Source organism: Sinohyriopsis cumingii, chromosome 8, assembly GCF_028554795.1.
Source record: "Sinohyriopsis cumingii isolate HCF-2022 chromosome 8, ASM2855479v2, whole genome shotgun sequence".
NCBI classification, from domain to species: Eukaryota; Metazoa; Mollusca; class Bivalvia; order Unionida; family Unionidae; genus Sinohyriopsis; species Sinohyriopsis cumingii.
The window spans coordinates 107,658,139-107,730,227 of record NC_142968.1 but is presented as its reverse complement, the minus strand read 5'-3'; the positions used below and the strand labels follow the sequence as shown (position 1 = coordinate 107,730,227).

Genomic DNA, 72,089 nt, shown 5'->3' with positions numbered 1-72,089 from the left:
AATACTAAAATTCCATTTAATTTCTCCTCACATAAAGATATAAGTTCCTTTGTGAATCCATTATGGATTTCTTGTATAAACAGAACGTCATAATGTAAGTTATTGCTTAATTTTAAAATTTTATCTTTATTTATCCCATTTACATTTATTGGCAATAAACGGAAGTTTGTTTCCTCCATTTTTGTCCTTTTTCCAGGTTGCCGTTTCAATGGTTGCACTCAATTTTTATCTTAAAGTTTACAGTATGATTTATATTAATTTTTTATTGTATACAAATAAGTTAAAATAAGTTATATTTGATTTATTTGATTTTATTTTTAAAAAAAAAGTTTTGGCGGGGGCACCAGACAGATTCCCCCCTCCATCTTATCCAAAAAAAGGAAAATGTGTTTTATGTGTTGTTGTTTCCACCAGATATGTTGTTTGTTTATTTTTTTAAAAAGAATTTTGATCAAAAAAGTTCTTAAAATAAATTTTTGATGGGGTATTTGTTATGTCCTAGTGTTATCTATAGGATTGTTCATCCGAATTCGGTTTCTATCACCTTACTCGAAATCTCTCCCCTGAGTTCTTAGTTGACCTTGGCTAGAGGTCTCCTACGTCCCGTGTGTGCTATATATATATATATATATATATATATATATATATATATATATATATATATATATATATATATGCCATATTGTGTGTGTGCTATATAGTTTTCGTGTAGGGACAGCACGACTTTTTCAATTCACCCCAGTTGTCTTAATATATATTTTTATTTGGATATCACAGATCCATGTGATAATTTTGATAAAATTTAGATATTTAAAATTTGAATTAATAGTTTTGATTTCCGACGAGTGAACGGCGTACTACAGGTTTGTCATTAAAAAACATAAACCTATTGTTTTATATGCGTGTTGGTATGTGTCGTTCCTCGCATTAGTTAAATTCTAGAATGAGGCCGGCTGTGCTCGAGTGGGTGTCCACACTTTCTTTATTTAATTGTATTTCTCCCGACTCGAGTTTGGCTGCCTCTTTATTATTTAACCTATTAACCAAAAGATCCAAAAGGGTTTAAAGAAATTTCCATAGAAGGAAAAAGAACTATACAGTAATGGAGTTGTATAGTTAGATAGGAAAGGTATCGAAGATTATTAGTTGCCAACTAGTCTATTGCCCTGTTTTTTTGTATGGTCTGCTAGTTTTCTACGTGGGGTGTTTTTCCCAGACTATTTCATGGGCCTGTTCACCTCGCGTAGTGCCATGTGACATAGCCCCATGACATCATTGCCTCGTACTTTCACCCACATAGATTCCATGTCCCATCCATTGGTTTCTTTTTCTTAATCCTAATAAAACTTAAGTACATTTTAATTTAGGTCCGGGTTAAGGGATGGGGTGAGGGCTCCAGCCCGCACGCTGGCGGTGGCACACCCCTAATGGGTAGCAAACCGAAGCTCCTCTCCCATCCACCCTCCCATTCCTTTTCTTTATTTCAGTAGTTTTAAAATTTGAGATATTACCAACGGGATTTAAATTGGCTCTTAATTTGATAACTGGCATGCTTAAAGAGAGTGAGAACACATGTCTGAGTTGAGGGATGAGGTGGGGGCTCTGGCCCGTACACTGGCAGTAGCACACCCCTAATGGGTAGCAAACCAAGGCTTCCCCTCCCATCCCCCCCCATGGTGTCTCACACGCCCTCCATACAAGTTATACATATACTTATTAAGCCTACTTGTTTATTTGTATTATTTGCCTGCATACCATCATGATCTCAATTATATATTCAATGACTTTAAAAATTGTGCTTTTGTCAAAATCTCTATGTAGGAAGAGTATGTTATTCTAACGGTACCGGTCTCTTTTGCAGATCTCTATAATTAATTGTATTCTTTGGTCTTTCCTTTTTTCGCAATGTGTGATTACATGTAATTTTTTTAGTAAAATAAGCTGTTTTGCACAAAGGGCAATTTGGTATTGATTTCATCATATGTCTCCTTAATGCAACATCCCCAGTGAGCCATACATTGTGAAGGTATTTAAAAATTAGGTTTTGTAATTTTAGTGATTTGATTTGGGACCAGTGCCCCCACACTCTTGGCCAATTACCCCCCACCCCAGTTTTCTTGTTCTATTTTACATCTAATCTTTTTAGTGATTTCCTTCCTTATCCATTTATATGTTTCCTCCTTATTTTTATTCCACAAATCCTTTTTTTTCCTCTACATTTAATTATGAGATCTTTAATATTCCTAATTTTCTGGGTATCTCCAGTTTTTTCATTAATTGATTGTTTTTGTATATATCTGGTCTGTTTTTTTAGGCTAAAACCAAACCAGTATATATATATATATATATATATATATATATATATATATATATATATATATATATATATATATATATATATATATATATATATATATATATATATATATATATGGCTTTCCATGGAGTCTTTGGTTATACATTTATCGTTTTGAATCTGAATCTGTTCAGTATATTTGCGCATTTTAGTAGAAGTAGACTTGGTAGTGCTACCCCCCTTCTTCTGTTTGATATATACAGAGTTTCCTATATTATATAGTGTGTTTTAAAGCCCATATAAAGTTATTATTTCATTATCTATTTTATTCAATACTTTATTTTCTATATCTTGATTTATTTGACGGGGCACTGGATCATGACATTGTTCGATCTATTGATTTACTAGATATTATAATAAAACTAGTACCGAGAAAAAGGAAAGACAGCAATTTATACAGCCACTAATACATTTCCAAGCAAAGACGTGCACGAGCACGAGCATCTATACTAAGGCATCTGTCGGACAATGCACTAGAAGTATCGTAATTTTTTTATATCCTAAAGCTCAATGTAATTCGCCTGATGTTTGAAGACAATAACGCTGACTTGCCTTTGACGATATAAAAGATATTATCAATAATAATCTTTTTGATTTATACTAAGATCAAACGTTGTTTTAATTATATGTCATTGTTTTTGTTATTAGTGAATACCAGAACATCTGTGCTCAATTGTATTTTCTTTTCAATAAAAGCTTCCATGACTTACTGAAAATCTTGGCTGCAACTTAATTACCTTGATACCACATTTAGTAGATTATTTCACTATGCAGATCAAAGAAGCTACCTGGCTGTAATCAGCTTTGTAACCCTTTAATCACTTTTTCTAAGATCGCCATTCCGCCGTGTGTGCTACTTTCTCTTTCAGGTCTCGTGGGTTCCACAGACCAAGAATCCTGGGCATCGACCGTGCTTTGCTGGGATATCATTCACTCGACCCGGACTAATCAGTGTCTGCCTGCATTTTCGACCGCCAGGAGCGTATGAGCTCCGGAAGACCAACAGCGCATTCAGGAAGTACGCGCATACGTTTTAAAGTTTCTTCCTAATCCTTCATACATGCTGGATATCTCCTAACTACCAGGGAGTATGAGGGTGCTCTACTGCCCCGGCAATACAGAATACGTCGGTTTAATTTTGATCAACATTGATCTTTTCTTTGATGCTGGACATTTTTGTTCTTTGCCCCACCTACCTTTTTGTGGCTGCCAGAAATACAGCAAGCTGTATTATTCGCTGTATTTCTGTTTGTGGCGGTTGCAGCCTCAAAACATTTCTGTGTTATAGGCTATGTCTCATTGTTCAGTTTTTTAGCACGTTTACGCTATAGACTTTGTCCACATAGTTATGTTATGCTGTAAATACATAGCAAATATTTGGTTCACTAATATCATTTATGTTCAATACAAAGTCACGAAAGTGGCCAGCATCAATCACAATTTTTGCCTTTGTTTTAATTATGTACCGATATACTTTGACTTTGTAATATTTGCAAGACTGACCTAGGGTATTCTGTACTTTCACTCTCTATCTTCCTCTCGACTCTATCGATGTCGGAAAGAGTAGGCTGGTGCATGTACATTTCATTTTACAATCTCATCAAACAAGTTAATAATACAAAGCCATCGTTTTCATTCACTTTCTTTCTGACAATAACTTGCACCCATCTTCTACATGTGCATGAACACATCACATAAATATATATATATATATATATATATATATATATATATATATATATATATATATATATATATATATATATATATATATATATATATATACTATCTATTATGAGAATTTACATATGGTCATACCTTACCGCAGCCACAATATGTCGTTTTAGAGGATGGTAACGTACGTAACAGAGGTCATGCAAACAATTCCAGCTTTAATTAGATTTAAATATGAGAATTTTACTGTTTCTTAACTTCTGATAAGACGCAAAGTTACTTTTTAGATCATTTTTTTCTTCGATAGGTTTAAAAGATATACATAACTATTGTACAAGTCACACAGGTCATGTAGGCATTAAACACCGAATATTTCAGTAAATGGTGAACTTTTTAGAATTTGATTCTAAATACCTTTAAGTGGCAAGTATTCGCTTCATTTGGATTCTTATACATCCACATTCCTTTGGAAGGTCATTATTTAGAGGCCTCGAAAAGTGCGTACGGCAAAATCAATGTCAAAGTACGTAGACATTTTTGGACGAAATGAATCTAAAGGTTTGATCCAGTACAATCCAGATTGAATGTCGCGTTCTGTGATGTCACAATGAAAGCTACGAATATTGATAAATAAATTCTTAGTAGCCTATATTGTGACGATTCCACTCGACGTGCTCTTTTCTTGACCGCACCGCTCCGGTGGCCTAGTGGTTAGAACGTTCGCCTCGGATGCGGAATGTCGCGGGTTCGAACCCCGGCCGAATCATACCAAAGACTTACAAAAATGGTACTAACAGCTGCCTCGCTTGGTGCTCAGCAGTAAGCTACGTTAAAAATCTTAATCACACACACACACACACACACACACTTTTCTTGACCAAAGCTTAGTACATGGTTTAACATTGTAAACATCATAGAGATCGACAATTTTCGTCTGGAAGTTTCTTGATGCAGAACATTCAATAATCAGGATTGCAATAAATTTGGTTAAAGAAAATTTGTATTTAATACAAAATGAGTAAATGTGCATACAGAACCCATGTGACTTTTACTGTAAGCAAGACGAAAAGAGGGGAGATAATTCGTATAAGACTATCTTATGTACTGGTGGTTTAAGTGTGACATACAAATTGAATAAATCTCACATTGAAAAAACAATGTCAATCAGAAAAATATTTAATTTTGTAGGAAATGACAATATAAATCTATATCCGGTTTAAATAAAAAAAATTCCTTCCAGTGTACGGGCCCCGCGTGGCAGTGTGATATAAAGCGTTTGTCTTTACAGATCACTCACTCATCTCGCCGCTGTCTGCGTGAGTTTGAGTCTCGGCTCGACTAACGTGGGTACGTAAGAAAGCTTGCCAGTATTTTCCCCGTGGATAGGTAGTTTTTCCCGGGGTCTTCCTCCACCAAATATACTGACAGCCATCATTCACGCGCTGAAAAATGGAGTTAACTCCTCATAAATCACAACTAAACCACTCAATATCATTTAACCATCACACCAAGATGTAGTCAACTTACTGTTTAAGATGAGCATAGTGGTAGCATTGTTCCTATTTTTAGACTTAAAAGCCGCTAGAATATTGATGGTAGTAGTAGTTGCAGTACCCTAATTGTGTTGTAATGAGTAGGATAGGAAATCGGTAGCAGCATTGATGTAGTTCTGTAACAGTAGTAGTAGTCGTAGTAGTATAAATTGGCATCACACTTGGCGCCTAATGTGGATCATTCTAAATTTCCTGCTTTTTAATTTATTTGAATTGAAATTATTAATACAATTTCACCTTTATTTCTTATAAAGGATAGTGCCGTACTTAACTAAGTCCCGGCTGGGAAGAGAAAAAGTTTAACATAATGTGCACGAAGTATCTCCAAATTATTAAAGTAGGTACCAAACTGAATTGTGACACAACATTTTAACTTAAAAAAAGGATCATATGTTGAGTTGTTGCAACTGTAGGAGGTTCTAGTCGGTAAAACTTGCCATGGAAAACAACTAACGATTGTTTTGATACTCCAAACGGTTTTATATTCGATCGTCAAAAATGCAAACTATCTGCACAGCTGTTATTGAGCGACTATGCAGCGGAAAGGTGTAAATTGATCTTTTACATAAGGTATATAATTTTTAGAAATACTACATGTTAGTCAATCATGTTCAGTTACTCACACAAGGTTAAGATCATGGAACTAGTTTTCGTTTTGTAGAATTGATCTGTCTGTACGTCAGCCTCTATATTTTTGTGTGTGTAATTCCTCTCTGACACACATGATCTCTAGGAATCCAGTGTAGTTTGTCCCTCGGCTTTTGCACATAGATGGTTTGCATTGTATTAACGTTTCCGGCGAAATTTGGGTTTCGTTCTTCTTCAACTTTTAAGGTGTATAATATTAGGATGAAACTTGAACATCATTGTTATAAGTCGTGCAATGTAACATATCAGGGATTCAGTATCTTCAAGTTCAATGTCACGGCTAAATACTGTAAGTTCTAAATCACTTTCCTTTACAATCAATAAAAATAACGCCATATAAGGTTTTGCTTAACGAATGAAATTTGGTATACATAAGTAGCATAGTGGGACGATATAGCGACAATGGGAAATTAACATGGGCTTTTGGGCCTGTATAGGGCAATATGGGAAATTAACATTGTGGGACACTTGGGGCAATATGAGAATTAACATGGGTGACGGGACGGTACTGGACACTGGGGAAAAATGGCAACAATTTTCCTTATTCAAACATTTTCACATCCACATGGCTACTTATTCCTTATTCAAACATTTTCACATCCACATGGCTACTTAATCCTTATTCAAACATTTTTACATCCACATGGCTACTTATTCCTTATTCAAACATTTTTACATCCACATGGCTACTTATTCCTTATTCAAACATTTTCACATCCACTTGGCTACTTATTCCTTATTCACATAAGCAGCCAGCTTGATTTCAGTTTTGTATGTATGACTGGCAACAAAAGAAGACTCATATTTATCCAATAGGGTTCTTGCCGATTAAAATAAATCCTACATCAAATTTTCAAATAGCTTCCTGTGGTTCTGTGGTTCTTACTGGCGTTTTCGGGTTTGAATCGGGAATAAGTACTTACCCGTGAGATTGAACTTGAAATTACAGGATCCACTATATGTTACTCGGTGCAACTTCAATTAATGATGCACAAGTTTTGTCCCAATAATAACGATGAATACCCTGAAAAGAGTTCAAATTTGATGTAGGATTTCCTTTAATCGGCATAAGTCATTGATAAACAATTACTTATTGAATCAGGTATAATGAATAATCAGCCGCATCGGGAATAAGTAACTGGTTACCTTTTCCTTATTGAATCGGTAACTGGTTGAGTATCCCAATTGAATCGGAAGTAAGGAATACGTAACCAACTTGATTTCAGTAAGGACACGCCATGGCTGATCGGATAGTAGGATTCGAACTCTCACCATTTCTGTCACGAGTCTAGCAAACTATCCACATTGCCATAGCTGTTCCAGCTGTTGTTTTGTTTTTACAGCTATTTTGTAACAAATGATAGGCTATACATGGCGGCCAGTATAACTGGTGGAGGAAGAACCCGGGAAAAGTCCGGTAAGAAGCTACTGGCAAGCTTTCTCAAGTACCCACATTGGCCAAGCCCGGGACACGAACCAACGCGGACAGACGTGAGATCGCAGTGATCGGTAAAGGCGAGCGCTTTAGACGACTCGTCCACCTGGATCCCCACGGTGGCTCCTGTAAAATGTGGTGTATATAAACATCATTAACAGAAGGTGTATGTCATATCCATATAGGTTGAGATGTTATATTCAAGGTCAAGGTCATACATCAATGCTTAAATTTTCCATCACAATTTTCATTCCGGTGCATAACTTTAAAGCCGTTGGAGTTTAAGGGATGAAAATTTATAAACTTTTTTCACATGATAGGGTGTCATATACCACACTGTGCATGTTGTGCTGAATGTGCAGTTTACTCGACTAGGTCACAGCTCAGTGTTGTAAGTTTTATATAACAGTTTTATTTCAGGTTTGTAACTTTTCAGCCGTTTGAGATTAAGAGATGAAGCCTGATATATTTATTCGACATTATCGGAAAGTGTATAGTGTACCAAATTGCCGTCGCACTTTTCTGACCAGTGTCACGAATCTATAGTTTACGTTTTTCAGCACACGTTTCTTTTAGGTGATAACTTTACAGCCGTTTCAGATTAAGAGATGAAGCCTGATATATTTATTCGACATTATCGGAAAGTGTATAGTGTACCAAATTGCCGTCGCACTTTTCTGACCAGTGTCACGAATCTATAGTTTACGTTTTTCATCACACGTTTCTTTTAGGTGATAACTTTACAGCCGTTTGAGATTAAGAGATGAAGCCTGATATATTTATTCGACATTATCGGAAAGTGTATAGTGTACCAAATTGCCGTCGCACTTTTCTGACCAGTGTCACGAATCTATAGTTTACGTTTTTCAGCACACGTTTCTTTTAGGTGATAACTTTACAGCCGTTTCAGATTAAGAGATGAAGCCTGATATATTTATTCGACATTATCGGAAAGTGTATAGTGTACCAAATTGCCGTCGCACTTTTCTGACCAGTGTCACGAATCTATAGTTTACGTTTTTCATCACACGTTTCTTTTAGGTGATAACTTTACAGCCGTTTGAGATTAAGAGATGAAGCCTGATATATTTATTCGACATTATCGGAAAGTGTATAGTGTACCAAATTGCCGTCGCACTTTTCTGACCAGTGTCACGAATCTATAGTTTACGTTTTTCATCACACGTTTCTTTTAGGTGATAACTTTACAGCCGTTTCAGATTAAGAGATGAAGCCTGATATATTTATTCGACATTATCGGAAAGTGTATAGTGTACCAAATTGCCGTCGCACTTTTCTGACCAGTGTCACGAATCTATAGTTTACGTTTTTCATCACACGTTTCTTTTAGGTGATAACTTTACAGCCGTTTCAGATTAAGAGATGAAGCCTGATATATTTATTCGACATTATCGGAAAGTGTATAGTGTACCAAATTGCCGTCGCACTTTTCTGACCAGTGTCACGAATCTATAGTTTACGTTTTTCAGCACACGTTTCTTTTAGGTGATAACTTTACAGCCGTTTGAGATTAAGAGATGAAGCCTGATATATTTATTCGACATTATCGGAAAGTGTATAGTGTACCAAATTGTCGTCGCACTTTTCTGACCAGTGTCACGAATCTATAGTTTACGTTTTTCAGCACACGTTTCTTTTAGGTGATAACTTTACAGCCGTTTCAGATTAAGAGATGAAGCCTGATATATTTATTCGACATTATCGGAAAGTGTATAGTGTACCAAATTGCCGTCGCACTTTTCTGACCAGTGTCACGAATCTATAGTTTACGTTTTTCATCACACGTTTCTTTTAGGTGATAACTTTACAGCCGTTTGAGATTAAGAGATGAAGCCTGATATATTTATTCGACATTATCGGAAAGTGTATAGTGTACCAAATTGCCGTCGCACTTTTCTGACCAGTGTCACGAATCTATAGTTTACGTTTTTCAGCACACGTTTCTTTTAGGTGATAACTTTACAGCCGTTTCAGATTAAGAGATGAAGCCTGATATATTTATTCGACATTATCGGAAAGTGTATAGTGTACCCAATTGTCGTCGCACTTTTCTGACCAGTGTCACGAATCTATAGTTTACGTTTTTCAGCACACGTTTCTTTTAGGTGATAACTTTACAGCCGTTTCAGATTAAGAGATGAAGCCTGATATATTTATTCGACATTATCGGAAAGTGTATAGTGTACCAAATTGTCGTCGCACTTTTCTGACCAGTGTCACGAATCTATAGTTTACGTTTTTCAGCACACGTTTCTTTTAGGTGATAACTTTACAGCCGTTTCAGATTAAGAGATGAAGCCTGATATATTTATTCGACATTATCGGAAAGTGTATAGTGTACCAAATTGTCGTCGCACTTTTCTGACCAGTGTCACGAATCTATAGTTTACGTTTTTCATCACACGTTTCTTTTAGGTGATAACTTTACAGCCGTTTCAGATTAAGAGATGAAGCCTGATATATTTATTCGACATTATCGGAAAGTGTATAGTGTACCAAATTGTCGTCGCACTTTTCTGACCAGTGTCACGAATCTATAGTTTACGTTTTTCAGCACACGTTTCTTTTAGGTGATAACTTTACAGCCGTTTGAGATTAAGAGATGAAGCCTGATATATTTATTCGACATTATCGGAAAGTGTATAGTGTACCAAATTGCCGTCGCACTTTTCTGACCAGTGTCACGAATCTATAGTTTACGTTTTTCAGCACACGTTTCTTTTAGGTGATAACTTTACAGCCGTTTCAGATTAAGAGATGAAGCCTGATATATTTATTCGACATTATCGGAAAGTGTATAGTGTACCAAATTGTCGTCGCACTTTTCTGACCAGTGTCACGAATCTATAGTTTACGTTTTTCATCACACGTTTCTTTTAGGTGATAACTTTACAGCCGTTTCAGATTAAGAGATGAAGCCTGATATATTTATTCGACATTATCGGAAAGTGTATAGTGTACCAAATTGCCGTCGCACTTTTCTGACCAGTGTCACGAATCTATAGTTTACGTTTTTCATCACACGTTTCTTTTAGGTGATAACTTTACAGCCGTTTCAGATTAAGAGATGAAGCCTGATATATTTATTCGACATTATCGGAAAGTGTATAGTGTACCAAATTGCCGTCGCACTTTTCTGACCAGTGTCACGAATCTATAGTTTACGTTTTTCAGCACACGTTTCTTTTAGGTGATAACTTTTAAGCCTTTGTAGACTAAATGATGCAGTATGGTATACTATTATGTTATGTTAGATAGTGGTTTATCTTCAAGGTCAAGGACAACATGACAATATAATGTTTTTCATTGCAGTTTCCTTTCCGCTGAGTAACATGAAAGCCCTTAGAGATTACAGAGTAATACTTTATATACTTACACATTATTTCCATTAGATGCGTCGGGTGTCACGTCAGGGTTATATGCTAAAGATCAAGGTCACATTTCAATATTATAAGTTTTCATTCATTCTTTTCTTTCCGTTCTATAACCTGGTAAAATCATAATTTTGAACATTGACCGATAGATCGTTAATCATGCATATTCTGCATATGTCAGTCGGTAATGTCTCATCTTTATGAAACAGGAAATCTCATCTTGACGACCGTCGGTATATAATCTGGGAGATAATTGCCTTTACAAGGATGTTAATGTAGATGGACTTCTAGTTTGAGGCTTAATATTCTTCCTGCTTGCATAATTGAAATGGGCATTTCATGCATTTATGAACTCATTTCCAGTCATTTCATTAAAACGCAAATATTTCCAGAAAATGCTACATAATCTGTTTTGGGAATATTTACAAGCTGTGTCAGGGTTTGGGTCAAACATACATAAAACTGTCATGCTGTGTCTGAACTTGTAACTAATGTTGCGGATTTTATCAATACTGTAGAAGAATTAAAGAAATATATACGGAACTTAATTAGTCTAGTGATATCTTGAATATCATAAAATATAAAACCCACGAGGAACACATTGTTTAGATAATTAAGTACCTGTAATGCCTTTATAGCTAATTATTTTATGTGTGTAAATGAAAAAAGGAAACAAATAATTATTTTGTGTATATTTTAAGGAATGAATACTTATTGATATAGTTTAAGATTTTTTGTTAGAACTGCAATAACTATAGACGTTAATTTGTCACATAGGTTTGAAATTATTTAAAAATTCATATGAATAACAAAAAGACCTGATCTCATAGTTGTTACTCTAATATGTATCCGTCACCCTTGGGGTACTGATACGACCTGAACAAGGCACATGCGTGTGGTTCGATTCTTCCAATTTCCTGGAACCATGGTAATTATTTTTCAGGCTCTGGCAGCACGACCAGAATCATGAACACAGACATTTCTTTACATTTTTCACTCACCTTAGTCTTCTATCCAAGATGACACAAAGAGGTATGATAAAGTAAACGATAAGGTTCTAAGTCTGGTCATTAGTAAAGAATATACTCAATTGTTAGCTCCGAGGCATAAAAAATTCTAACATTCACAATTCTAAACAGTTTAAATATCTTCAAATACATGGAATTGAAATACGTTCATAATACTGTTTCATGGAAATGTGTTTATGCCAATGTTTTAACTGCCAATGTCTATGCTGTCCAGTATTGCAAGAACTTGTTCACGAGTCTCAAACCTTATCTTATTTCATATTAGGTGCGTGCAAGTAATACACTTTCTTAAGTCTCATTTATTGGGACAACATAAGTACCCCCTTGAATATTTTGGCACATCAAACTTAGAAAGCAAAAACCAGAGTTATGATTTTTGTACCAGTAATGTAACATTTATTTTCATTGTTAACGTTAAATATTTAAAACTAAGCAAAAGTTGAATGTCGCTTTTACAAATGACATGATAATTTATTTGTGCAAATATGCGCAACGTAGCTCCACAACATCAAGAAAGCTTCATGTTTATGAGTATCGATTGTGCATCCTTGCATTTGGACCTTGCATTTGTTATCACACGGAACTGCACTTAAAACTGCCATCTTGTACGATAAATAGAATTCGGAAGTATACACCACACTGGAGCAGATACAACCAAACTTCACGATTATGATTCCATGCTGTTAAAGATTCAGAAATAGCAAATTTACGAAATAGGTGAAACATCTGTCATCTCCTCGAGTTATCAATACTTTAATTGAGCCAATACGTTGCTACTGCATCATATTATAGTCTTAAAGAAAATTATATCTACTTTTTCTCTTATTTTTCCTAAAGATTTACTGAAGAGTGAAGAACAATACTTGCTTTCAACAGAAAGCAGCATCATAGTCTAAACAGAAAATAAAATGTGTATTGACGTGACAAAGCAAAGATGTGTTATTCGTCCAGTTTCAGAAGTGTACTTCATCTAAAAATTCAAGTCATTTCATTTGAATGCAACTTTTTCAAAAAATACAACATTACTATAGACAGAATATATACATGTTGTGTCACGAGACGATCCCGAAATCCAGGGCCTTAGACTAAGGGTCATAATTTGGAAACTATATAAATCCATCTCCTTTAACATCGGGGCATGAAAAATACAAATGTCCATGCACAACTGACACTATCACATTGGTCAATCCTCGTTTTTAGGACTTGTCCACACGTCTCAGCCTTTGGGATGGTTTCATAACGATTTAAGTGCAAGACACTCTGTCTATCTATCTCGCTATATGTATTAATGCTTGTGTTCATGTTGTTCTGTATATCAAATATATTGTCTAAGCACCTTACTCGTATACCCTAAATCAATTTTGTTTCCTCAAGAACGTAACAGTATGTAACTAGATATTTTATTTATACTTTAGATTTTGTAATTGTTATTTGTTTGTGCTGTAGGCCTTGCAAAAAGAATCCTTATATCTCGAAAACGCTTGACCAATTTCTCAGATTTGCTGCACAGTACTTTGTCACGTCTGTTCTCTCTATATGTTTCCTTGACAAAAACGATTTCTCAGAGATCCTGTGCATTTGGAAAGATTGGAATGCGTATGTAATTTTGAGAGAGAGAGAGAGAGCGTTTATATTAGAATTTGGAAAGCTATAGAAAGACGATTTTCGATATTCACAATATTGAACAGAACAAGAAGAACGACAATAGTTGTGTTTAAAGACCTTTCTATTTGTTCCGTATTCCTGACTTTGGATTCAAAAGGGTAATTTTATGTTAACGTTTCAAATTAAAAGCACTACAACATTTCTGAATAAAATTTAATCAGTATTAAGCAATTAAATACCATAAAAACGAAATTTTCGTTGTTTAGCTATTTACTAGAATGTCTTCATGATAAACTTAAACCTTTTTTTTGTACAGCATTGTTCAAAGAAGTTAGATACGCAAAGTTGCCAAATGTTTCACGTACACTATGCAAATCATATACATATGCATAGCATGAGTTAGTTTGTACAAGTATAAAACGTATTTTCAGAACGTACGTTAGTACAAATGTGAAACAGATGTACATATTCATGTGCAAAGCTTGTAATTATCACTTATTAAAAGTATGATCCTTTCTAGTTTTTGTACCAAATGTTGTACTAACCACCAATAACTGCGATAGTGGATATGGCATGAAAAGCTGCTACATGAAATCCACTTATCGTTGAGCAAGACATAAAAAATATTTGATAACATCTTTTTAAAAGTTTGCAACCGTTATGATTCTTTAGATTCTTCCTAGAATGTGTTTAGTAATTTAATATAGAAATAATTCTTTGTATTAGTTGTCTGGATAGCGTTTGCTGGTGCATGATGTAAACTACCAATTTTTGGTTTGGAAACGCCTACTGATAAGTCATACAAATGTGAAGCACGAAAACTCATGCAAGTATGAGATTAAAGTTTCATGATTAGTGGTCAGTATATGATTGGAGAAAAATATTTGTAACATCTGCACGTTTAAGAAGCCTGAAGATGACAACGATTGCTCTCTTCAGGTCCTTGGAGATAAAGGAAACAATGAACCTCAATCCAGACTTACGCAGGTGTTGATTGATTCGCTCGATCTTGAGACAGTATACGCATTATATTTTTATATTTTTATATTTAATATTTTATATTTAGTATCTGATATACGATTCTAAACCAAATTATTTGTAGAAAATTAAAGAAATATTTGAAATGTCGGCAGAATAATTTTTTATCAGATTCTGTCGATTTCTTGTTATGCCCGTTTGAAAAGAAGCTGCTTGCAAATGTTTCTGTAATAACGATAGTAATATGTAATAGCGGATGAGAATTGTTTGGTGAAATTCAACGTTTTGTATGTCAAGATGATCTCTAAATAAACTGGTCAACCTATGCTAATTATGGCAAGCATTTATTGAGAAAAAAATGTCTTCTTCCTTTTTCAGCATTGGCGGATATATTACGTGATCGATTGTAATCTTTGGTAAAAGTCCCAAAAGGCCACCAGGTTAGCGCTTTCTTTTTTGATGTTGTTGATTACATGAAATTTGTTAATTTATTTATTTATTAAAAACAATAGTTACAAATTGTCCTGTTTTACGTTACGGATTCCATGCTGAAAAATAAGGTTCAGAAAAGGGTATTAAAGGTAAGTCATTATAGGTTGCTGCATTTGTATGAGAAAATCTGAACGAGTTTTTCAGATGGAAATACTGCACGACCTTGGGAGTACAGTATATCGATCCGAAAAGACGAGTTCATATTTTCATATACAAATGCAGTAACCTTTTTATTATATGCTCATTTTCTTATTCTATCTAAGGCTCAATTACATAAACAAACATAAACTACAATAAACAAAGTAACTGAATGTATGCCGGATTCCAAACTAAATACACAAGCGCTGATTCATCATTACACAACAACAACATTAATGCGTGCTAGACATAACTTTTGAAAGAAAATGGCGTTTTGGTCTACTTAAAATTCAAATTTAGAGTCATATTGTGAATGAATGCGCATTGCAACAACTCTTCTATTTGATCTGGAATGAATAGAATTTGGTATTTTTGACGTTTCTACGAAAGTTTTTGATTATGGATTGGATTTATCTGTGTCAATTCTACATGAAGTACATCGGATTTCAGCAGCGACGGAGCAGCGTGGTGACATCTGCAAGTGTGTATCTGTTCTGTCATTGAATTTTTGAAATCGTAATTTAAGAATAATATGAAGTCTTTTAATTGCAATTATCAAATGGACGCTATGGAATTTAATGTTTATTTCAATTTTAGTGCAGCAAAGAGGATGCAATTGCACTTTGAATATATTCGAAACTACAGTACAATTTTAAAATCTGTAATCAGACTTGAGAACCTATTATATGTAATTCGGATTTGCAGAACTAAGAAAGTAAATTTTGAGGAAATTCAGAATATAAAACTGTAAGTATATTTTATGACATTCTTATTACCAACTAAAGTAGACAGTTTATGCCTTGTCACTTGCATGCTATTTGTAGGGACCCAGCAAATGTTTTTAATCTGGCGTCTATTGCCCGCCTAAATCAGAAACATTGTATCAAAAAAGTTCACACGGAATGTGGCAAAAGCAGTTTCTATGTGGCAGTTCACCAAAAATCTCCTTAGGTTCATTCAGAAACAAATTTAATCAACAAAATGTAAAGCGTCTACTACGTCGTTGTACATGATTTATTTACAAAATAGTTATCACACAGCCAACGCTGCACATTTCTGATATCACGTTCAGTCGCCTCTTCGTTGAGAGTTTCTTCTGTGAGTCTATGAATTGATCCACGTTGTCAAATTTGGCGTCTCTGCTTTCAAATGGCTCAAACAATTTCTTTACTTTATCCACAGACAAATAAAATAAATCACAAATGCTGGCGTCTGCGTTCATTGTCTTTTTACTGATAGAAAGTTGTTCCTTTATCCACGTGAGTCCAATATGAAGTACGCGCGAGTGCAAAATCGTAAAATATTGCACGATTGTGACACTATAAAGTTAACGGAAAAAATGAACACATAATAATCAAGGGTACTAGCGAACGTTGGAAAGAATATAATTTAGTATGTAATGCACCTCCTTCAAATATTAATTGGTCATTGTGCTGTCTGAAAAAATCCCTTTATATTTATAATCAAAGGAAGACACATCAGCTTGAATGCATTGTATTCTTAATGTATCTATAAAAAATAGTTAAAAGATAATCAGTTTCTGCTTTTAAATCGCAACCACAGAAGTTTTATTTTTCGGGTGATTTTCAAACAGATGCTTTCTGAGGTCACAACAATGGTTTTTGATCCTAGTATGAATAAAAAGCATGTCTGCGATCACCAGAAAGATAATAAGGAGGAACACTATTGTTTTTGTGTGTTAATATGATTTAAAGTTTAGGAAATCGTTGCCCGTTTTGACAGGTAGAATTTTTCATAAAAGAATATACGAATAAAGGAACCAATTTTTATCTATGCTGGTCATAGCTCATGCGATGGTCCGTTGCCAGTCTCGGGCACGGCCAACGTGGGTATGTGAGAATGCTTGAAAGTAGTTTCCCGTGGGTCGGTTGCTCTTTCCTGGGTATTCATAGGTTCTTCCTCCACCAATATATGTGCCGCCATCAATAGCGCGTCATGTGCTGAAAAATGGCGTTAAACCCCATAACAAGCGGCCACCGTTGTCTGTCCATTCGTTTGCACACGTTTGTTATGGCTAATCCTCCTAATGTACCTGGAAGATTGCCGTGAAATTTTATACACATTCATCCAATGGACTATATGCTCCTAAAAAAATTATGTCGCCCGGAAATTCAATATGGCAGCTATTGTGGACATCTTGAAAATCTTGTTATCACTACTCCTCCTGTAACATGGGGTTTACACTGAAAAAAGTCTGATTATGTCTGGATGGCTTAAAGGAAAACGATTCCGGTCTGACATCAAATATGGCTGCCTCAGCAGCCATCTTGAAATTTTGTACTGCTTCTTCTCCTGAATGGAAAGCCATATTTACATAGAGCTTCATCAGAAGAGTTCCTAAGGTGTCTAGTCGTCCGAAATGAAAATGATGCCGATCTAATATTCAATATTGCCGCCACAGGTGACATCTTGAAAATGTTGCTATCGCTACTCCTCGTGAGTGGACGGTTATATTAACAAGGGGTTTTCAGTGAAGGACCTATTATGATCTAGTTCATACTAGATAAAATAGAGCATAGATTAAGTCGAATATTGCCGGAATAGACAATACCAGCTTTATTTCGAGGAATTTCTTTCACTTGTTACAATGTTTGTCAGTTGTGCGAAATGAAAATTCTGGATGAGATATACTGGTATCATTTATGTTAGAAACAGATGTGAAAAACGAAATTAATACTCGGTCTTCTCAGAGTCGGCGAATGGAATATTGAACTTGCCATCACATTGCATGCATAGTGGTATTGGTGTATTTACAGGATAATATTTGCTTATCTAAGTGTCTGATGAGCCTCTAAAGCTATACTGAATCGGTTCTGCGGATGTCCAAACTTTCAAACCTTTAATAAAGTTTCTTTTGCATATTAGAAACAAATGTTGGCATTACTTCGAAATTTTTTGTATTTAGCTCGGCCTCTAAGGTTGTTTTGTTCATATCGCTTTTTTTCTTTTCCTAGAGTATCTTATTATGATGCTATCATATCCACGTTATCATAAAATTACTAGTTTGTAGGGATGTTTTAGTCCGCCCTCATCTAATATGGTGTGTGCAAATAGGTTTGTCGCATTACTGATATCGGATCATAGACTGCAATTCTGTACCCAGTCAAACTTTATTATTAAAGTATTAATTCTCTGAAAGTCTGAATATATACAGAGTCATCCCTTCCGTCTAAAACAAGAAGTTGATTTGCGAATATAGTTTGATATTGACCGGCAATAGAAGCAACTCCCGAATTACGAATGCAATACAAGATTCAAGCAAGGGTGCTGAGTGAATGGTTTCTCTTGTAGGTTCGTTTTTCAAATCGTTCAAATTGTTTAGTACCATAATATCACATAGCTTCTTAGATTAGAATTTAGCAAGTCCTCATTTAGTTCACCAAGAATGATTAGGTTTTCAGAAATAATGAAGGTTCATTCCATGCAAATATGGATAGAATATTCTGAAGTCTTGCAAGATTTGCAAATATAACATCGTGATGTAGGAATATTTTTCTTTTTATGGTGCACGTCCATCTTGAAGAAGAAAAATTCCCGTGTGCATTCTGTGTAAAGCAATATTACTACCCATATGGAATTGTGATTGAAGATAACAGATTAAGAAATGCAAAGGGTTTATTCCCATTTCCTGGTCATCTGGATTTGGTTTGTGAAAATCAATTGCCTTGGTAATAAACAACGCAAAAGAGGAAGAAGATAAGAAGAGTTAATAAAACACAATAAATAAAGACACATGAATAAAAGGAACAAATGTAACGATGATTGATGAAAAATACCGAGCAAAAACAGAGAAACCCAAAAGCATTTATCGTAAGAAACAGGTGGTTAAGTAGCAAGATTGTTATGACTAAATACTTGTTAATATGACGTAACGCAAACATTAATTGGAAACATTCAGTTTCTATTTATTTTTCAAATTACAACAAAGCATTGTTTTACACAGTCATTGTATTTTCTGTTTCCCCTTCAGCATAGTTTTCACGAGATGCATTACTAATCACATCGAACTATTTGTAAGCTTCAGTAATGAATAACTGAATAAAATTCAGCTTTCAGTTTAGTTAGTGTGTATACTCCATCGAAACCAGTTGTGACACTTGTAAGATTTATAACGGATATCATGATGCCATGGAAATGTAGAGATACTGCGGAATCATTTTCTTGACGAATCAAAACTTTTCTCCCTTTCGCATTAATAACAAATTATAGTTGCCACATTGGTCACGGATTCGGCAAGGGCATTGCTTGTGATATTTATAATGGGTGATTACTACTTTTAAGAGTGAGGAATACCTAGGGGAGAAACAATTTTGTTTGTTAAATATACTGATAACGCGAAATTTACCTACTTGTAAATATTTTTTTCATGGTATTTATGCTATTTGTAGGTAAGAATCTGGGATATGTATATGTAACTGTAAAATAAGAAAGAAAGGATACACTCTTTTGTATAAATGAACCAAATATCAAAAGGTATATACTTACATAACTCCATGTACATGTTACTTCAGCACTTGTACATTCTTACTCAAACAAGCTTATTGTCTGAGTTATAGTTTCGCATATGGCATAAAGTAGTCAAGGAAAAAGGCAGATGCAACCAAATATTAAAATAAAATGCATACCATAAAACATGGACTGTTAGTTACAATACGGTATACCAGGCCACCCATATGCGGTTTAATTGTAATGAATACAGTTATCGTTATATATTAAATGTCATGCACTTGCCACACAATTTTGTTCAATGTCTATTCACTTCTATTACCCCCAACATCGCCAAAAAGCCAATAACAATACCCACAAACCCGCAAAACAATGGTGATGACGTTTGTTTGTTTACACCCTCAAACACGTATCTCAAGTGGGATGATGTATGTTTGACTTTCAGGATGTGCAGAAGTGTGATGTGTGTATATATGCCGACGATATTGGGAAAGAGCATCGATAAAGTGTATCATAACACACTTAGCTGAGAAAGGTTATAAATATAAGCTTGACCAGATCCCCCATACTGTTATTTCTTTTTTGCCTCATAGCTTTTGAAAGCTAAGAAAGACTTTGACTGTTGAGCTGTGGAAGATGGGGATGGTGGCCACGGTTAAAGATATAAAACCATTCAGTTGAAATTGCATCGTTGAACGCGTTCGACTAAATTTTAAAAATGCAGTGATATCTCGAGATGACATTATATATATATATATATATATATATATATATATATATATATATATATATATATATATATATATATATATATATATATATATATAACGAGAGAAACTGACTAGATGGAGGGTGGGTGTGGATGTATTTAATACAAAAAGCTCGTGGTGGTTTTCGCTATATGGCTAGTTATGGAAGTAGTTCTCATTCATTGCATCATTCATTACTTGTTCAATGATAACATATAATTATGAAATTAAAAGAGGATACCAATGTATTCACGTTCTATCATATTCTAGTATAATTGCGATCTTTATTTTGGTTCAAATTACAATTTTAAACAATGTGTCATTTTAACATGATGATGGTATTTAACTTTCTTTTCTAAAATATAACAGACTCAAAATGTAATATATATTTATAAAATATATCATTTAGCGTACAATATCATAACTTCGAATCGGTGCTTGGCTGGATCCATAATATTATTATCAAGACAATGTTTCTTTTGTAAGCATCGGTACATGTTTATACCTTATATGAGTCGATTTCAAAACAATTCATGTAGTATAATCTAAGTATTATGATAACGTTTCTAAACAATGGCGAACAAAAACTAAAAGATAATGTGCGAAATGTATCGTCTGAGCAACAGCCACCTTTCATCCCTGATATCACCCTTCCATCTACTGTTCCAACGCAGTTGTTTCTATTCTGTCATGGTTTTCGTTATATCTAAGTACGATTGTCAACATGCAATTATGTTCCACAATGGAGCTGAGTTTTCATTTGTGTGTCTGATATTTCCAGGGGCGCTGGAGCGTTTTTGAGATTGGGGCGGCGACGGGCATGGGTGAGTGCGGGATGGGGTTTCTCACTCCTGCTAGTGGGGGAAGGATGGGTTCACGGGTCCTCCCCTGTGGATTTAAAAAAAATCCCACAGGAAATGGAGCATTTTAGAGCACTTTGAGCATATTCAAATTAAAACTTAATCAGTTCTCTTTCTTTATTTCATTTATTATAACAAGCCTTGAAAGCAATGACTTAAAAGTTTAATTAAAATAATTCATTTACATTAGCACAATAAAACTTCACTTCCGATTCAAAACTTACCAAAATTGACTGCCTTCTCCTAAGCTTTCACAAAGTCATTTACGATTGTACGCACGTCCATGCCGTCCATAGCTGACTGTAATAATGTATCGTAATTAATGCAAGACGGTCCTGGGTCATCCTGTGCGTAGATTTGTTGTTATTCCTCGTAAAGCGGAAAACAATCTATTACACGTGACATCTGTAGCGGGCATTACTAAAATCAAACTTCAGCACAATTAAAGCTTCTAAGTAGAGTTGAGGAGATGCTTATTTTATCTCTTCTATTATTTTAACAACGTTCTGCACTGAGAGTGTATTCACATCCTGAACTTCATTTCAGACGAACACTTTCAATGACTGTAACTGTGTTGCAAGGTTGATTTGTTCAAAGTCGTCCTTTATAGAAGGCTACGAAATAATCCAAATCGTCAGTGAACGTTGCATCGCTGGTAACACATTTCAGAAGCTTGTCTTGAAGATGCAGGTAAGACTGATACCCTGGCAATTCAAATCTGTCTTTCACACAACTAACAGTCAGATCAATCGCCCCAAAGTATTTCTGCCGGTACAGATTTTCCTCCGCTGTTTAGTATTTGTTAGACGCGTCTCTACTCACCTAACCTCAGCGGGTCAATGTTATCTTCTTGAAAATTTAGAGAACTATACAATTGAGGTAGAGGGTTATATAGAAAGGAGGATATAACCCGACAATGATACACTTTCAAGTCGAACATTAAGCTCTTTATCATAAACCACCACAACTGTTAACGCAAAAGTATTAAATACGAAATAAAGTCGCAAAATTAAACTGGAAAGGAGGAAATTAAAAAGGGCAAGAAAGATGAATTACGGAAATTAGAGTAGGAAATGAAACGTATACAGAAAAGGAACTTTTTTTTTATAACACGCTCATAACTACTACACGCAGAGGGGCCCCGAGTGGCCGAGTGGACTAAAGCGTTCTCCGATCACTGCCATCTCACCTCTGTCTGCGTGGGTTCGAGTCTCGGATTCAGCCAATGTAGGTATGTTGAAAGCTTGATAGAAGCTTCTCGTGGGTCGGTGGTTTCCCCGTGTTCTTCCTCCACCATTAATACTGGCCGCCATGTATAGCCTATCGTGTGCTGAAAAATGGCGTTAAACCCTACAACAAATACTACACGCAGCTATAGACAACAAAATATTGATGAGGACAATATCAGGAAATACAGTGAAGATGTAGACTTTGTGAAAATTGATAACCAGTGTCAGGCAAGATGTGATGAACTCATACAAGGGAATGAAATAGAGGAAGTAAATGACAGCTTAAAATAAGGGGAAATCACTTGGTTCAGATGGACTTAATTCGGAATTTATAAAACGTTTAGTAAAACTGTAATACCGCCGCTAGAATCATTATATAATGATATTAATACTGATCTAAGAATCATTATATAATAATATTAATACTGATCCTAGAATCATCATATAATAATATTAATACCGATCCCAGAATCATTATATAATAATATTAATACCGATCCCAGAATCATTATATAATAATATTAATACCGATCCCAGAATCATTATATAATAATATTAATACCGATCCCAGAATCATTATATAATAATATTAATACCGATCCCAGAATCATTATATAATAATATCAATACCGATCCGAATTATTACATAATAATATTAATACCGATCCCAGAATCATTATATAATAATATCAATACCGATCCTAGAATCATTATATAATAATATTATTATAAAAAGGGAAATGTATAATAAGATGAAAGAAGGGATTATTACAATCATTTTTAAAGGAAAAAGGAGAACAAAGTGATCTAAAAAACTGGCGCACATTATCATTACTGAATGTTGATTACAAGATTGTAAGCCATGTCCTAGCAACGAGAATCAAACTCTGCCTACCAACCTAAACCAAAAGGAAAAAGGAAGAAATATCTCAAATAACATTTTTCATATTTGTACAGTTATAGAGTATATAAATACAACAGAAAGAAAACCGGATATGGTCCTCTTTGACCAATATAAGTCTTTGGGTAGACTTGAATTTAATTATCTGAGAAAGTCTTGGAAAATTATCGTTTTGGAAATACATTCCAAAAGTGAGTTAAGATCTCACATACTCCCAAGTGCAAATTATTGGTGCAACCACTAATGCCTTTAAAACAGAGAGATCGGTGACCAAGGATGCCCACTTTCTATGCTATTATACACAATAACAACGTAAGTACAAAATAATCCACAATAAAGTTATTAATGATATTAAGATACCTAGCCTGAGAGATGAACGTAAAATGTTACAACACGCCGATGACTGTACTAACTTTATAAAAGATCACTTCTCCTCTGCACCCTCTGGAAAGAAGTATGATAAATTTGGAAAAGCCTCGGATTCTAAAATTAACCATGACAAAACAGAGATATTACTAACAGGAAACAATAAGGGGAACCGCCCGGGGTATCTCGTACATGATTAAGAAAAATGTCTTAGCTCTTGGGGTTTCGGACAAAATACGGAAGATGGAAACTATAAAAGGATTATGGACGACATAGACGAGGCTTTTATATATACATATCTATCTATCTATCTATCTGTCTATCTATCTATCTATCTATCTATCTATCTATCTATCTGTCTGTCTGTCTGTCTGTATGTATGTTTGCATGAATGCATATATATATATATATATATATATATATATATATATATATATATATATATATATATATATATATATATATATATATATAACACCAATATACAAAAAACATATATTATATGTTTAAACTAACACTGGAGATGAGGTTCCTCTATCACCGTTATATCCATATAATAATCTTACACATTCTTCTTAACTTTAAAATGGAAATCCTTAACTCTGAAGGAACCATAAGTATTTAGAATATAGGAACCCGGATCCGTGTCTTCGTGGGAAGTAAGAGGCGTAGATCCCGCAGGAGGATGATATGACGATCTGAGCGAGGTAAGATAGCCCTCGGGGGTAACCAATGAAAACCAGAAACATGGAACATGGACATACAGCACAGAAATATTTAGGGAACTTACACATACTTTCTTTCGCTTTCTCTCTCCTTCAATTTTCTCTTCTTAAATAGGAAAAAGACTAATCACATCTATCCCCTTTTGTTTTCTCTTAACTTTTCAGCTTAAGCTTTAGGCGAAGATTAAAATGATGCATTTATAATACAGACGCACTACATATATACACTATACAATAATATAATTTTGTTTACTAGTTATTTTTTATTTTTGGAACACATCACAAATGCATTTCTATTTAGAATTGACTTGATCTAAATAAGTAAAATGAAACTTAAACCGGCAGCCATATCCTGTTGGAAGGAACAAACCGGGAACAATGTATGCAGACATCGAGAAATAAAACAGATGACACGTATGTCTACATATGAATGTATGCGTATATACAATTCCGGTCTCTCCATATCCAGAAAAGAATTACCAGAAAAGAATTACCAGAAAAGAAAACGGAATGCACTCATAAAAAATTGAAATACCTGATTCCTTTCCTTATTTGTAGGAGATATAAACATTAAGTAACCATAAATGAATATGACAAAACAGAGACCGTCCTTACATGAATACTGTGAGAAAAATACTAACACTATAGCATACACATATCGCATACACATATATCATTCTGAGGATAGTACGAGGTTCAGAAGAGTTGGGACAGTTATGTGGAAACCGGCCAAAGACCTCATGCAGGGGGAAGGAAGTACACGTCATTAAAATTAGAGAGGGAGGAAAATAGTGGAGTCCATTAACCGTTGCATGCAACAATCAGTATTCATCCATGAAAACTAACTAGTATCACCTGAGACATGTTACTAAACTTTCAAAAATTGGTATCTTATCGAATTGTACAGGAAAAGTTAAACGTTCCTTGATACGATTTATAGTATCGAACCCGATTAGGATTTTTGGTTTTCGATGGATATAACGAAAACAATTACTTCCTAAATGAAACATTTATTGTTGTTGTTTTCTACATTCACACACCTCAGACTGCTTGATTTCCGACGAAAATTTCATGCATGATTTACCGCGCATTGGATTGTACCTGGACCCGTTAGGACCCACACTGTTGATCTCGACGAAAACTTATGCGGATCGTTCTCTGGCGTAATCATGATTTTCGATTGCAACGGTTGAATCATTTCTCGTATGTCGTAAAACCGATTTGTAATACGCTTTGATTTGCCACAAAAGACGATGTTGACTCTGTAACTTCAATTTTTCTGAACTCGAGGCGACCGCAGTTATGTACTTGATATCGCGATGCACCGATACATTAGCGCTATCATATGTTTGATGCTGCTCTCGGATCGTCTAGCGAGTTGAAGCGTAATTACATCGTCAACACAGCGTGACAACTATTATCATAGGCGGTAATAGGGTCCTTGAGATGTACATAGTGAATTGTGGTCATGATTATTCCATGATCAAGTATTTGTTTAATGAAAATTTTGACCATGAACGGTAACAATTAGGTGTTATTACTCTGGGCTACAGTACTAATCATCGGCTCTTGATCGCGTACGGTTACTCGTTCGATTAATCGCTGTATATTCATGCGACCTACGCTGAGCCTCGTCAACATCTCATTCGAATAATCCAAGTGAAAAAGTCCACCAACGGTTTCTAAGTATCGCCGTTGCTGTTCAGTCAATACTATTTTCATATCTCCAATACCTCTGAGTATATACAACTCAGCCTTTGACTTTATCAAGATTTTCAATGTGACATAAACAAATGTAAACCACTTCATAGTTAATTTTCCTGTATATCATACAATTAAAAAAACGTTTAATTATTAAATTAAAACCCCAAATTGTTTTATTATAAAATGATGCATGATGAACAAGGTGTACTCACATGGTATAAGGATTAACCCGACAATGATACACTTTCAAGTCGAACATCAAGATCTTTCTTATAAACCACCACAACTGTAAGCGCGAAAGTATTACATACGAAATAAATTCGCAAAATTAAACTTGACAAACGAGCAAAAAACTAAATTCAGCGACATGTTTATGATTTTGCATGGCATGAATATTCTTGACTGATCAAGTTTGATTTTATCTGCAAAATCTATTTGACGCAACAGGGCTGCATAATGAAGCTGCTTCTAAATGTGTATTAACAGAGTATTAAATGAATCTACAACGAAATTATTTCTGAATATCAGCGGTGGGAATCAACTGGTTAAATTCACCATGGTATCCAGTCCATGTTACCAATGATAGCTTTCTGCGTTGTGCTATCACTTTTTTTATTCTAAATAATCCTGCGTCGTCTGTTTTAATTCTTGTTCGTAAAACTGTCCGAGTACTGGTTCGCCGCACGAATCCGATATCGAGTAAGTAATCGGAATGGTAGTACCATACTAACCACGAATACTTCTTCGGTCCAGTTCGGGTATATCCCTTCTCAAACACTCGTTTTACCATAGAAATTCTGATGTGATCACCAACACGATACTTACCCAGGTAATAAAGCACACCTGCCACCGCGGTTTAATATTTTTTCCTCGAGCTTGAACGGGAGTCATTTAAACGTGCGGTGTTTGAAGTTATTATACTCCGATGTCAACGCCGGTAACACATCTTTGTATCTCGTTGAACCACTGGCTGTACATCGTTTCCACATCCTGTTTTGTGTCCTTTTGAATCTCTAGACGACAACGAATTTACCCCGATTGTATGTATGTATTCCGCGTTGCGATAACCAATCATCGAACGTTTTATTGTAATCGTCTTGGCAGTTATCATCCCATGCTTTATAAGGTTTAATACCGGTTGACTCATTATCCTTTTCGCTTCGTTGGTTAATCAAAGTCCAGTTCCGACTACACTATGTCCTGGACTATTCGAGGAATCCGCTATCTCAATTTCTTCATGTGTCGGAATTTATGTGCTAGTTTATACTCTTATTCGATTTTCTTACTTTTTCTTTTTAGTAATTCACGTACTTCAGGAGCGTTGTACTCTTGAGGAAAATAATTATGCAGAATTTGTTTCGTACCGTAATATCCATTCATCAGCTTATTGATATCTGATACGCTTTTTGATCTTTTCCCGGTTATTTACTCATAATAAACCCATCCTTCGACGAAAGATTTTAATTCATTCACGTCAGGAAATCCCTCATCCCCACTCCGCATTCGATTGTTGTTGCAAAATATCCTCTTCTCGTTCTTGTTCTCGTAATCTCCTGTTCCACTCAGCCATGCTCCTGCTCATTCGTTGGATTCATCCTTCTTCATTATTTTTGACCCATCATCATCACCACGATTACCATCATCAGGATTGATGAGACCCTTTTTATTTCTCGCTAATTGGTTTATGATCGTGTTAAGAAGACGAATATTGTTTTATTTGTTTATGTTTCATAAATGAACATCCATATCCCGTCTCTTCTCATACGCGTATAGTATCTTTTCAATCGAATCAATACTCTCTTTGAATCGCGGTCATTATAGGTTTATGCAACGGTTCGGTAACATTTTGCGGAAATATTTGACCACCAAATTGTTTGTCAGCAATGCGTTTTCTTAGTTGTTCACGTTGTTCGATAAACTGCCTCATGACCTTCCTCTCGTTGTGGAGGTGATGTTACCTTAATAAATGGCATGATAACAGTATACTATTAATAATGAACAAAAACATTATTTAAGTAGTATGTTATGATTCTGATGATAAATCAGTGTCATGATTTTGGTGGTTATGCATTCATTTCCATTCAGAACAAAACCTCAGGATCATAAAATACACCAAAACCACGTCGAAATCTATCTGTAATTATTTCTGCATCCCTTTGAAACACAAAAAAGTCATGCTTGGCAGGAGTAGCTTAGCAATAAGCTTTATAAACCCTGATGCGGTTATTCCTCTACAATGATCTCGTACAATGGAATCGATCTCGCGATTATTTGATCTGGAGAAGAGCAGAAATCAACCGGTGTTGCTCCTAATATACATATGGACGTCATAATAGGATTGAGAGAGATAAATCGCGTTAAAAGTGTTATTTCGTGATAACGAATAATACTCCTGATCCAGTTCATGTTTTGTCGAAAACAAATAGCTGATCGTGATGATCCTCTAGTTCTTCGACCGGAATGATATCATTGGGTTCTGTAAACGAAATCATATCCCGATTTGACCAGGACAATGTTTTAAGAGATTCGAGGAAGCTGATCATGTTCTTTGTTTATCCTGACCCGGGTGGAGCGTATAAACGGTTACTGTATCGTATTTAAGTCCGTTGTTCAGCAGCATGTTCCTGAACAAGTTGGTTTTACCACGACCAGTTGCACTGGCAGTCCCGTAAACCCCTCACAAAAAGCAAAAAAAAAAAAACAAAAAAAAATAAAAACAAAAACAAAAACAAAAACAAAACACCAGAAAAAACCCATCCCTCCAAAAAGTAAACCTCTAAAGAAAAAAAAAGAAACAAAACAAAAATAACTTTCTTGGTTTAGTAACGTGTTCTGAGTCCAAATTGATTATGTTCATTCTCATTTATACTTAAATTAAAACAATCTATCAAATTGTTAACGCATAAAAAAATAAAGTATTAAAGTAATCCATTAAGTGTCAACGATTTAACCATGAAGTTTTATTTATTCTTCTTAATATGATAAGTTACTCAGCGTTTGTCACTCTCATTGGAGGTGAAAGCGTTGCCGATTTTGGCTGTAAAGTGAGCAAGAAAGTCTATAAAACCGGTGATAGCATGACCGGTGACCTAACCATGAGTGGACAGCGAGCCATAAACGGGTCGACGTTCGACAGCACCGATAAAACATGTGAGACTAGGTTGAGTCAAGTTAATAAAACATTATCGCCCCCTCCCCACCCCACCCCACCCCCCTCGTAGTCGGGACGATGACCAGAGACATCAACAAATCTGGAAAAATTATTTTAAACCCTGGGAGTCTCAAAGCGACAGCACCTGATAATGCTGTCCTGGTATAAAAAAAAAAAAAAAAAAAAACAAACAAAAAGACAAAAAAAAAAAAAAAAAAACATTATTCGGTGGGACAATGATAGGAAAGAAACATGAATAGATCTGCGCTGTATGGAACAGAAACAAACGCAAAGTTACCATTTCAGCCGGTGACTGCTGGTTCCCTCTATAACACTCTGAGCCTTACACTCAGTATGACAGGGGAAACCCCAAAAGAGGACCTTAACGTAAATGGAGATAAGCGCCGAGTTACATCAGCCGTTAAATCGTACGCATTGAATAAGTCTGAAGATACCATGGAGGGTAATCTAGACATAGACGGACTTTAATAGTCGGCGTCGATACTACACTGTATCTTTTGGATGATCAAGTTATTAATTATAAACACGTCAAGGATTGCTCGCAAAACACATCCGGGGACTCAATGGGGATACTATTTAGATAAACGGTAACATTGACATGGATGGACACTTGATAGTCGGAATAAATCTTGAACAGATTCCTCAAGACGATCAAGTTCCAAGTTACAAACACGTCAAAAATTACTCACTAGCAGCTTCGGGTGGTTCAATGACAGGGAATCTTGACGCGAGTGGACATTTGATAATAAGCATTTAATGATTCAGAACAACTTCATAATAATCAAGTTCCTAGCTACATACATGTTAAAGACTACGCGCTAACCAATCAGGCTGATCGCTAACCGAGGATCTTAATATCAATTATGATTCAATTTTATGTGTTCAACACCTGTCAATGGTTTTGATTTTGCCAACAAACTGTATGTGGATACGCTACCAATTAAAAACAACGTCAGAATCATAACATTAAATGTCCTAAATTCAGCTTCCTAATCATAATATATATATATATATATATATATATATATATATATATATATATATATATATATATATATATATATATATATATATATATATATATATATATATATATATATATATATATATATATATATATACATATATATACATACATATATATATATATATATATACATACATATATATACATACATATATATATATATATATATATATATATATATATATATATATATATATATATATATATATATATACATATATATATATATATATATATATATATATATATATATATATATATATATACATATATATATATATATATATATATATATATATATATATATATATATATATATATATATATATATATATATATAGTAATTAATGTAGTTTATTTGACTGATAACAGGGATGTGATTTGATCTGCTGAGTCAGTATATTCTTCACCAAGCATAATCATAGCATGGAATATATTTACCGAAGAAAAAAGGCTATATCACAAGGGTATGGATCGGTGGATGGGGTACAGCGCGTTACCCCCTGATGTCTCTCAACCTAAGAAATATAAAAGAAACATTATATCTTTGAGATTTGCTTATCTCGATTAAAGTGGTTTAACTAAAGTCTGGATTCTATTTCTTTTACAAAAGATGTGGGGCTCATACATTGTAAGAATAATAATTTCTGACACTGCTACAAAGGACAACTGCTACTACTACCATTACAAGCATCATCACCATAATTGTACTACTAATACTAAACTTCAAATACTAAGGCTGATACAATTCCTACTTTTACAACAACAACTGCTAATACTATAATATTAGTATAACCACAACAACACAATATACACTACTACAGAACTACTAATTGTACAGCTAACTTCTACTTTAACAATATTACAACTCCTTCTACTAACGATACCACATGTATGAACTATACGGAAGCAGATATCTCTTAGTTTCATTCAATATGCCTTCCTCTGTGTGTGTGTGTGTGTGTGTGTGTGTGTGTGTGTGTGTGTGTGTGAGAGAGAGAGAGAGAGAATATAACACTTAAAATTGTTAGCTGCACCTGCTGTACCTGTACTTTTGAGTACAATATAAATAAAATTATCGAATTCCTGGAGACAAGTGTATCGTTTTATGTCTTCCATTTTCATGTTGAGTTTGTCACCATGTCAGTTCTATTGGTCAGATGCCTATCAATATTCTAGAATGGTTTAATGCGTAAATCACATTTGTCACCCTATCATTTCAAAAGCGTGTTTCCGGCAATAAAGTCATATTTTGTTTTTAGACCTTTTCTTCCTTTTCTTCCGTTTCAGCTGGTTTAAAAGAATCAGAGACAACTCTTGGTGTTCTTATTAAAATATTTTACCGTCACTGATTTTTATCATCTAGAGTTTCAGAAATTCTTTGATGATTACAATTTAGGATTTCATTGCATTTTCATCTACCGGAAACAAGAATGCATCCTGTTTGTAAAAGTCATCAATTGAAAATATATTGTTAGGTCTAGAGCATTTTGAACGCTAATATCAAATTCCCTGTCTAATATATGCATACAGTTTGAAACGGGTTTTTTCTCGCTTCATATTACAAACAACATTAATCACTATTATATTTTGTGTATCGGTACTTCAACCGTACCATAATTTTTGATCGATGCATTCTTTTTTATTCAGAATGTGCGGTGAAAAGCATCGTTGTGTACACTATTGCTATCATGATCTATACAGAGAAGAAATGATGACGCTATGTATAATTTGGTCAGATTAAAATAAAATACTAACTCATGTCAAGAAATAATTTCTGTAGTGTTTAATTTGCAACACTATTTCTTTATATTTAATCATACCAGCTTTCTAATTACAGCGTCAATAATTATACAGATGAGTGCAAAAGCGATGGTTATAACGATGGCCCTCTGTCTGATGGTCAGGGAGTCACTGGGTAAGCAGAACATCTCTACGTGTACGTATAAGCCTCAGTGGTTTGATATTATTGCATTTGATAACAACTGGGTAAGAGGTCTAGACGTTACAAATACCTTGTATATAAGGACCAGGATCAATACTAGTATAATCATCTTTTTGTTGTTGTGCTTTTTGTACAATTTCATGTATGTATGTATGTATGTATGTATGTATGTATGTATGTGTGTGTGTGTGTGTGTGTGTGTGTGTGTGTGCATGTATGTATGTATGTATGCAGGCAGGCATGTAGGTAGGTAGGTAGGACTGTGTGCATGTAGGTAAGTAGGTATGTAGGTATATATAGGACCTGGTTTGACTTACTTATTATAGTACATATTATTCTATAAGCATTATGGAGGTAAAGGTATCAAAACAAATATATACACGTGGGATATCATGAAACATACCCCGTATGGAAAAATATAACAAGTGGTGACAATCCGTTGTAATAATTATACCTTATGAGCAAGAGAGCTTGCATCTCTGCGGGTTGTCATACAACAAAATTTGCGGACTTTTATGACAAGACGTTGTTCAGATTTCGCTTCATTAAAAGATAATATACCACTTATTTTTGATATTTATGCTAGGGCACGTTGGTTGAGAGTAGGGGATGCATTTTCTTGTAGAATGATGTTGTTATAAGGTTTAACGCCATTTTCAGCACAAGATAGGCTATACATGGCAGCCAGTATAACTGGTGGAGGAAGAACCCTGGAAAACCCAGGGAAGAACCACCGACCTACGAGAAGCTACTGGCAGGCTTTCCAACATACCCACGCTAGCCGAGCCTTGGACTCGAACCCACGCAGACAGATGTGAGATGGCAGTGATCCGAAACGGTCAGCGCTTTAGACCACTCGGCCACTCGGGGCCCCTCTTGTAGAATGAAGCTATACAGATTGCCGTCTCCAAACATAAATCTATTCCATACATAATCAACGACAGACGACAAACAGTCAACCCTGCTTCCAAGAAGTGTCTCCCGCAATATATCGTCTTCCTGATTGAAGAGGTCTAGCTCATCTCTAAAGTGTCAATCACTGTCTGAAAGAAATCAATGCGTTCTGCAAGTAGCATCTCGCACCTAAAATAAGATGTTACGCTCAGCCACAGAGTTTAAATATCATAGGTCTACGAACAGGCATGTCATATAATTTCACTATTTCAGAGAGAGGCCATAACATTGATGAAAATATGCTTGCAAGAAACCACGTGCTACTTGGTTTTAAATCCAAGTGAATGTTTCTAAATTGAATTAAGTCATGCCGTAATTCCATATTTGCTCTCCAGGTAGTTTCTTCATGATTTTGAATAACATCAATTATGTGTCGATTACAAACAGTTTTGTCTTCCGGTTGGAATCTTACCGCGTAGTCTAAAAGAACGCTTCCTAGACCATATTTATTAGTTATTCTGTCAATGTCTGGAATAAAAACCCGTCTGTTTTAAAGGGATTGTCAGATACTGACATAAACGCACAGTGAATATATTTTTCTCGCTAAAAAACCACCCGCCCCTACACAGTCCGTTAAAATACAAAAATTTCGCCTGAGATACGTATACTTCCATTGACCAAATTCCTAAAGTACTGCACGATGTTTCGGTGGGCAAATATTTATTTGCACAGCTCTGACATAGCTCAAGTTCTTCCGTATTGGAATGCGAGGCGTCTGAGCATAGTTCGTACCCATATAGGACCGAAGGTAGAATAATTATTCTCCAAACTTTCATTGTTAATGGATTCAATCCGCCGTTTCTGATACCAATATAAAAAAGATTCATACAAATGTTTGCCTTTATTGCACGCTTCCTTTATCGCGAAGTTTGGTTTTAAGTTGTATGTTAGATGTACTTTGGCGTACTTCTTACTTTTGACTGCTGGTATTGGAGAATTGTCAAACAGCAAAGAAGGGAAAACAGTCGTTCTTTGTTAGTGTACAAGATAGTACAACTTTTATCTGCATTATATTTAAGACTCCACCTTCTGGCATAGTCAGAAACTGCATCAAGGAAATGTTGCATCGAATAAGGCGAATTAGACCAGGCACGGCCCTAGGATGTGCGGGGTCCATGGCAGCATGCGGAGACCAGGCAGCAAGCGATGAGCGAGGGGCCCCAAGAGAAACACTTGCATTGGGGAGTTAATTTCATGAAAGAGCGGGGCCCTAGGCATTAGCCTCGCTCGCATCGCCCTATGACCGAGCCTGAATTAGACATTAAGGTTTTGTCATCTACTAATAAGACGCAAGGCAGATGGAGATCGGCAAATTTTAGACCACGCAAAGTTTGATCCAATTCAGTGATCAAATCATTTATCATTATGAGAAAGAACCACGCAGACAAGGTGCGACCCTGACCTACATGCTTTTCAACAGCAAAACGTTCAGACAGCTTGCCCGCAAATAAGGCATAACTTGTTAAGCTCTAGAACGAGCCTTTCATGATGCGCGAGATCCTCCCTTTGGATCCAAGTCTGTACGACTTGTAAAATATCTCGTTTTGTCAACTGTATTGAATGATTTAGTATTATCTAGAAATGTAACGACGACAGGAGTATTACCCAAGAAGCTGCAACACGCCAATAAGAAGGATCATCCACGCAACAACACGTGCTGTGCAAGCAACCCAAAGAAAATACAGCAGTTGATCAGCAAACAGCAGGAAGCTCTCACCAAAGTGACACCTGATGACACCATTGACTCCAAATGGTCCCATCTCCGTGACTCTTTGTACAATTCAGCCATCACAGCTTACGGGAAGAGGGAGCAAAAAAATGTTGACTGGTATGAGGATAACTGGGAGGAGATGGAGCCCGTGACTGAGGAAAAGGGGAAAGCCCTCCTGGCATACAAGGCTGTACCTAGCCCTAGAACACTACAAGGCCGCATGACTGCAAGGAACAACGCCCAGAAGACCGCCCGCCACTGTGTCAACATCTACTAGCTGAACCTTTGCAACAGTATACAGACAGCTGCCGACATCGGGGATGCAAGAGGAATGTATGAGATATCAAGAAAGCGACAGCCCCCCATCTCCAAGACAGCCTCCCTCAAGTCCAAGAGGGGCGACGACATCACAGACCAGGGGAAACAACTGCAGAGATGGGTTGAGCACTATCGAGCTATATGCAACCTAAAACAACGTCACTGACACTGCCCTGAACGCCATTCCAGACCTGCCTGTCATGCAGGAGCTAGACACACAGCCCACCCTGGAAGAGCTCAGAAAAGCCATCGATTACCTTGCTTGTGGGAAGGCTCCTGGAAGCGACGTCAATCCGCCTGAAGTCCCCAAGAGCGGGAAACCAGCACTGCTCCAGTCCCTACACATACTCCTCTGCCCCTGCTGGGAACAGGGATACATCCAACAGGACATGCGTGACGCCAAAATCATCAATTTGTACAAGAACAAAGGAGACCGTAGCGACTACACCAACTACCGGGGCATCTCTCTCATCAGCATCGTCGGAAAGACTTTCGCCCGTGTTGCCTTGGCGCGCTTGCAGATCCTAGCCTGCCGCGTCTACCCAGAGTCCCAGTGTGGATTTCGAGCCGGCAGGTCAACTGTAGACATGATCTTCTCACTCGCCAGTTGCAGGAGAAGTGTCGCGAGCAGCAGATGCCCCTCTAAATTGATTTCATAGACCTGACGAAGGCGTTTGACCTGGTCAGTCGGAGTGGACTCTTCAGACTCTTGCATAAGATTAACTGCCCCCCCCTCAACGTCTACTTGCTGTCCTCATGTCGTTTCACGAGAACATGCACATCACAGTGTGCTTCAATGGCGCAACATCGGAGGCCTTCAAATGTCATCAGCGGAGCCAAACAAGGCTGCTTGCTTGCGCCGACGCTCTTCGCCATATTCTTCTTCATGCTTCTCCAGTATGCCCTCAAGGACTGCAGTGAGGGAGTGTACATCCATACCAGGGCTGACGGCAAGCTGTTCAACATCGCCCGTCTCCGCGCTAAGACTAAAGTCACAGAGGTACTGATCCGTGAATTGCTCTTCACCGACGATGCAGCCTTGACATCACACACTGAAGATGGACTTTAGCAGCTGATATTCCGCCTCTCCTACGCTTGCAAGAAATTTGAACTGACTATCAGTTTGAAGAAAACGAACGTCATGAAGCAGGACGCAGACTCCCCTTCCCTCTGTCACCATCGATGGGTACAACTTGGAAGTTGTCGAGAACTTCACATGCCTCGGGTGCAACATCTCCAGCTCACTCTTCATTGATTCTGGGGTTAACGGCAGGATTGCCAAGGCAGAAGCAGTGATGGCCAGACTAAACCAGAGGGTCTGGAACAACCACAATCTCACCGAGAAGACCAAACTGCGTGTCTACCAAGTCTGCGTGATCAGCTCACTCCTCTACAGCAGCAAAACATGGACCACCTATGCAAGACACGAGAGGAAACTCAACAGCTTCCACCTGAGATGTCTGCGGCGCATTCTGTACATCCACTGGCAGGACAAAGTACCCAACACAGAGGTTCTAGAACGCGCCAACATCAACAACATGTTCTCCATTCTCAGCCAGAGGCGCCTTCGCTGGTTTGGCCATATCAAGAGAATGGACCCAGCCCGCATTCATAAAGACCTGTTATATGGAGAGTTAGCAGAAGATGCACGACCGACTGGACGACCACGTCTGCGCTATAATGATGTTTGCAAGAAGGACATGATGACTGCCAACATCAATGTCAACAACTGGGAGAGCTGTGCCAACGACCGTTCCACCTGGCGTCTAGCTGTCAGGCAGGGAGTTCAAAAATCAGAGGAAGAAAGGAAAAGAAAACAAGCTGAAAAGAGAGCTAGAAAGAAGGATAAACAAAAGCTTAATCTGGAGCTACACCATCGTCTCCCGTAGACGGACGGATGCCAAAAACAACGACATGAGTATCTCTATCCATATAATATCATATAGATTATTTGATACAGAAATCTGCAGTTGTATTAACGCAGTTTTTTTTAAAACCCTGTTGCAATGAATTCGGAAAAGAAATTCGTATAGAAAATATAAAGTCCATTGTATATAATTTGTTATAGGACTTTCTGAAACACTGTAACTATAGTTATATCACGATAGCTGTTCATATATAATTTGTTCTCCCCCCCCCCCATTTTTAAATATTAGTATTACCAAACCATGCTTAAAATGTCATGGTAGTTCTCGGCCTCGTACGCTTTTGTGAATATAATTTCAAGTAACTGTACACTGCTTGGAAAATCCACAAAATTGTAAATGCTGAACAACAATACCGTCGTGACCACATGTCTTATCGTTATTGAGAGAATTAATTGCACAGCTGATTTCTTTTCTAATGGGGATTTTATCAACTACTTTAACGAAGTGGGAATGCGTCTCTTTGCTGTGTTTTCTAACCTCTGCTAAGACGATCTAGTAATGATTCTCATCCTGCGTATAAGTATTGTCAGTAGTGAAAAACTGGAAAAATGATTTGCCAATAACTCTCGAACAGAGTGGTAGTCGCGTACACTTTTTCAGATTGATTCGATTTCGCATTTGTAATCATGCTTATATCTTTGCTTCCATAAAACTAATAGAACACAGAAATATCAAGCTCTGCAGCCTTTTCAAGCCCGCTAAATCGTTCCCTATCGCAATTTTATTTAGCTTTCAACAATTCGTTTGCAAACAGTTTCTTCGCTTTCTTATAATTCGTATATTCCGAGCCCCTTGGCCTACCATTATAGATCCATTCTCTACGTTTCAGCCGCATTTCCTTTTGAAACATTTTACGTTTAGTGGTTTCCAATAGGGGTTAGCGTACGGGCAAAACCTCTTCATGGGAAGAAGCCTAGAAGCCGCGTTATGTAAAATATTTACCATGTCTTGAATAATAATTTCAATATCTACATTCGTCACTAGTTCTGCCTTAGGAAGTTGCGCTAAATATTCGTTGCGTATTGCTTCCTTATACCTACTTATCCGTTCTGCCGTAGCCTTTTTCCAGTTTACTGATTAAAATATGTGCTCGTCGGCCCTCGTTGTATTATGTATAATGCTCTGTTTTTACAGGACGATGATCTGAAATATTCAAAGGATGATCATCTATTATATCGGCATTAACAACTAGGTCGAACTTACTTTTTTGCAACAATATACGGTCCATCAAAGATTAATATTAACCATTGGCTGACGAAAAAGTGAACTCAGATCCATTACAAATGGATTAACAGATACTAAATAACTATCGCACAAAACTTAACAGCGCCTCTAGCGTTTGATGCGATACAATTGGCTTTGGAGCTAAACAGTAAATTGAATGCCTTCTTTACCAAATATATCAAATTAGCCCTTCAGTGCTTCTATTGTTTCAGACCAACGTGCAACAGGAAAATTAGTTGATGGCAATAGGAGCCCGAAAACAACATATTTACATTCATCGTTTCATTTTACCTCTATCCTAAAGCTCTTAGGCTGCTAGCTCTTGAACAAAGGATGCACGCATAGTAACTTTCTGTATACGATTGCCATTCCACACAACCCTGTATGTCTTAGCCTTTCTTCAAAATTCACAGTTAGACAATTGTCTGAGCTTAAGACAGATTTAAACTCTGGATGTATATTGTCTAGAAAAGTGAAATGCTCCGGCAAAAGCCAGTGCTCAGTGAGCACTGCAATGTCTGCCTCGTTTAGTAAAGAATACCAGTAAGGTGAGCCATGCAGAACTCATGTACGTTCACTGTCATTATGCGAAATGTATGATTAGTCACTTGTTGGCGTAAAAAAAAGAGTTTCAACAAAAGAATTGTAAGGATTATACAATATTTAACCATAATATATGTATGTTCGTTTATCTAAATTATTCCAAATATCGCCTGTTTTCCGCATCGATATAATCATCATACCATTCTCTTGCCCATACAACATTTAGCCAAACATCTTTCTCTAAAACTTTCTCAAAATCTAACTCATCTACCGTGACTTAAACAGAATATGTTTCCTTTTTTATCCCCTTACTTTAAAGCCTCGAGTGTTTATCACTATTACCCCTTTTATTCTAACGGCTTTTTGATACATTTTTTCATCTACCGGTATCCTTGACACAATAACCCCATATGCAATTGAGTTTCTCACACGCATTTGAGGTCCTTAGTTTGTACTGGTTTCGATGACATCGATTACTTTATTACATTTATCCCCAGACTTTGTAGGGATACCTGATTTAGTTGTTGATGACAACCTTTCGCTTCTATAGTTGTTTCTTGCGTGTTTTCGTGTGGAGTAATTCTGATCATTGTTGTAACTACGCCCTCCGCTATTTTTGATTACAGTAACTTCATTTGAAGAACTGATGTGGTGGACAGAGTCAACGCAACTCCTTTCCATGGGCCAGCGGATTTTATATGAACGCTTTTGTTGTGGGCTGTATATTCTGTTTGGCACCATCTGAAACAACAAATATATTCCTTTCGACGTATTTTTCTTTGGTGTTTCAATTAAAGGTTTGCCAATGCTTACTATATGAACTAGTGTCCTTTGAGTCTGTGCCATGTTTTGTATCTTTATGCATATTCCATTCTCTAGCATTTGGTGTAAAATCAGCTGCTGAGCCTTGATGCTTTCCAGACATTTATTACTTTCCCTGAGTGATACTTTTAAGGCCAATTTTTATTTTCATAATTTCTTCTCTTTCTCCTTGTATCTTTCTAATTCCGATAATGGTCTAGTTAAGTGAATATCTCTTTTACGTACTTTATCAAGTTCGTTTTTCAATTCGCTTATCATGTCGTCCTTTATTTCTTGAATAGTGACTGGCATATAATGCTTCAGATACATTACCTTGAACGAGTTCCCCGTTATTACTGAAATGTCACCCATATCACCTGCAAGAGTGGTTACTGAATTGTGTTCCAAACACTTTGGACAATGAGCAGCTAGTGAAGTATGTTAATAGTTTCTACAACTAAACAAGATGCATCTGAAGGTCATATTCTTGTAGTGTATGCAAATTACAATCCATTGAATGTTTACAGAGATCATATTATTTGAGTTAATATTTATTTGAGAATTATAATAATGAAACTGTTTGTATTTTACAGTAATCATAATTAAGAGAGGCACTTAATTATTTATTTTTATTTTGAAACGTTTTTGTTATAGAAAAGTTAGTCTCTTTTTAAAATAATGTTAAGAATCTTCAATGATTTTGTGGGAACCCCAGCTTCCACCCTTACCCATATAAACCTGGCATTACCGATAACAAGTGAATTCATGTTGTCTTGGTATCATTTTACCAGTAATGACGTTAGAATGTCATTTGTGGGTATTCGAAATTTTTACCCCATAAAAGGGGTTAATAGTGAATTTTTAGATACGTGTTAAACCTAAAGAAATCAACTTATCATTTAACGTGACGTGCTCAGAAGCACTCTCTCTCTCTCTCTCTCTCTCATCATAAAGACCTAATGTAGTTTGCTGGAAATCATTCGGCAGCGTTTGCAGATTTGTCCAAATTATTAATGATATTGAAATTCATTATTAAATAAATATGTTATAAATTTTAATTAAATAATATTCCAATCTGCTATATATTTATTATTATTGCTATCAGCACTATATTATTCTCAATTTGATACTTTTCAGTCCTTTCAAGTCCTCATATCCTTAGATACCAAAGTAAAGAATATATTCTTTGATCCAAATGATGGTTAATAAATAAACTGGATAAAAACTGGGGAAAAATTTCCTTGGATGTCAATTATTTGTTAGAACGAGAAAAGTAATGTGCGCTTGTGTCAGTTATTTGGATTTTTAACGTAGCTTTAAAAGATTTTCATTCATATTGCTGTGATGTCTGAAGTGTCACAGTTTGTAGTGATGTCTAGCAATGGGGCATTATGCCGCAGACATGTTTCATGGTCCCACCCAGTCACATTATCCTGACACCAGGCCGACAAGTCATAACACTAACCTCTTAATGCTAAGTCTTTGTTATGACTCGGCCGGGGCTCGAACTCATGACCTACATCGTCCGCGAATGACTCTCTAACCACATAGGCCACCGGAGTGGTCTCTTTTTAAAAGTAAAGGAAGTTTAATTGTATCGAAGATTCTATGTTAATTGTTATATAACCAAACGTCAATTTAAAAAAGAAATATTGCATGATTCAATATTTAAGATCGAATTTGCTATTCGCTCAATTTAGAACTCACATGGACAACAGAGGTGCTGTCCACTACATGCTGCGAAGGTCAAGACAAGTTATTAGTGTGGAATTATTCTGTTGGAGAAAACGATAGAATAAGACAACTCCAGTGGTACTACAACAAGACTACATTGATATGCTATAACTCAGAGTCCTATGGATTTCACGTGACACCGTTGTACGAGGGAAGAATTAAAAAGAATGGAACATCGGGAATAATCTTGAAAAACGTGACAACCAACGATACAGGAGAATATACTTTGTATCCAAAATTATCTGGTGAGAAATCTCGGAATGTGCAAGCAATTCTCCTAACAGTGTTGGGTTTGTATTATGACTTTTATCCTTTAAAGCTGCATTGTACTTATCATATATATATTGTGTCGATAAGTAGTTGTCTGTGTTCGTACGAATGTCCGTATCAGCGACTTTGTTGCGTAAGTTTAGGAGGATGTGTACTCCGTCGAAGGGGGATGGAGTTTGGTGACGTAACCTGTAGAGCTGAACTCGTGTCTCAGTAGAGTAGGAATTCTCTAACCTGTATGATATTAGTCTTGTGTGTGTGTGTGTGTGTGGGTGGGGGTATATATGTGTGTGTGTGTGTGTGCGTAAGAATGGGATCCATGTTATGTATTTGATTATATCTTTACTACTTTATGAAATCGGTGTAATTCAATATTGATAAAGGAACACGTTACATATAACAAAACAGTATTACGATCTGAAAATTTATTTTTCTATATCTTTGGGCGATATTTACAGAAACGCCATTATTTAACTGCAAGCCGACCATAACTAGTCTTTCGAACCATCTCATTTATTGCTCGATGACGACCTGCGGCAAACCACATTTATTAACGGAATGGAGACTTGAACGAGAGCAGGACCCCGTGGTATGTCTCTTGAATGATAATTGGAAATAATTTCTCATCACAACATATGTGATGATAATCGAATAGTGATATTTTGAACCTTATGGAACAGTAATAGCATGAACATTTTTGCATACCTAAAAAGATGTTGATATTAACAGAAAGGATGGGAACGCAAGAATATACGGATTATTAGCAATGCAAAGTGTCATTTGGTATTTTAAAAAGCACATCATACACACACACACACACACACACACACACACACACACACACACACACACACACACACACACACACACACACACACACACACACACACACACACACACACACACACACACACACACACATGCATGCATGCATACATACATACATACATACATACATACATACATACATACATACATACATACGTACGTACGTACGTGCGTGCGTGCGTACGTACGTACATACCTACCTACCTACATACATACATACATGAAATTATATAAAAAGCACTAACAATAAAGATGATAATTTTGTTGGTTTTGATAGCTGTCTTCCTAATTTAAGTAAGTTGGCTGGCAATGTTTGCGTTGGAAAATCTCTGAGTTTAACACATTACGCAATTTGCTCAATATTAGCCATGGATTTACGTAATCCAAATAAGGCTGAAGTTATATTTTTTAAAAAAAACAAACAAGAATTTGTTTAAAAATCAAGAAACTGGTTCTATTGTTGAGACGTGTATATATCTACATCAGAAATTATAAATAATACATTTCTTTTAATTTTGTTAATATAACTTTCTATGTTTCCTATATTTGGTTGGAACAAACATGAACTTTGTAGGGCCTCAGAAACTTTTGGACAATGTGTTGTATTAAAGCTAATCACATTTAAAAATAACCAGGATGTAATCACATATTACCAGGATGTAATCACATATTACATACTCTGCCTACGCAAAGTATTATTTAGCATGCAACAGCTACTGTACACTTGAATTATAACGTAGACAATAGCTTGAAGACCAGATTCACCTTGATCTCCAATCTGTGAGCCCCTGAAGGATATGGACCTGGTGCCCGGGTGGTCAAAAGCGCTCACTTCACCGAACCATTCGTTCTTACGGGTTTTTTTCCGGCTTTTTCTCAAGCAGGTATTCTGGGCACCATGTATCAGGTGCTGGATAATGGCGTTAAGAAACAAACAATAATTAACGTATTGAAAAGAAACATTTTTGATGCATTCATGCAATAAATTTCACCTCCAATCTTTGTACTACTAAATAATATTTTGATACAGAGTTGAATTAGGTTTGGAAATTTTCATATTTGAAATGTCTTTATCTTTTAGCCAAGTTATTTCAATTATTTTATGATATTCTATAGACCCCCGCTCATGGCACTAGACACAGAAATTAACCAGAGTTATTCAAGAATGTATATGGCATACAGTACTATGTTTATACAGAAAAACGGCGGTGTCGTCGCAGTGATATTTTCCTCTTTAAGCATTTGTTCAATTGATAATGTAGGCATTCATTAGTGTAGCAAATATTCCGTGCTTGCTACCACCAATATCTTTCATGAGTACAGTTCTTTCTTGTTATGGTTACTCGTGTATACTCATGCATTATTTTTCTCTTAGTCTTGCTCCACTAATGCCTACCTCCATCGACCAATTTGTATGCCAGTTTATCTACTAAGAGAAACCGTTATCGCGCATTATCTTATCTTGTTTGTAATTTTAAGAAATTTTTTTGACTGCTTTTAATTTTGCATATATATATATATATATATATATATATATATATATATATATATATATATATATATATATATATATATATATGTATGTATGTATGTATGTATGTATGTATGTATGCTTTTTTGATAGTAATGTCTCGCTTTTGATTCGCAAGAAAAACAAAACAAACGAAACAGCACCATCTAGATACTTAGCAGGTTCTTTGTTACAAATATTATTTCTTTCTCTTAAACCCAACCTCCTTGTGTAACAGTCATCACTGATAGTCAAATCCTTCATCATTGCCTGGCTGTGATATATGAAGCAGATATTTTCTTTACAGGGTAATGACAGACACTTGATACTGAAGTCTTCGTGGACCGGTAAACTGGTGTTCTGCTGTCCGTACGAACCAAGGATGGAATGCCCTAATGGGAATACATTTGAGTTTTGTACACCGATTTATGTTTCTTCCATAACTTCCAGTACTCGCACTAAGGATGATATTCACACAGAGAATCCAACTGAAGTACATACTGTAAACGGTATTAAACACGGGACTGTTTCATTACGAATGATTTATTTAAATACCGCCCTCTAAAGCCTCTAAAATAAGATTACATATGAATCATACACCATGCTCATTTTACTTCCTTTAACATGACGATGTTTTTTTCTATAATGCAAATGAGTAATGCATAGCTAGAGTAATCCACAGTCCACATGATCAAATATGTTTTCATGTGAAATTTATATATAACGTCATGACTTAATTTCAGCCCCAACTAATGCCATTTGTAAAACTGTTGTTAAAAATAAATCGTGTGCTTCGTTATGTATTAACTAGAGTATTACATTGTTGCTTACTGAAAATAAAGGAAACAATATTTATATCTAAAAACAAGTCACACGATTGAAATTTTGTGCTCACTAAGGCTTGCAAAAATATAAGAAATACTAGCTAAATTGCCCGTCCTAGGATGGGAGTTTAAAAAGAATTTAAAGAATTTTTTTTTTTGGTATGCAAGAGTTTACAAAGGTCTCAACGTAAGAAAATAAAAAGGAAGAAAAAAATATTGCAATGCGCGAGTTTCAAAGTAAGAATTAAAAACGACTAATTATAAAATGGAATACGGTGATTTTCGCACTCACTCCCTCTTGTATGGCAACTGGGAGTCATACAAATGTTTCCAAATAAAAGTTATACAAGTAAAAGCACTGAGTTGTGCGAATTTAGAAGAAAGGTTGAACATAAAGATTAAAAAAAAAAAATTAAAAATTGGGATGACACGAGTTTCGAACTCACGACCTCTTGTTTGGCAAGCGTTGCATACAGAAAGAAAGACAAATGTGAGGACTTATGTATAAGATTCGATTAGTTTCCTATATTTCATTTATAGAGAGCACATGTTTAAGATCCATTAGTCATAATTTATTTCGTAGATTAAGTATTTAAATTTTTGAAAATAGGATAACCCAACATAGTTAGCTATTAAAAGTACAAAATATGCTGGTATATATTTTGTTGCCATAGACCTTAAATCTCAATACCAGACATTTGCAATTAAAAACTTATTAAACGTTACTTAGCAGATGAGTATTTCAAAAGTCATCTAAGGTGTTTTTGTGAAAGTTAATATATTGCTGAAATTAATGGGGAAAAATATGCTGCTCGGTTACTTTTTTGGCATTGAAATATTTACTGAGAGTACGTTATAATTTTCAATCAGCTAACATGAAAAGCCAAATTTGTGAAAGGTTGTAAGACATCATTGGGTTCTATGTGCCTTTGAAAACGCTACCTTTTATGGGAAGAATCGGACCATGGTCATATACATCCAGTAAAATTTCACCAACCTCCAAAACGCTATTATTAGACTGTAAAACCTCAGGATGTCAGATGATTATGCATCCAAAATGTTTTCAAAGTATTCATATAAAATAATGCAATAAGTCTTTTTCCTACTCTCGAAATTCATAAAAAAATAATTCTGTCCGAAATACCGTTGTCTAGATTTGAAAAATATTCCATTGATAAAACAAGAAATTTCCTATGATACATTCTGTTCATTATAGAGTCATTCGAGTAGTTTGGTAATCTCTCTTTCCAGTTCCGAATACAAAAGATACGAAGAACTTCTGGCCACAGCAAATAATGTTCATAACTGTAGTCGTCGTTTTATTGACGGTAATAATGATGGTAATAGTAGCTTTCCTCCTAGCACGGTATTATAGGAAAAGACGCATGTTAGGTAAAGTCTATTCACTTATGTTGTGCCAACACCATGCATGCAACATTTTAATTTGCATTCTATTATATATATATATATATATATATATATATATATATATATATATATATATATATATATATATATATATATATATATATATATATATATATATATATATATATATATATATATATATATATATATATATATATATATATATATATATGAGAAATATAGAGAATACCCAATCACTTAAAAGAAATAAAATCACATTTATTTTTTTTCGTGATTTCATATGTACGGGTCCTCCTTATCTTGTATGGTGAAATAGAAACATGTGCATCATCGGACATCTGTTTGTTATACCATTTAAAAATGCAGTAAAAGTGTATACATTGATAAAATTGCATTTCATGCTGCACGTACGTTTAATTCAATACCAACATATTTTTGTTGAGTTTTTGTGGTGATAATTTATGTGTGATCGGGCCTTTTCACAACTCTGCCTAGATGTAGGACGATACTATTCTAGAATAAATAACATCCATTTTCCATTCAATTCAGTTATAGTCTATGACATAGTTGTAAGAAATGTTTGTCCAGGATTGAAAATTAGATTTATTCTCGTCCTTTATAATAAACAAATATACAATATAGACAGTTATTTTGACGTTTTGTTATTGTGCTTTGTTTAAAGTAATTATTTTGAATAAAAACATTACAGTATTGATTAGATGAAGTCCATCAGCACACTTTCTTTCCAAAACACCTCGAGGTGTTCATTGACTTAAAGAAATGGAAACTAAAAGAAACTTTTATCGAACGTATTGTTGTCATCGTGCAATTGTTTTATACTTAAGATCTTGAACAAAGACACATGAAACTCTGAAATTAATCTTTGCGGAGGCATATTAACGTCCATAGTCTGTGTTATAAGAGATTGAAGACTATTCATTTCAGAAAACACAGTTTAACTGTTGCTTTTACAGAGGAAAACTACAATCACATATCAAGATTGCAAAGTTTTTACACACATGTTAACCTAACTGTCCCAATTTTGATAGGCAATCGTATATACACCTTCCTACACACATATATACAATTATAACCAAATCATGTTTGCCTCTTTGTAGTTAAACCCAAGCATAAATATGCAAAGAAAGCTGAGGAGTGTTCCAAGAAACGCGCACCGCTTCAAATAGCGTGTCAGCCTACAGGTATATTAATTTTCTTAATTATATTGATTACTGTTTAATATACTATAATAATATGCAAATTAATTATCAATTAAAATTTTCTTTAAAAATTTCATATTCAATTGTGTTCCCGTAGCATGTCAAGTATACTGAAAACAAGAATAGTAAGTAAACTGTCTTCATGTTGAAGGAACAACTCACAAAAACATATATTTATTATTCTTTAAAATATAACTGTGAAACAAAGATTGATGATTAACATAACAGTTTTACAGATGGGTATTTTATCTGCTAAAATCTTGACATTATAACCTGCAGAGAAAATACCCTTTCATTGTGTTCATGACTTGCACAACTTCTCAGAGTTGCTCTAGAAGATTTCTTTTCTACAAGCCACCTGAATTCCTTTGTCGTTAGATATTTATTAATATTCTTTGTTTCCTACGTGCAACATTTAATCATTTCGCATCAATATAAAATTATAATTAAGAGACCATCGTCAAGTAGAATTCCTTCAAAGCAAACCAAATAGAGACTATTTAAGCTCTTTTTCAGAAAACTGTTTATTTTTTGTCTTAAAACATTTAGCGATGAAAGACATATTTATGGAATAAGATGAAACCTTTTATTCATTACTAAAGTTGCTGATGGAAGGAATGAAATATGGCTATTTGATCATTAAAAATATAAATTCTCAATTGTTCTTTTTCTAGTTTTAAAAAGAAACAGAAATGCACATGTTCATTATTCTTTGCTTAATTTCAGATGGGCATTCTTCCGGTTCCGGTCAAAACCAAGATATTCATATAGTCAACAACATTAACATGGATTCGAATATTTTAAGCGGCATGTTTAATTCGTACACCGCTTTAAAGACAGAACTCATGGTTTTACAAGAAGGTATTAGCGTTTCAAAATCCTTATATACTCAAGATCTGGAGTAGTTTTTTTCCCTAAAAGACAGTTTGTTAACCCCTGTTTCCTCTGGTTAGATACAGTTTTACTTGTCTGTTGCATGTTTGGAATTCTTTCAGGTAACGTCACCATTTTCAAAGAAAACAGTAATGTAGTTTCTTTTTACAAATAAATTAATAACTATAATGTGGAAACTTTCTCTGTTCTAATTTAACTCTTTTTTTATGCCATCAACTGTGCATTTGAAGAAGTGTTGTTTACAACATGTCTTCAATGAACTTAGTTTTAATTTTGGATTTCTACTAACAAATCACTCATCGTATGATCTTCTATACTATTAATACTATGAAGATGGGTATCCAGCGTATTATAGAAGACTGGAAATTTACTTCCTTACAACGATGTTCAGCGTCTGCAACCGATCCTGCAAAAGCAACTAATTTGTTTTCATCTTGATCAAAATGCAATTGTAAAGGTGAGCTGGATATACCTTGTTGTGCAATTTTACAGAATCAACAGAAAGGAGTTCTTAGTTCTGAGACCGTTCTGGTAGCTTAAGTGGTTAGAGCGTCGGCCCCGGTTGCGGGAGGTCGAGGTCGCGGGTTAGAATCCCGGCTGATTCATACCAAAGACTTATAAAAATGGTGCTAGAAGCTACTTCGCTTGGCGCTCAGCATTAAAAGTTAGTGTTAGGACTGGTCTGCCTGGTGTTAAGATAATGTGACTGGATGAGACACGATGCTACATGTCTGCGGTATGATGCCTTTGTGAAAGACACTGCAGACATCGTAGCGATATGACTGAAACGTTTTTAAATCTATGTTTAAAATCCAACACACACACAGCACACACGCACATACACACACCCAGTGCCAAGGTAAGGCCTTCCAGGGCTCTAAGTACTGAAAATATGATGGTACCTCCATACAAAATGTGAAACGCAAAAAATAATATTAGAAGCTAAAAGGGAAAATACCAGTGTTGCCATCATTTCAAATCAAAATACAGATACATGTAGATCGAAATGGTCATATAGAAGTCATTAGTTTTAATCATTAACAATTCATTTGAATTTCGGCTGGTGCCTCTGTTGGGCTGGTGTCCAAAGCACGGGCTTAGTGTGTATAATGGTCAATCAGTCAATACACGCACTCGTCGTTTTGAACTGGAATCGTATTTGTTAGACATTTGAAATAATACAATATTCTTGTTTAGTAAAATCGCTGTGCTAGGCCATTCAAATAATGCGTTGTTATGAAGGATGACAATAATTATTGCAAAATAATAGCTTCGAATGCCCTGTTTAACACTTCTGCCATGACAGTTTGGTAATATGGATATCACTCTTTGGCTGTTTTGATAAAAACGTCATAGCTGCAGTTTCTTTGCTTAAGTTATAAGATCTACATTTGTTTCGTGTGGCCAACAAACGTGTAACTATCTTGTACGTCCCTGTCCTTAAATATGGCCTCTTCTGAAAAGATACTAACATTCTGAATTGACCTTAGTGTTTACTTTCGCCGCGTCAAGGCAAAGCACATCTAAACGCAGCGGATTACTGTTCATACACTATAATATCTTTTCGAACGAAATCAGTATATGCTCTTGCCCATTCATGCAGGTAGTGCCCCCATACAGTCACTAGTCATTTTATTCAGAGTTACACTATAAATAATTACCATGTAGTGATCATTCTGAGGCAAAGGTCAACGTCTATACATATAAACTCGTTAGTGACGATGTGTGTCTTCTCTTTACCAGTCGCAGTCGTCTTTGAAATGTACTACTTTTGACAGGTGTGCGGTAATGGTTCTCTGGGGCTGTATTACGGTTGACAAAGCAGCGACCGCTACATTCAGTCTGAATCAGTAGTAATAATAACGTGTATCCCAGAATGTGCCATCAATTTCGTATCGTCTAAATGTAGCCAGCCGGTAAAGATGGTTTTATAGATTACAAACATCAAAAGATAGCTCCCAAAACGTGGAGAGAATTTATCCATAAACTTACGAAATCTTGTGGATCTGTTAAACGCATGGATTATTAATAAAATAATTTAGGAGATAATTTAGATGATACAAAACCAACAATTAACAATTAATTAATCTCATGAAAATGTGTATCGTTTACACACACACACACACACATTGTAGATACAGATGTAAGATTTTACTGAAAGGACTAAATTAAATTGTCCATTTCAGGATAATTATAGTTAACGACCTAGAAGAAGATTTTCATTAAAATTAAAAATGTGTTGATTTAAGCTTTCAAAAATCTACCAAAATATCTATCTTACACATTTTAGATAAACATTTGCCGATTGCAAGACGCTGCTAATACAACGCTTACGTAGTCTAAATATATTTCTTGCATTTATTAAGCACATATGTCTTAATTTGTAATCATCTTATTTATGCTGTACATTCATAGTCTTTCTAATCCTTGATTCTTTGCACAGAAAATAGACAACTTGCGGATCGTTTGTATCGCTACCAGTGCTTGCCACAATTAAAAGACACAAAGAAATTATATGATGCATGCTCGGTATGGACAACTGTGAAAGCTTGTGATTCTCGTGTCAGTAAGTTTCAGTCGTTCTTTCTATATCCGTCCACAAACAATAATGGAAAGTATTTTGTGATCCAACATTGATTTCTTCAAGATTCTCTTTGTCATATGACTTTATCTATTTTCTATCCGGCAGGCTTTTAAATAAAATAATATTGTACATCTGTCAGTTTCTTTCTTTGTATAACTGACTCGTATCACATATATTTTGCGATAGTTAATATTTCTTTTGATAGTCGCAATGTTGTATGTCGTATTCGCAGTAACTGTGCATTTTACTTGTGTACTATGTTAAATTTAAATCGATGAAAATTAATAAAAGTGATGTTTATCTTCAATGTTATTCAGCTATTATATAACCATATCGAATAATAATAATAATGATAATAATAATAATAATAATAATAATAATAATAATAATAATAATAATAATAATAATAATAATAATAATATTAATAACAGTCACATATTCAAATTAATTACATTCTGACAATGTTCCAAAAGTCTCTATCAAAAATCTCCTTAATGTTCGATGGCAGTCGCATGTTTTGAAAAAAATATCTAACAAGTCTTCAACATTCACGAATATTTAGTACTGATTTTATGTTAATGTTTTTAAATTTTTTTAGAATCTTTAAGTGATTAGAAAATAATGTTCTTTGAGGCAACATTCCCTAATATTTTAATGGTAATCTAAATGGCGATGTAGTTTAAAATAGATACTTCATTTTTAGTACATACACATCAAGATAGATTTAAAGCGTTACAGTAGCATTGTATGGTTGACAACTATGTCATTGGGCGTTGTATGAAAGTTAAAATTAGACAATTAGCATGACCTTCTTAGGAAGAAGTAAATCCCATTGTAGTTTTTTTATAGTTCAAGATTTGCATATCACTTCTGATATTACAAAATAAAATTTATTTGCAAAGTAGTCAGATGAAATATTCAAACTGGATTAATTTTAAGTTCTTATATGTTCATACTTATTTACACTTCAAGCGCGTTTGCATAATCGGTCGGATTGGATGCTCATCAGATAAGTACGTTGTACTTTCAGAGTATTTTGTTGTGTAAATAAGCAAAGCATCGTTAACGACAATGCTACCGTGCATCATTGAATGGAGTATGGATATCATATTGACTCCTGTTGAATGAACAAAATAGTCTATACAGAACGTCAGATAGGCATGCTCACCTTACTCTCTCTCTCTCTCTCTCTCTCTCTCTGTGCGTTTGTTCCTTATATATATATATATATATATATATATATATATATATATATATATATATATATAATATTATTATATTTATTGCTGGTATTATTCAAATCTTGCAAGATATAAAATCTTTACAGACTTTATTACAAGTCTTAATTTTTGCCGTTCGTATATGTTGGTAGACAAGGTATTTTGCTTTGGTTATTTTACTTCTAAAATAAATTCATTACGTATTTGTAAGGTTGGTACTAATTTTTAATTTCAATATTTCACGTGTTTGTGCCAGTACAAGGTACATGAGTCTAAGCCTTATTACATTTGATTGTATGAATTATTTTACTGTAAGCGACTTTATATGTTTTGAAAGGGATTATGATTACTGCCAAGGTTATTTTCATTGATTTTCTGGGAATGATATGGAATAATACAGCTACTACTAGGGTCTTTGCGAAGGGAATGTATGTCTCACAAAGTTATTTTGAAGTACGCGTTGATCATTCTGCAAATTTTACTTCTTTCTTTGTAATGAAAATATGTTTGACAATGATCTTTATGCGTTACGGATAATTGCTTGTGGACTACTGACGCATTAAACTTTAGATATATTTGTACAGTTAGCGGTGTAAGGACTCCAAAATTGCTACAAAGTTTATAAATTGTGTCTATTTTATTTTGCTACTCTTAACTGAATATATATCCGTTAGAAAGGATCATTGCATATAAAAGCGTGGAAACAAGTACCTTGTAACCATTTGCCCATAAAGCAATAGCCGAACGTATATTGAGTAAATTAGCACGGGGGAAGATCATAAATTCCATGTATGAAATTCACAATAAAACGGTATGCTGGTGAGTGAATTGTTTCGTCAGGTCAGTGGTTCGTAAAACAAAGAATTCTTATCGAAATGTTATTTTATTTAGCATTTTTATGGGATAACACAATTATAAATTGATTATATACAAACCTTGAGAAGATTTCTGAAATGTAATCCTTTTGAAAAAACATAGTTTTATTTTATTGCACTCATGAATGTAAATATAAGCACATTGTAATTGTAATCGTATTTGTTTGCAATCTAATGCTGTTCTTGTTCCTTATATAGTATTTCCAAGCATAAGTGTAAAGAAAAAAACAACAAATATATGTAGTGCTAATGTCTAGATCAAATAATGTCCAAAATCTTAAAATATGTTTAAAATATCAAATGTTACATTCTTTAAATGCGGAAAATAGCCGGATAATTGCTTTGATGTTTTGATAGCAAATTTTTGATGACATTATTAAAATAGCAAAGTTTTTAACTAACAATCACACTGGACTCTAAGAGCTAGTTACTTTGAAAGCTTACTAATATATATGTATATTTCAAAGATATTTGCAACGGGCTATTTTTACAAGTTTTTCACTCAGTTTAGCCATTTTAACTCTTTTTGGTGTTGTTTCAGATGCTATTGAAACTACCTGAATGATGTGGGATTAGTGTCACGAGGAAGGATGTTACAGTCATCTAATCTGTGCAGAAAATGGAATTACTTAAGAGTTGAATGTTGCTTTTTCTGAGTTTATCGTGGTACAAACTCTCAGTTGCCGAATCATACAGCAAATAACGCCCGAAGAAAGTTATGTAAGCTGTTGCAGTTGGCAACTGGTAGTTTATACAACGATAAATTCAGAACAAATGACGATAAACTCTTATAATTGAAATTATTTATAATTTTTTTAATTTAATTTTTTCTTCTTCTTGTTGTTCGTTTTTAAAAGATTTTCCTATCAGTTTTGGAGCCTGTTTTAAGCGTATGAATTCTTATTGACGCGTCTGCTACGTAACTATTTATAGAACAAGGGATTCTCCATCCGCAATTTAAAAGCTACGCCAATAGTAAACACAATATAGTAGGCGATCTAAGGTTTTGAACATTCCAAAGCATGGTCTTAATCTTTTATCTAAATTGGGATATTTGATCTAAGTAGAAGTTCAATATTCAAAGCAAAGAATGTGTTGTTTTACTTGACATACGAATGACTCTTGGATTTGACGCTGTCATGAGTTCAATGTAATTTGGCCGAATCGTGTTTATCCAGATTTTCGCGTCTTTAAATTAATTTTCGCTACCTACAGGGGCTATTTACAAATGAAATTAAGGCTCTCTGTAAATGGTTATAGTGATGGGGTCCAATAGTGAAACAGTGCAAGACATCGACACTGACAATTATGATGGGGATGGTGTGTAGCGGATCTCCCACCCATCCCAAAATAGTAACTACCAAGGTCAGAGCTGCAGTATTTTTAGCAGTTTTCGAGTTTCCAGCTTTTCTTTTTCAAATCTTGTCAAAGAAAGAATTATTTATATTCAGAAAAACATCAAAGAAATGTTATTTAATTCCGACAAATCAATTCATTAAATTTTATAAATTAAATATAAACCCTTCGTTTTTATTTCGTTTTAAAGGCATGCATTGTGTATGCATTCCAGTTCAGTGTTTACATTAGTTACTCTGCACGTGACTCAGTTTATAGAAGTGAGTATAAAGTGATCGAAATGCATAGTTTACTATACAATTTGGCGTTCGCCTACTACATAATCGAGCAAAATGGCCAATTACGGTGATTTTTCACTGCAATTTTTTGCGGAGTTTTTTTTAACAGTTAGCTGACAAGGATTTAAAAGAAATAATCGCAGCGATTGAAACAGATGGATATAGATTTGACTATATAGCGATGGACGTGACATGCGCTAAAAATGAAACAGAACAACAGATTGATTAATTCCCTTTCAGAGCACACCATGTCCTCCGTCGCCCTAGTCATACATAACAACAACAATAATCGCGTGGGAACTGGGACAGCTAATTTTGAGGCCGCTGAGGGACATAAACCAAGATTCAAGAAATTATTTGAAGAGGACTTAAATGCTATTGAAATAAATCAACACTCAGAGGTTACTAAACGAAACACAATATGGGGCATTGGCATTTTCAATGGTAATATTTTAATTGTTTAATTTTAATTTTGTTTGCTTATTTAAAAAACGTTCGTGGGTGTGGGTGAAAAGGTGTGAATATGACCGCTTACAAAAAATAAAAACAAATATGTATGAGACCATTATTCAAAGACTGAATAAAGTTTTTAAATGGTAAAACTACAATCTCCACAAATGTTACTTAACACCATTTAAAAATGTATATAATGATTCATAAAGGTGATTTACTAGTAGTATGGTGGGACGGTCTAGGGACTAGGAGAGTTCCGTGTTAAAAAGGCAATATCCACTCTGGGGACTACGTAAATTTAATATGTGAAGCGATATCCACTCTGGGGACTATATAAATTTAACATGGGAAAAAAAAGGTATCAACTCTGGGGACAAGGGAATTTAACATGGGAGAAAGGAAATATCCATTCTAGGGACATAGGCATTTGAACAATGGGAGAAAAAAATATCCATTCTAGGGACAAAGACAATTGAAACATGGGATTTTTAAATAAAATAAAAAAAATAAAATAAAAAATAAAGAGGGTTGGCAATGGAAAGTCAATCTCTTTTCGAGACCTATGAGTGGCCCTGAAAAGGGACTTTGGGTTTTTTCGTCTTCTTCTAACTCGTCCACTTCTTTATCCATCCCCTTATTTTTTCCATCATTCCTTTCTTCTTCTTCTTCTTTTCATTTTCCGGTATCCAGTCCGGGTGACCCATGGCTCGGAACTTCTGTTGGATTTTTATCCAGTTAGCGTTCAGTTTCTCTAGTTCTTCCTTTTTCTTTCTATTTTCTTCTTCTTTTCTATCTTTTGCCCACCTGTCCTTTATTTTCTCCACTTCTTCATCTATCACCTTTCTCATCTTTTCTTCCCCTTTTTTCAATCTTTCAACACTCCTTTTGACAAAGGGCCACTCTGACCTTTTTTCTATCTCTTCCAAAAACCTTCTTACTTCTTCTACCTTCTCCAGGGCCTCTTTTAATGTCCCCACTCTGACATAAGGGGGATTTATTAGCCCTCTCAATCTCTTCACTTCTTCTTCAATTAATCCTTCTACCATCTCCCTGGCTAATTTTAGTTCGTTCACGTAGTGCACACTGGTTCTTAACATCCAATCTCTTTCAATCCTTTCAACACCATATTCACCATCCACCATCCAGAAATAAACATGCCTTAAATCATTAAACAGTTGGGACACTTCCATCTTCTTTTTTTTATTCCTTAGAATGGTGCGAACGACGAACTTTGTGGATTCTTATAGTGAAAGCGCGGACGTGATGGAAAACATCCCCAAAACAAAATTGATATTACCTAGATTATCACTTAAAACGCGCGGACGTGAAGGAAAACATCCCCCTACTTTTCTCATTTCATATAATATACTATCCACATAACTGAAGCAGCAATTAACAAACCCCAAATCTACTATCCACACACGCAAAGCATTATAATTAAACCCAATAATCTACTAACCACACAAACTTACTTGAGCTCTTACAAACACACACATAAAAAACACACACTCACACAAATAAAAAGAGTCAGTGTTTATATTCACACTACTCTACATACACACACACATTGGCAAATTGATTACGATTTCTTTTCTAAAGGTTTGGGTAGCCCTGAAAAGGGCTGTTTGTTTTTGAACTCCAGGACACCTGGTTAATGCTGGCACCTTCCTGGCCTGGCACCACACACACATCTTCTACTCCAATCTTTCCAGTTGACTCGTTTGACTGGGAGCGCAGAGGGAGGATGCTCAGCTTCATCACCCCAATCCTCTGTCTCTGGTATCTTGTAAGCCATCCTCTCTCCTATTTTCTTTTCCTCCTCTTCCTTTTGTCTTCTCTCCTCCTCTTCTTTCTTTATCCTTGCCTCTTCTACTATGGCCTCCGCGCCCAGTTCATTTACTATCCGCCTGGCATATTCCAGGTGCATCTGGAGTTCTAGCAGTTTCACAATTCTGGTATTCATTGTCTTGTCAACGAATGAACAGGGTAGCTAGACTGCCCAGTGATTTTCAATTTATAGTAAAAGCGCGGGCGTGATGGAAAACATCTCCCTGAAACAAAATTTATATTACCTAGATCATGACCAAACAAACGCGCGGACCTAAAAGAAACACTCACTCACTTTTTTACTATCCATTACTAATTTAAAAATTTTCATTAATCACTTCAATATACTATTCACATACGCGAAAGCAATTCAATCAAACCCCAAATCTACTCTCCCCACACGTCAAACAGAAAAAAACATGATCTTAATCTACTATCCACACCAACGTACGTGAGCACTTACAAACACACAATCGTATACACAAACACATACCCTCACACTATAAAAAAAGAGCTAGTGTTTATATTCACACTACTCTACATACACACATTGGCAAATGGATTGTTATTTCTTTTCTAAAGATTTGGGTAGCCCTGAAAAGGGGTGGTTTTTTTTTGTTGTTTGCTATGGCAATCTTTTAGTTTCTAAGAATGCGACGTCATCTGAGGATAGACTTTCTGACGATAGGTCTGCTTCTTCGGAAAGAGAAGAAGAACTCTTTGGTGTCGATACGACAATCGACAAAGCCTCTGTCAGGTTCAGGTTGCTGCTGCTGCTGCTGCTGCTGCTGCTGTTGTTGTTGCTGTTGCTGCTGTCTCTGAAGTCTGTACTTCATTGTCCATTCTTCTTTCTCCCTATTCACATCTTCTCTGAAGAGCTCTTCTATCAGGTCTTCAGTGACTTTTAACATTCTCACATTCTCTATCTCTTCTGGCTTCGGTATCAGACTGTGTCTGACCCTATGCAAATTCACGTAGGCTTCGTTTAGCTTAGCTAGTTTGGAGCACATCTTCGTAGGAGGATGAGTCGACAATGGATGGTTTGACTGGAAACTGCCCCGGTTCTTAAAGTCAAAGCGCGGACGTAAAGGAAAACATCCCTCTACGGTTTTCGAGCCGGAACGATCAATGAGTGTCATGAGAGAGATAGAGAGAAGTCAAAGAGCATGAATCAATATTCTTATAGCCAAACAAAAGACAAAGGCATTTTTTCAAAACACAACATTTTTTTTATTCAAAAATCACTTAACACTAACCAACAACTATAACATTTTTAACAATAATCCAACAATATAACATCAAACATTTTTTTCAAATCTCAAACATTTTTTTTCAATTAACACTCTACTTTAAACAGGGCTGACAACGTTGTGAATGAAATTGTGATTTCCACTGTTGGAAGTCATTAGGCCATTGATGGACACTACGTTTCCTAGCTTGAGACAAAAGATAAGCATAATGGTCACAAAACCATTGATCTACTTTCACATCGTTTCTTGAAGAAGAACGAGGATCAAAATGAGTCACTAAATGTTCTAAGGAATAGCCCAGGCTGCGATGATGCCGAATATACACACAATATTGTCCACACACCAAGGAATCTGTGCCTTGTAATTTTACATTATTGAATCGGGTGGTCTGAGCATTTCTTCTCATAAAGTCAATGATATCGTCTTCCAAAGGGGGCAATCCGTACGAATCGAAATATTCCACACATCCTTCTTGAGGAAAGTAGACGGCTACCCAGTGGGTTCCTGGGAGATGACTGTCGTCCGTGTTGATCACATAAGCTAGATGGTCTTGAGGTTTGCGATGAGGGAGTTCATCTTTAGCACAGACGACAGGATTCCAAGAAGACGTATACGAGCTGTGGTTCAAAAGGTAATAAAATTCCCAGGTATCCATGTTTTGTTTTTTTCTTCTTCACAGGTAATAATAAATCATCAGTTCGATCCTGACTTTTTGCTTGAAAATGTCTGACAAATAACCGTTTCTTCGTTTCGTCTCCTCACTCTGATTCAGGAGAGCTTCGATACGATGGATCTCTTGAGTGGTTAATGGTGGACAAGAATGTTCACGCAAGTCTTTATACCACTGATGCAACACGACTTCGTCCGAGATGAGACTCCAAGCTTCGTCCAGATACTCGTCCAATTTTTCTTCTTGACTCAGCATCAGGCATTTATCATGTTGAATTTGACTGGGATGATCGTTTTGACATCCATACCAATCTTTCTTGATCAATTCCGTCATTTTTTCGACCAAGTGTTTGGCAACACAGGAGACTAAATGGGCTTCTTGTTCTGGCCATCTTGACTTCATCATGATAACTTCTTCTTTTTCCACGGTCTCCTCACATTCCATCTTCAAAGTTTCTCCACTAGATAAAGAGGGATAACAGTCTTCCATGGCTTCTAATAGTCTAGAATGACTTCTCTCAAACTTTTGATTTCTATGATATTATCGAATTCTGCATACAGGATGACGTTCACCGTTTTATCAGGGTTTCGTTTTGCAAACTGAATTTCCACACGAATCTGGCCGGATTTTATAGGGTGGAAATGTCCCTCGTCGCTGCCTTGGTCTGGAGTGAAATCAAAAGCCCACAAAGCATAACCTCCTGCATAATCCTCGTACGTAATGCCGTGACTGGTGTTGGTTCCTAACTGTCCCGTGGCTTCGTACAAGGACAAGTACGATCTCAAGTAATTCTTCTTCTCAAAGTCGGGTTCGAAAGGTCGGGTACACAAGGTTTTGCCATCGCGACTGACTTCGATCTTGGACACGCCAAAGTGTCGAAAGTAGAAAGGATTTTTAGCGATAGCTCCGTTGAAGGCTTCATTCTCGACCATACCAACGATTAAACGCTTGGGTAGCTGTCCTTGGAACAGATGATCTTCGATCATGGATCGCTGTCCAGCAGGAATAGTGAAAGTTTTCACTTCCACACGTCGGATCGGATACTTGGCGGTCGTCCTGCTCAACGTCTGATTAATGTCGTTTCCCACTTTGGGTAACACTTCCACGCGTCGTACGTAGAGTCTGGCTTCTTGGATTTTGGTTTTGTAATCGTCAGCATTAGCCAATAAATGGAAAGCGGTACTGCTACGATTCAGTCTCAGGCGGACATCCACTCCATTCAGCAAATATTTCTCTTGCAACCACATGTCCAAATGCAAAGGATCCATCAGTTCTAAACTATGACTTTCATCAATTTTCTTTCTTCGTTCTACAAATCCCTCATTGTATGGTTTATTTTTATCAGTTGTAATAATTTCGAATGTTTCAAACTCGTTAGCTTCGTCAGCTTCCCATACCACACAGGCATCGAGATGAGTGTTCTTGGCGTCTATTCCGTACGTCAAGAGATTTTCCAGGTAGGCACGATAAGGGTAAGTATCCATGCTGCTACTGACTAGTTTGTTATTCAAGTACAAGTCCACTCCACTGAACAAGGAATGCATGAAATTGTTGACGGGAGCTACTGCTTCAGTGTCTATATCACCTCCTGTCTTATCTAGAACTTTGACTTTCAGGTCAAAGTAACTGCTATTCAGATCGATGTAATCTTCGGGCTGTCCTTTGATTTCAAACTCGATGGGAGCGGAATCGGTCAATGAGGAGACGGGATGAAATTCCACCCACTGGGATTCTTGCATCGTCATCATGGTGGGGGGCATGGCAAACAGATCCAGTTCCGACTTGGAACAAGCGCAAGATTCTCGGTGCATCATTTTGTTGTTTCTCAATAATCGAAAACGTCTAAGTCTCGAACGGTTCTTCTTTTCTTTGTCTTTCTAGCTTTAGAAGTGTGAAGTCTGGTGAAGGGGTGTTTTCTTCGTCGTCTCTTTCTGCCTTGTCCTTGCTGAATGCCTGACTCGGTAGCGTGCAGGGCATTTATAGGTGTGTCTCGTCGGCCCAAAAGGTCTTTACCCGTTTGCAGCAAGACATTTTTGCCTGCCCTCATGAAGGCTTCTTTAGGGTTTTGTTTGTCGATGATGACATTTTGGAGAAATTCTTTGCCTTGCGTCAGTGCCGCATCTTTCAAGCCGTGCAATCCGCGTGTCACCATCGGTTTCAACACCGGGGCCACCGAACGAAAGACCGATTTTAACATATCTCCTAAACCGTGTCCTCGCTGTCGAGCAACCCCTCGGTACACTGGATACATGACTTACGAATCGTGAGAGAACCGTTTTCGAAAATGGAGTTTCACCGTGACTTTTCCTTTGGTGAATGGAATATTTTGTCCCAGATCTCCTTTTATAGCAATGTTGACCGTGTCCAAATACGACTTACTGACGGGCAAATAGTGAGGATGTACAAATTCGTGGTGGACGTGGTAAGTGTTTGGTCGTGGCACTATCCACTTTGAAAGGAATGACACGCAGTAACGGTACGGAGGTGTGTCCCACCGCGTTATACTCCACCACATCGGAGTACACGAACATCAAATTCAGTCCTTGGTTCAGTTCTACAGGGAATCGAAAAAACTTGTAAAATTCCATATTGCTGTTGATCTTCGGTTTAAAATTTGGAGCCATTTTTGTGTCTCCACCTAAAATATCAAACAAGTCACGATTAAAATTGATGGACAACGTTTGGGTATCCTGAAATTTCATCAGTAAGCGACGAGCCGCTTTATGGTACTCCAGGGTGACACTTTTTTTGATTCTGTTCAGGGCTTTGCCAAAGGCTAAGTCGAACCTGGAAGCAATGGTGTCCACCAAATGTTGGCCACTAAAATAAAACCCTGCCGGAATTTTCAAGGTGTAGATATTGAAGGGTGAATTGTTGGATGGTCTTGTGTCCCCTGAAAACCCCATTTCATTCATGGTTTCTTGCAATTGTTGGTTCAGGATTTCGACCTCAAAAGTGTTTTGCTTTTCAGTGATGTTTTGGATTTGTGTAGGGTGAATCATTTCTACCAAAGCCACTTCCCAATGGGCTTCGTGATCTAACTGGATGGCCTGAGGTAATTTGGCCGTGTAACAGCACAACATGTTGTTGGGAAACACCTCCATGGAACTGTCACTGGTGACACGTTGTAACTCGGGCAAATAAAACGTTCCTTTGAGCACTTCACCGTTCATGTCTTCCAATTTATAAACGGCAGGATGACGGCCATGCACTCGTCCAGTGACACGAAACAATTCGGTCGTCCAGTTAGTTTAGTAACCTTTGTCAAAAGTGCGTTTGGTTTTGCCAATGCGCACCCAATCTCGTACGGCCAACATTCCACTTTTCTTGGGGACAGCCCTCGTCGGGGACGTACCAAACAGGCGCTCAAACACCAGTACTTCGTTCTCGGGAGTCACTTCTTGCGGGGCACGTCCAATGCTTCGATGGTAAGATTGGTTGTACGCTTGCACCAGGTGCGGTAAGATGTCGATGTACTTCAGAGTGTGATGATGCGTAAAATATTTCCACATGCGTTCTTTCAAAGTGCGTTGAAAACGTTCCAAGATGCTGGCTTTGGTTTCGGGATTCTCGGTGGTAAAAAAATGAATGTCACGTTTCTTTAATTCTTTTTGGAAAGCTTGGTTCAGAAATTCGGTACCTTTGTCCGTTTGCCATCGAAGAGGGTGACGACCGCTTTGTTTCAACACCCGTTGCAGGGCTCGCACTAACTCGCTGCTCGATTTGGAAGTCAAGGGCACGACCCAGGCAAATTTGGAAAAGACGTCGATGACACAAAACAAATATTTGTAGCCACGATTGTAGCTAGCCAAATGAGAGACATCGGCTAAATCGGCTTGCCATTGATGATCGATGCCTTCCACTCGGGTGCGACTTCTGGCAAACTTGCGTCGAATGGGTTTGTGTAAAGTGTAGGTAGCTTGTTCTTGTAACCATCGTTGCACTTGAGGTAAACGGAGACTTTTCAGTCGCATTTTGGCAGCACGATACAATTTTTGAACTCCTGCGTAACCTGCAGGATGGGATGGATCGTAGTAAATGCTGGCTAAGACTTTTTCCTTTTTTTGTGTTTGTTTGTGTGTTAATAAGTCACCCACTCTTCGGTGATGCTACTTTGGGTGGGTCGAAAGGGTGGTTTAGAAACGGATTTACGTGTCCGATGGGCTACGGGAGTAGAAGTCGAAGGTAGTAGTGGTGGAGGTGGCAATGGAATGGCTTTGGTCTTCTTTTCTTTTTTCACTTCTGATTTCCCTTCTTTCTTTTTCACTTCTGTCGAAGGAGGAGTGGACATCATCTTTTTAACCCAAACTTTCATTTCTTCTCGTTGGGGTGTGGGGGACGGGGTCAACAAGGATGCTGCAATCTTACTCATAATGGGAGCTGCTGACGGTGTTTGAAACACTTCTCGCATCTCTTCTTCCTCAGGTCTTCGTGGGGTAGCATCTCTGGTGACCCCTGGGGATGGTAGTAGTGGTGGTGGTTGTGGTGGTAGTGATGATGGTGCTGGACTTTTCATCAAGGTCTTAAAATCTTTCAGAGTGGGTAGAGCTGTTTCGTCTAAAGCTTTCTGGTGAAAGAGTTGCAGTCGTTGCAAGAGTTGACCGTACTTTTGCGATTTTTCTGTTTCGGACTTGGCGATCCATCAAGGACTGCAATTCGTGTTGTAACTGGGACATCTCGCTCAAATTGGGATTGGGAGGTAAATGCGGGGTGCGTTGTTCTTGCCAACGATGGTATTCCATCCATCGTTTGTAAGGCACTAAAGCTAGTTTTCGTCCTTCCATGGGGTTGTCAGGGTCGATTCTGAGATCTTGGGACTTCCGAGGGCCTTTTTATCTTCCTCCCACCAGTCCTCCCAACATGGTTCCCAAGACTCCTTTCAGTAAGGGGCCTAACAAGAGGGGTAAAATGCCTTCACGTTGGACCAACATCTTCTTCTTTTGACGAATGGGAATTTTCTTTTGAACCATTTGGCGAAGAACGTGACGATGTTTGCCTAAGCATTGTTTCTGGTGTTTGGACAAAGGGATCGTGCCTTTCAAGACGTTCAAACAACATTCGCACACGGTATCGATGACCTCTTTGGAGGCTGATTGAATGAGTTTTTTTCGTAGAGGTGGAGAAGCTTTGGACAGGACAGATAACATGTCCCCATGTTTGACTAAACGAGGAGGCAGTCCTTTCCTTTTCTTTCCTTGGGGTTGTTTAGAAGAGGGATGTTTTCTGGAGGGTGACATCTTCAGGAGCACCAAAAAACACTGATACCCCGACTTGGTCACAGGCCTTTTTTATACTGGAACGCGTCGCCATTGATTGTCTTTACGTCGTATCAACAACAGGACAGGCATGACACGTCGTGCAGGGGTACGCAACGGACTAAATCGAGCCAGTTCTTGCTTGGACAAATCCAGTAAACTTTGTAACATGCCCGATCTTTCTTGGACTTTGATTTTGGGAGAAGGTACTTTGTGAGCAGCAGCCACTGCCACTAAATTGGAGGGTCCTGCCACTTGGGAAGTTCTTGGGGTCATCAACGGAGAAGTTCTTGGTGTGATCAACGTCTCCAAGTACTCTTCAGTTCTTGGTGTCATCAACGGAGAAGTGGATGAACGTGAGGCTGCCGGAGACGCGGTCACCGCTATGGCAGGTCGTGGTTTGCGAGTGTAAGGTTGCGTCCTGGCCGAAGTGCCTCTCTTGCGACTAGTTTTCTTCTGTGGGCTTTTCTTTTTCTGGGGACTTTTTCTCTGTTTCTTTTTCTGGGGGCTTCTTTTCTTTTTCCGGGGTGGTGTCTGGTAAGAGGAGGGTCCCGCCACTGGAGAAGTTCTCCTTGGGGACCTGGTCTTTTTCTTTTTCTTCTTCTTGGAGTTTCGTTTGAATTTTTTCTTGGGGAGAAGTTTGGGGGCATTAGGATCCCATCTTAAGAGAGAGCGAATGATAACCCCTCCTAGAGTACCGCTCCCTCCAGGTTTCAAAATGATTTGTTTTTTGGTTTGAGTGTCGATGCGGGGATCGGCCAGTTGGGTCAAAGCGACTTTGTTTCGATCAAAAAAGCGTTTGGTTTGATGAGGAATCTGAATGATTCCTTGGAGTAATTGACGTGCTGTCACCGTGAACCATCGTAAGACTTCTTTGAGACTAGCTTCTAAGACACGAGCTCGTATTTGTGGATTTTTTTCTCAACTGATGCCATACAAGGCACGAATCAATTTGACGGGAAGATGCGACTGAAGGGACGTCATGTTCAAAATGTGTGTGAGACAGACGAAAAGGGTCTGAGGTTTTTATAGATTTTTTTGTGGAGTGAAATTAAGTCGAGGACGGAGACGTGTACAGGACAGGCCCTCCGTCTTGGCACCAGTGGTGAAACAAGTGGGTACGAAATCGCAAATCCTCGGGGGTCGTAGGTTTCAAATCGACGAGTAAATAGGCGTGTGGAGTTTGAGTGGCATCGTCGTACGCCTGAGTCAGCCAAGGCGTTCCTAACTGTTTGGCTAAGACTTGCACTTGCGATTTATCTCGAGGGCTTTTAAACAAGACTACGTAATGCGCATTGAGACTGATGGTCCGATGGGCTTTACTTTGTTGAAACAAATTTTGGGTGATGTAAACGACACTGGCATTACGGTGATGCCCTTTGCGCGTGAACCACAGTTTAATTTCTTCTTCGTCTTCTCCTAACATGTCGTCAAAAATGACCAAATGGGTTTGACGGGAGTCAGAGACGATGCCGTCGTCTTCTTTAGGAATGCCTTCCACAAACACGATGGAATCGCCTTGACTTTCTCGTAACACCACACGATCCGCTGAGGTGGTCGATGGATCAAATGATGTTTATGTTCGATCAAACGTTTGACGAATTCGGTTTTGCCTGAACCGCTAGGTCCAACAATAAGCATGTTAAAGGGATGGCGAAGATACAAAGCCTCCCAACTGGCACGATCTAAGTGTTCGTCGATGACTTTGACAGTAGAGGAAGAGGGAGCAGAGACAGCAGAGGTAGCCATAGTGTTAGGAATGTCACTTGTGACACGAAAACAAACAAGACAAGGGTTTATATACTTTGTTTCAGGACACGTTTATTGAATGTTTTAAACATGAATACGAAAGACAAAAATACATAAAAGCCAAAGGCTTAAGTACAAGGATAAAAGGCACATGATAACCATCAACGTGGAATAAACACAAGTGTCTGTACAACATGTTTTGGGTAATGTTCTGACCAGTTCTATAGAGGGTAAGGTCACACAAGTGTCCTCCCGAAAGGGTCTTTCAGGCCTGTCCACGACAGTCCTGTCCTGGGTGACGGGTTCTTCTGGCACCGTCACTAACACGGGTTGAAAAGTAACTTTTTTCTTTGGACGTTGAAAGGAAGGATCACAACTCTCGAGCATACTGGGCCACTTCTTGGGTCCAAGCCTCAAAATCCCATTTTTTCCAGACACGGACATCTGTCCAATGGGGGTGTAAGTCACAAGCTACACACACATCGCCATACACGTCTTGGGTAGCTAAAAGCTGACGAATCTTTTTTTTCCCGTAGAGGTCGAGAAGTATCCAGATGAAAACGTAAGGCTTTGAGCAAAAGGAGTCTCTCGTGAACATTTAAAGGCACCACTTTCATGTTGAATGGGGTGGTAAATACTGTACGTAAAGAGTAGGCTGGTAAACGAAATCCCAGAAAACAAGTCACTAAGACACACACCACTTGTCGACCCAAATTGAATGGATACAGTTCTTGTAATAATTGATGGTAATGATCCACGGTTTGAATATGGTCATTGAGTTCCTTCCACGGAATCTGTTGGATTACATACGACATAAGTCGTTGCATGGCAGCCTGTTTTTATAGTCTCTTTGTTTCGGAAACAATACACGTACTTTCTAGCCAGACGTCTTCGTTCTCCAGTGGGGAATCTAAATGTTGCATACTGTAACCGAAACGTCAGAGTTTGTTTAGATGTTTCCTCTTCCGCTAAGTAGATTCTACGTAAAATATGTCGGTAATCCTTTACCTTGTCTTCCTCAATGTGTTGCACTAGGTGAATCTCGAAGTAACCAAAATGATCAACACGTGGATCATCGGGGGCCTGGAAGTATTGAACAAGGTCTGACCACTGAAACAATTTCTGACGAATCAGCTCTCTTATACCATTCAGGTACCAGTGGTTAAAGATCTGGTGATGTAACGGATGCAATTGTTCTTTACGTTTCACTTGTATTTTGACCAGCTCTCGGTAAATGCGTTCTCTCAACTCCACAGGCAAAGCACGAATGTTCTCTTGTAAAGTATCCATGAATAGGTCAGTCCGTACAATTCACAATCTTCTCCTAGAGCAAAAGTAATCCACATAGTGAGTAATTTCTGGCCACTGCCATGCAGGGTAACGTCCAAGAATGTCACTGAACTCTTTTGATGTAAACGGTCTAGAGGAATACAATAGGACGAATGCACACTTGACCCAAAGAAATCTAACACACTGGTTGACTTTTTTTACTTTCCTCTGTGAATTTCTCGGCACAAAAGTTCTACAGTCACCCATTGAGATTTCACTCTGGCAAGTCCCTGCCAAACTTCCTTGTAAATCTTCTCTTGCAGTTCTTTAGGTAATGATTCAATATCGTTTTTGAAATGAAGTTTAAATATTGGTCTCGGTGATGTCCAACATTTGACTCGTAGCCAAACTGGTTTCTTCTTCGTCAACGACATGGTAAGTTACTTTAATGTCTCGGTCCCACTAAGGGTAAGTAATGACAATTCGGTGACCATCGAGCATGTTCTACGTAGGCCAAATCTTGCGGTTCCCAGTGGTGAAGTGACACACCGCAACTGAAGCACTTGACTTTATCTCCTTCGCCCAAGTAGAAAAACCCGGCTCTGGCTAATTCTTCGGGGGTCGGTCCTCCCAGATACTTAGGCCATTTTCCTTTGAACGATTGAAGACGATTTTCAAAGTCGCAGTATTCCGACAAACGCACAGGAAACGAATATTCGTCTTTCACAGGTTCGTTTCGATGAGGGTTGGGTGACATGGACAGGAGTTTGCTCAGAGCTGGATGACATCCGTAGGGGGGTAGACGTGAAGGTGAACATCCACCTTTAAAACGAAACCCAGTAAAATGTCCAAGAGGACGAGCGTCATCGCTTTCGCATCCCTCAGGTTTGGCACGCACAGCATCCCTTTCCATGATAGGGGTAGTGAGAACAAAGTTCCCATTATGCTTTACGGCATCGCTAAGGTCACAACGTACAGCATCGTACCCATCGCAAGGGTCACAATCGCATTCCACTTCCGAAGCTCCACACTTGAATTGTGCCTGTCTAAACTTGTTTTGTGCTTCTCTGAAAGTATTCATCTTGTTCGCTCGGTCTTGGTAGTCCCAAAGAACTATCGATCTTGACCATAGCCTCTTTTTATACTAGTCGCAATGCAGTCTCAAGCTTGTACATCGTTCCTTTTTTATGTTTTTTATGTCTTGTTTTGGAAGGTACCGTCTCTAAGGTACCGTCATCATTGTACCGTAATGTCATGGGTGGAAAGGCCATAGAAAGGTAAGGGCAGTGCGGAGACCATCGAGTATGTTCCAGAATAGCTGAATCTTTATAGATACATATATCCATTCGTAACTTCAGGCCACAAGCGAAACACTGTACTTCATATCCCAATCCTGACTCAGGTCCCAAGTAGACAAATCCTGTTCTAGCTAAAATATGCGAAGAAGGTAATCCTTTCCTATCCGTAGGCCATGCTTGAAACGTGTCCAATCGACGGGCACAATCACAATAGTCAGGCAAGAAAACCGGAAAATGGTAGGGTTTGAACTTGGAGTTCTCATCGGGTTTCTCACTCGATTCTTGCTGTGGCGAAGTCATCCTTCTGGTGGGTGGCTATCCGCTTACAGCCAAAGTTTTATACCAACATGTCCATACGGCAAAGTGAAATGATTGGGAAGTCGCACTCGCTTCTGGTACACGATTTGATAGACTTTTTCCAAGGGTCGACTGACGATGTGATGAGTGGGTAAACGTACAATCTTGTTCGGTTGATAGGTGGTCACTTTAAAGTGTTCATCCTGTCCGGATTGCAAGGCTTCTTTCAATACCCCAAAGTTGACCACTTGACTGGTACGATAATTCAGAGTCAATCCTTTCACTTTACACTTCGTGTGCACTTCTCCTTGTGGGTCTCGGTATTCGTAGCCGTAATTTTTAGGACCGCCACTGACGAAACTTAGAATCTTGTCGTCGGGATGCTCGTCTGTCCAGGCTCCTAAACGGTCTCCTTCGATGTCAGGGTGCTGTTGACTCGGGTGATGGATGTAAATGCAACTGTCCGTGTCAAAGTACAGGACGCGTTCCCCTAACAGTTCTAAAGCTTCGTACAATTTTAAGGGAGCATGGGCTGTCACGTAATCCGCAATGATGACATTTCCAAAGGGGTCGTCTTGTACAAAGTCCAGATCTTCTTCGTAACTGACCAAGATCAAATCCTCGCGAACGACGTCCACGTGTTTCATGTATTTGGTTTTGTCGTGAATCATCTGGAAGTAGCGGGAAGGTTCTGTCAAATATTCCGTCTTGGGTAAACACGGTCGTTGTGCCATTCTACACCACAAGCAATTTAACATCACTTTGGCAAACCATCGCCTGCCTTCGTTTTTCTCGATGTGGTCTAAAGGAATACCTTCTTGTTCATAGCATTTCTCTTTGAATGTCTTTTGGTTTTCGGGAGTGTGACACCAGGAAGGATAGCCGCTGACTTCTTGTTTCAGTTTCAAAAAGGCATCCACGTAGTCGGCGAAAATGCTTTTCTGACTGGGGTCACCCTTGTGGTATTGTTGTGTCTTGGGAAAGTGGCAAATTTCGTACACTTCTAACAGCTGGTATTCCATGTCCAGAGCTTTGAACAATTCCACGCTAACCCAAGTCCCCGTCAAGGCACGTTCTTCCTGGGTGTGCTGACAAGGTTGGTCTTGGTCGCACGTTTCGGCAGAAGTACGGCATGAAGGAAACATCAGTTTGCCTTGGCAATGGTGAGGTAACACGGGATGGTACAAGTCCGTGGGAGGCAAAACTTTACACTTGATCAGACCTTCGTATTGTCGAATGTTTTTCAGGTCGATGTGTTCCGTCAACAATTGTGGGTGCCCTACAGGAAAGCGACAATATTTGCACACGTAGGGATACAGCGAACACACGTTCAAGTATTTGATTTCTTCTCCTTTCTCTTCGTCGGCTTGGTACAGCAAACAGGTGGCATTGGTCCTTCCTCCGTACAAACTATCCCTCGGGTTCAGCGGGTCCACCCACTGGTAACTTTCTACGAGGCATTTAAATTCGGGATCGGTTTTCAAACGGTGATCGTACTCGTGTTCCCACATTTCCACCACTTGGTATCCTTGCTGTTCTAACTTTAGGCGTCGCTGACAAGTGTCCTGGTACAAGTCTTCCATGGTTCGCTGTAAAAACTGATTTTTAGTGCTACGGTCAGGGTAACAGACGGGACATCCGTGAAATAAGCAACCGTTAAACTCGTACACGATCTTGGGGTTTTCTAAGTCCCAGCCATCGACCGAATGCGTTCCGATGGTCTTTTCGCCTCCTCCGTTGCGGGCATGCTGAATCGAGTTGTCTTCCTTGTCGCACATGTAATGTAACCAGCGTAGGGCTTTGACCGAGTATTGACGTTTGACATAGTGGGTCGTTTGAGGACTGATGACAGCCACGGTGTTTTCAGGCATGAATCGTTGCCTGTACACTAAGGAACACGCTTTGGCAATGGTGCAAGCTTCTTTCAAAGGATCGACCCCTCCGTGTTCCAGAACAGTTCTCGAAATTTTCCACAGCAACGCCGTAAAATGTCCACGTCGGAACGACAATACTTTAGCATTTCTTCCTGAAAGTCGAAAGGGTCCGAGGCGTGAGCCTGGTACCAAGCGTAGAAAGCTTCTCGTTGTTCGGTACGCATGTTGTCGGGGTCGTAATAGTGAGCCTCAGGTAAATGGGGTAGAATGGCGTGTTGATTGGCTTCCGTATTGAAAAAGTGTGGAAAGTACCCTTTAGCCATTTCTGTCATTCCAAACGTTTTAGGCATTCGACTCAAAGGCATGGCCAAGTAACTCATCGAATCTTTAAACTGCACTTGTCCCACTTGCATGAAAATGATTTTGGCTCCGTTCAAAGCCACTTTAGGACGTTCGGTGCCATGTTCCGTATAGTACCTCAAAAGAAACTGTCCATCGTATCCGGAGAAATTGTGAGCCATCACTGTGGCATGACGATGACAATCTCCGTAACGTTCGATGTCCTCTTGGGTCCACGTCTTGTCGATGGCGTCTAAGACCCATTGGGCAAAATCGGCCAACGTGTTCGGTCCTCGAAAGATTTTTTCACGCCCTCCGGGAATCTATCTGCAGTGAGGGCAATGACTGAAGATGAAAACGTAATTACATAACCTTTGGCGCTGTTTTTCGTCTTTTCCAAAAGAAAAAAAAACTGTATAAATTTGAAAGACTTTACATGTTGAGTGATATAATTACCAATACCACCATATTACATACATAAATCCTAGCCTTAAATATATATGTACACATTGTAGGACATGTTGTGTTAGACTTAATGTGTATTTCAAAAAGATCTTGCCAAGTGTACGAACCATATTGCTAGGAATATTTTTCTGTTTACTTACGGCTTGGTGCATTGAAATTATTGGATACAAACTTGACTTCAACACAATCAGACCAGACAAGCCACTTAAGAAGGTTCTACGCTGAGGCCCAACCCAAATTTGTATCATCCAGGGTCATAAAAGTGCCAGCCGATCAGGCGCAAGAAAATCACAACATTTCCTTGAAAAATGTTGGTGCAGCCCTAAACAGATAATTGAAGGACAATGGAAATGATATTGACATTCTCAAAGCGTTCAAAAATGCTAATTCATTGTTAAATGCAAAACTGAAATTGAATTTAAAATCAGGTATTTC

General features: G+C 37.1%; 1 protein-coding gene across 2 annotated transcripts; it reads left to right on the top strand.

Moving 5' to 3' along the window:
• The first annotated feature begins 20,787 nt into the window (after nt 1-20,787).
• Nucleotides 20,788-54,794, top strand: LOC149794336 (uncharacterized). Of its 2 annotated transcripts, XM_089968488.1 has the most exons (10): nt 20,788-22,068; nt 32,343-32,420; nt 41,627-41,950; nt 42,389-42,519; nt 44,576-44,777; nt 46,344-46,484; nt 47,600-47,683; nt 48,428-48,562; nt 51,039-51,161; nt 53,816-54,794. In XM_089968488.1, exons 2-10 carry the CDS (start codon nt 32,360-32,362, stop codon nt 53,833-53,835), a joined length of 1,221 nt encoding a protein of 406 aa, XP_089824614.1. In that variant the 5' UTR covers nt 20,788-22,068; nt 32,343-32,359; the 3' UTR covers nt 53,836-54,794. The 2 variants fall into 2 exon arrangements, with proteins under 2 accessions (XP_089824614.1, XP_089824615.1); XM_089968489.1 differs by lacking the exon at nt 46,344-46,484 and having other exon boundaries at nt 20,792-22,068.
• The last annotated feature ends 17,295 nt before the right edge of the window (nt 54,795-72,089 follow it).

Excerpts from the sequence above, each read along its gene's own strand:
- LOC149794336 (XM_089968488.1), top strand. The coding sequence starts at position 32,360 with ATGAGTGCAAAAGCGATGGTTATAACGATGGCCCTCTGTCTGATGGTC. Across the intron at positions 32,421-41,626 it reads GATGGTCAGGGAGTCACTGG|AACTCACATGGACAACAGAG; the intron begins GTAAGCAGAACA and ends CGCTCAATTTAG. Across the intron at positions 51,162-53,815 it reads AGCTTGTGATTCTCGTGTCA|ATGCTATTGAAACTACCTGA; the intron begins GTAAGTTTCAGT and ends GTGTTGTTTCAG.